Source organism: Rhopalosiphum padi, chromosome 3, assembly GCF_020882245.1.
Source record: "Rhopalosiphum padi isolate XX-2018 chromosome 3, ASM2088224v1, whole genome shotgun sequence".
NCBI lineage: Eukaryota > Metazoa > Arthropoda > Insecta > Hemiptera > Aphididae > Rhopalosiphum > Rhopalosiphum padi.
Genome location: NC_083599.1, coordinates 32,352,381 through 32,410,849, shown reverse-complemented (window position 1 = coordinate 32,410,849; position 58,469 = coordinate 32,352,381). Strand labels below are relative to the sequence as shown.

General features: G+C 32.2%; 4 protein-coding genes, 1 long non-coding RNA gene and 1 pseudogene across 5 annotated transcripts; 3 read left to right on the top strand and 3 right to left on the bottom strand.

Annotated features, from left to right (window-relative positions):
- The first annotated feature begins 7,040 nt into the window (after window positions 1-7,040).
- LOC132924982 (uncharacterized) lies at window positions 7,041-8,343 on the top strand (annotated as a pseudogene).
- Window positions 8,344-15,646: 7,303 nt separating this feature from the next.
- Window positions 15,647-19,059, bottom strand: LOC132927043 (uncharacterized). Its single transcript, XM_060991498.1, has 4 exons — window positions 18,707-19,059; window positions 17,961-18,100; window positions 17,199-17,434; window positions 15,647-15,986 (listed from the first exon to the last, which is right to left on the bottom strand). The coding sequence occupies exons 1-4, from the start codon at window positions 18,996-18,998 to the stop codon at window positions 15,773-15,775; spliced, it is 882 nt and encodes a 293-aa protein (XP_060847481.1). The 5' UTR covers window positions 18,999-19,059; the 3' UTR covers window positions 15,647-15,772.
- A 10,891-nt stretch (window positions 19,060-29,950) lies between these two features.
- LOC132924981 (uncharacterized) lies at window positions 29,951-32,149 on the top strand. Its single transcript, XM_060989417.1, is given in 5 exon segments — window positions 29,951-30,175; window positions 30,177-30,541; window positions 30,928-31,446; window positions 31,535-31,792; window positions 31,861-32,149. Coding segments are annotated over 5 exon segments (1,656 nt in total).
- A 10,307-nt stretch (window positions 32,150-42,456) lies between these two features.
- Window positions 42,457-44,544, top strand: LOC132926384 (uncharacterized). Its single transcript, XM_060990737.1, has 2 exons — window positions 42,457-43,102; window positions 43,171-44,544. Exons 1-2 carry the CDS (start codon window positions 42,800-42,802, stop codon window positions 44,275-44,277), a joined length of 1,410 nt encoding a protein of 469 aa, XP_060846720.1. The 5' UTR covers window positions 42,457-42,799; the 3' UTR covers window positions 44,278-44,544.
- A 1,070-nt stretch (window positions 44,545-45,614) lies between these two features.
- Window positions 45,615-46,271, bottom strand: LOC132924980 (uncharacterized). Its single transcript, XM_060989416.1, has one exon. The coding sequence runs from the start codon at window positions 46,269-46,271 to the stop codon at window positions 45,615-45,617; it is 657 nt and encodes a 218-aa protein (XP_060845399.1).
- A 7,152-nt stretch (window positions 46,272-53,423) lies between these two features.
- LOC132926574 (uncharacterized) lies at window positions 53,424-54,437 on the bottom strand. Its single transcript, XR_009661476.1, has 3 exons — window positions 54,263-54,437; window positions 54,066-54,196; window positions 53,424-53,594 (listed from the first exon to the last, which is right to left on the bottom strand). It is a non-coding gene; the product is annotated as an uncharacterized LOC132926574 (long non-coding RNA).
- Between the last annotated feature and the right edge of the window lie 4,032 nt (window positions 54,438-58,469).

Below are 58,469 nucleotides of genomic sequence, written 5' to 3'. Positions count from 1 at the left end.
GGCGATCTAATTGGGCAGGATAGCTTCACTTGCAAATCAACTACCACGCATCTAAAAATACAACCAGACACTCCTGATAACTACAGAACACTTATACACTTTCTAAAAAACGAAAAAGCAGAATACCATACCTTTCAACCTCAGTCAGATAAATCACTCAGAGCAGTTATAAAAAATATTCATCATACAACCGAACCCACTGAAATCACTTCTGCTCTAGAAGAGATCGGCTTTACCGTAAGGCAAGTGAATAATATAAAACACCAAAAAAGCTCTACCATTATTTTTCGTTGATCTTGCTCCCGAAACTATAAGTAAGGAAATATTTAATATTACTTCCCTACTAAATACAAAAATCAAAGTAGAAGAACGTCACAAGCGCCGCGAAATTCCCCAATGCCTAAACTGTCAGACCTACGGCCACACAAGGAGCTACTGTTCTAATTCTCCTCGCTGTGTTAAATGTGGTGGGACTCATCCTACCGCAAACTGCACCAAATCACCTGAATTGCCGGCAAAATGCGCGCTCTGCAACGGCGAACACCCTGCAAGCTACAAAGGTTGTATTGTATACAAAGAGCTTCAGCAGCGTCGCCGCCAACCTTACAACTCAAGAAATAACAATCAGCAGCAACAACCACCACCAACCAATCACCATTCGCAGTCCATCAACCAGCCAACACCACATCCATCGACACAAATTCCAAGAACTCAACGTCACTCATACGCAGAAGTGGCAGCTACTAATACAGGTAACACACCACCGCCAAACTTCCCCGACACCCAACAAACATCTAGCATTGATAACAATGTACTAACTAAATTTTTAGAAGACTTCAAATGCATAATAAACCCACTTATCTCTCTCCTCACAACAATCATGACCAATCTTTTAAATGTCAAACACAACATATAACTCATTTACCAACAACTCTCTCACGATCCTCTCATGGAACGCAAATGGCCTAAAAAATCACAAAGACGAATTCTTAATCACTCTACAAGAAAAAGAATTGATATTGCATTAATATCTGAAACGCACTTTACAAACAACTACTCACTCAACCTACCAGGTTTCCGCTCATATCAAACTAACCACTCAGATGGAACTGCACATGCAGGTGCTGCTATTTATGTTAGATCATCACTTGCATCGCACCAACTTACTAATTTTCAAACAGACTACATCCAGTCTTGCGCGGTATCCATATCAATTAATAGTATTCCCATCTCAATAGCAGCTATATAATGTCCTCCCAAACACGCCATACATTCAAATCAATTCGATCTTTATTTTCATACACTTGGTCATAACTTCATAGTTGGTGGCGATATAAATGCCAAACATATTCAATGGGGATGCCGCACCACAAATCCGAGAGGAAACTCACTCTTACAAAGTATCACTCACAATACCCTACGAGTCATCTCACCTCCCAACCCCACCTATTGGCCAACGTCTCCTAAAAAGAGACCGTATATTTTAGATATATTTATAACAAAAATCCCTAGCACGCTCCACTCTTCGATTATAAATCTCCATGCTCCATGCTCAGATCATTCCCCCATTCTACTCACAATAGACTGCCAGCCTTTGCCCAATCAATACAATACACCACCGTTACATTCTCAAATCAACTGGGAAAACTTTCAAGAATTAATCCTACAAAAAACTAGTCTAAAAGTCCGGCTGAAAACCACAGCTGACATTGATGACGCGGTAAATCTCTTAACATCCAATATACAAACCTCAGCATGGGAATCAGCTCTACCATCGAAACCACACACACCCACCGCAATTCTTCCTTTATATATACGTACCCTTATTGTACAAAAACGTCGCGCTCGCTGTTTATGGCAAAGAACTAAATACCCGGCTGATAAATGCCACTATAATGCACTCGCGCAAAATCTCAAACGCATCCTAGCAAATTATCGAAATGAATCTTACACTAACCACTTAAAATCACTTACGACAAAAGACGGTTCTCTCTGGAAGGCAACGAAACAACTTCTTCGCGTGCATAACCCCCCAGCTATCCTACGCGACGCCAGTGGCAATTGGGTACACTCTGACATGGACAAAGCTAATATATTTGCAAACCACCTCGCTGACACATTCCAACCACACAATACCATCCTTCTACCGGAAAAAATCAATGAAGTTGAGCGATTTCTTGACATACCGTTACAAATGTCCCTTCCTCCTAAACACTTCTCTCCAGCTGAGGTAAAATATACAATTTCGAAATTTCCCCGAAAAAAGTCTCCCGGATACGACCTAATAACAGCAGAAGTACTTAACCAGCTCCCCAAAAAAGTTATCATACTTTTGACCTACATATATAATTCGATGCTCAGACTATCCTACTTCCCATTACTATGGAAGTATTCCTCTGTTATACTTATCCTGAAACCAAAAAAACCTCCAGACTGTCCATCATCCTACAGACCAATAAGTTTGGTACCAATACTATCAAAAGTTTTTGAAAAAATGCTTCTAAAAAGACTTATTAAAATCGTTGAAGAAACAAAAGCTTTACCCGACTCACAATTTGGTTTTCGTAGCAAACATTCCACCATCCATCAAATTCACAGAATAGTAGACAAGATATCTTTCTCCTTAGAGGAAAAACAATACTGTACAGGTGCTTTTCTTGACGTTTCCCAAGCGTTTGACCGCGTCTGGCACGCAGGTCTACTGCTCAAATTGTAGCTCATTCTACCAGCTAGCTACTACCTGATTCTAAAATCCTACCTAGAAGATCGCTTCTTCTCGGTACGTTACGGATCATCCACCTCCCCACCGAAACCAATCAACGCAGGAGTCCCTCAAGGTGCAGTCACTGCTCCTCTTTTATTCAACATTTTCATATCTGACCAACCAACAATACCCACTTCCCTTGTTGGTGATTTTTCCGATGATAAGGCAATAATAACCAGCAATATCGACCCAATCACTGCCTCCCTCAACATCCAAGAACATCTCTCCCTCCTCGAACAATGGTATAAGGAATGGGGAGTTAAAATTAATGAATCTAAATCCATACATTCCACCTTCACTCTTAGGAAGAAAAAATGTCCACCTATCATCCTTAATGAACAAATTCTACCTGTCGCACCATGCATTCGCTACCTAGGCATCACCATCGATCAACGTCTCACCTGGGCACCACATATACGTAACAAACTCTTAACCCTAAACGATCGTTTTCGTCTTCTCCGTTCTCTTCTTACTTCTCATCATATAAAATTATCCACTAAATTATTGATATATAAACTCTACTTAAAACCAATTTGGACGTACGGAATCCAATTATGGGGCTCCGCAAAACCTACAAATGTCAACCGTATCCAGCGTTTCCAGTCCAAAGTCCTCCGCGCTTTAACCAAAGCACCCTTCTACGTATCAAATCATACATTACATAACGACCTAAACATCTCTCCTGTCAACGATGTAGCTAAGACCTTCTACAGACGTTTTAATTTCAACCTACAAAACCACAAAAATCCTTTAATCAAAGAACTTGCGTCTATAAATATACCCGGCAATCCACAAAAAAGGTTGAAAAGGCGGTGGTGTAGGGACCTATTAGTCTAGACCAATCTAACTCCTTTTGTTCTTCTTTCTATATCTACCTTTGCTATTTCCACTTATCCTTCCTTATAATATTCTCTAACATTGTTTAACACTTTTTTTTCTCATCTTGAACTGTAAAAGTGCCTTCACTGGAAGGTATCTTTAATCCGTCCTTCACGCCATAGTTATCTATTTCATCAATTTCACTTATTGTTCAAAATTTATGTAACAGATTGTGGAAATATAAATAAAGTAATAAAAAAAAAAAAAGCCCTAGTAATAGTGGTTTCATTGTATTGTTGAATAATTTTTTTTTTTTTATTTGTTGTTTTGAAAGTTATACGGTTTATTTATACTATTAATTTTTATATAAATTTCAGATTGTAATTAATAATTTATACAAAAAATTATAAATATGGGGATGAGGTATAAAAAAGCTTTGATTAAAATGATCGTGAAAAGATTCACAGGCATTCGTTGTAAGAGTTAATGTTGCAGAAGCTGATACCCATATATTCGGAGGAAAGTCAGCAAATAAAATATATGTGTTTAAAATATATTGTCTAAGTCGATCATCTTTAGGCATCATAGCCATTAATTCATAGTTAAAATAATCGCTAACATTTTCAGGCTCTAAAAATACCATTTCAAACACATATAATAACAGTACAGGATAGATACAAGTAAATTGTTAAATATATTTAAAAAAGGTACAATAGCAATAATAATATTAATACCGTTACGCACGAGTTGAACGAATCAACGCGATGTAATTGTATGACAACGTCAAAAATATTTACACGTAAAAAAAATTCAAAATGACCTTATAGGTACGAGCTGAGTATTTGATACATTAGAAAAAAAAAATTGAGTGGCACTCGGAGACTGTCGCGGTAAAGCTATTGTATATAAATGTTGTAGCTATGTATCATGTAATTATAACTATTTTTGAGCACGGCCACCGAAAACCGTCCGTCACTACGCTAGGCACGCAATATCTATAGATATAGTATCTATATCCGTGGTGTATAGATCTCTGTGTGAATCTATCACATGTATAGTCTGTACTTCGATAATACAAGCTTCGGAGCACGATTAAAGATATACTGGTTAGTGGTTACACAACTGATATATAAAATAATACGAATTTGTGGCTCCTTCCGTTATGTCACGATAAGGCTTCCAACTAATGTATGTAGAATTAATGCCTGGCGATTCTAGCGGAAATGTACGATAACTAACAGTTATCGTATATTCAATATTATCACGATTATAGGTATTATACAGAAATCATGTAAATTGTTTCGACTTTTTTCCACCAGGAGCGCTTAAACTTAATTCTACATGCATTTTCACGACTGCACGGGAAAGGCCATTTTTGTTCGATTAGTTGTGTAACCAGTATATCTTTAATCGTACTTCGGAGCCTACCTTTTACAGTTTTACCACTTGTACCAATAACTACTATTACGTCCTTATCTAATATGAAGCAAAATCCATATTGTGTTTATTGTTAATAAACAAACATACAATAATAAAGATATGATAATTGACATAAACGATAATTTATATCAAATATGCCGGTTACTGTTACACATAGACATAGTTTATTGCTCAAAACGCCCCAAGAAGGATGTAGTTAAAAGATTGGAGCCATATAAATAAATAAAAATGTATAAAATTTTTAGTTGCTTAATTTATTACAAACATTTCAAAAACCGTAAATAAAAGAAATATAGTATTTGTATTTTTTGAATTTTTTTGTGAGACAGCCCCCCCCCCCTTACAAAAATCATGACTACGCCACTGCGTGATCATTGTCCCTTCTGCCGCCATCGCCGTTGTTGCCGTCATCTTGTGGCTGGTTGGCCACGCAGTTGCACTTCTTGCAGTCACCTTTATGTTTCTTGTCGCTACCGTCGCCACCTTTTTCACTTTCACCTTCGACGGATTTTTCGCTTTGACACCCAGGGATCATGGTTTTGTCGTGGGTGTCCTGTCCAGGATCAATCACGGTTGGTGCAACTTCCACTGCTGCAGCATTTAATGTGGACGGCTGTGTCTGCTGCTGCGCAGTCGGGGACGGCGCCATCATCAGTGGCACGTGCAGGTGCATGCCAAGCGATTGGAAGAATCGCGACGGCTGCGCGAATTTTCTGCGTCTGGCGGTGAGCCTGGCGGAACCGAAAAGTCCGTCCACGATAGCGGGAACGCGTCTAAAGCGCTACATACCTCAACTGATGACCGATACGAATTCTTTACGCGCAGCTGCGGCGGCAACCACGTTGTCACCGCCGACGGGAACGAAGAAGGCGATAGCTCCAACGTTTGTTCGAGGATCTCGTTGATGGGGGCCAATACATCAAAATGGTTCTTGGGTGCCAGTGCGGGTGGCCTAGGCCAAATCTGACTGGTACTCAGTTTTCTACTTTGACGAACACCACTTGCAGTTCCGGGTCGAACCGAACGGTTTTCCGTTCACGATTGATGTCTGCACGATCATTATCCATCCTCTGAGTGAAATCAAAATACTAAAATCAATAACACGAGTATTTAATATGTATATAAAATAAACGATAAAAGTGAAAAAAAACTCGCTCTACCTTCCCTACACAATTGTAACGGTACGAGTAGTAACATGCACGTCCGGAGATAGCTGAACGACTAACATGTGTCGTAACCATCAGTACATAATTTACCGCTGCATCGTCTGCTGGGCAGAAATCTTTGCTATTGGTTATTAGAAATCGTCCCGATTATATCGGACAACAACAAAAATCGACTTCCGTTATCACGATTTGCGATAATGCATCCGGCCAGAAAATGTACCGTTTACCTACTCGTTTGGACCTTTAGGCCAATGGTTTACAAGCTATGCGAGAAATAGAGTTTAAGTATTCATCCTTGGCATTTATTTTTACTATGTGTTCATAATTTTTATATAAAATTTACAGACATACAATATACTTATTACTTATATATATTTTAGATTCTGAACGGAGTGATGAATGTATTGATTTTACAATGATGTGTGTTTTTTTTTTTATTTTTGTGTCTGTCATCACTTTTTGGAGTAGTGATAATGCTTCGATTTTTGACTTCAGCCCCTCTTTTAAAAGCAAATTTTTCTAGTTGCTCCTTTGGGGGGTCAAAAGTAAAAAATGTTCAATAGTTTTCAAAAGCGTCGGAAAAAACCCTGAAAAAATAACGGAAAACGGGAATTTTTACGCATAACCACTTATAGTGTCTATATAGTGTATAATATAAGATTTCAAGTCTTTTAAATTTGTAGTTTTAAATAAAAAAGATATTGGTGGAAACCCCATATCTGAACTTCTTTAAGTTAATATGGGTTATCATCATTTAAAAAAATTAGCAGAATCAGTGTTATGCATACCAATTGCCACTGCTACAGTTGAACATAGTTTGTAAATTATAGTGCAAAATTAATTTGAGTACAATGAGTTCTAGATCAGAACACTTGGTGCGCATGTGTCAGATGGGTAAATTTAAATATTATTATGTTCTGCTTTATAAAATACTGTTTTTATAATAAATTAATATTTCAGATCCATTAACATCATCTTCCATCCAATCTTCATTAAATAGTATTGTTAAAAGAAAATTATTCTGCATATCTAGTTCAGAAGTAGTATTGATTATAACGATTATTCATCTGATGAGTATGTACCGCCTCTTAATGACAAAAATGTATCTAGTTCTGAGTCTAATGATTCAATCATAATTGATAATATTGAAGCAAATTATAACACTTTAAAGTTTAAATGAACAAAGTATATCAAATGTAGAAAAAAATGATTTTGTGTCAGAAACTGATCAACTGCAACAAAATGAACAACGTTTACCAAATGCAGAAGAAAATGAATTTGTGCAACAAATTGGTCCTGTACAACAAAATAAAAGAGGACGTAAGAAAAATGAGGGTCTAAAAACTAGAAAACGATTATCAAATTCTAAAGCTTGGGTAAGAAATTAATGTTGAAAGAAAAAAAAAGAAAATTTTTCGAATATGTTAATACAAAAAATAAAATAATTAAAAAAAAGTCTTTATTATCGCCATATTCTTGTAGAATGAAATGTTTTGAAAAATTTTCCAGTGAAAACAGAGAAATCATTTAAAATAACTATTACAATTTACCGAGGGAAAGTCAACAACCGTTTATTGCATCGTCTGTCATTGAAATTGGTAAAAAAGTGCAAAGGATCAGAAAAACAAAGAAGTGGAGAGTAGAAGAAAATATATTAGATTATACGTTCTTTCAAAAGGAAGTGAAAGTATTAAAGTTTGTCAATTAATGTTCCTAAATACCTTATCAGTCACATTAAAACAAGTGAGGAATACCGTTGAAAAAAAAGATCAACTTATTCTGGTATGTACAAAGTTGACAATAGAGGTAAACATGTAAATCATACAAAAAACCAATGAAAATGATAAAGAAATTATTCGTAACCACATCAAAATATTCCTTTCTGTGGAAAGCCACTACTTAAGAGCCCACTCAGAAAAAACTTATTTAAACCCTAATTGATCTATATCTCAAATGTATAGATTATATGTCAGTTACTGTAAGGATTTAGATATAATTGCACTTAATGAAACTACATACAGAAAAATTTTTGTTGAAGAATTTAATATGTCATTCAAGAAACCATACAATAATGATACATGTCAGCAATGTGATAAATACGATATGATTATGAAATCAACTACAGATGAAGAAACACGAGAATTAGCTAAGTAGACAAAATTAAACATTTAGAAATGGCTGAAGAATCATACAAAGAAAAGAAAAAAGATAAATACCTAAGACTAACTCAAAAGTTGCAACTATTTCTTTCGACTTGCAAAAATGTCTTCCTACACCGATGTTGATATATGGTGTATCATTTTATAAGGGGCAACTATGGACACTCAACTTAACAATGTATGAAACCACTATTAATCAATCAAGACCTATTTGCTATTTGTGGGATGAGACGATTGCTGCAAGAGGAGGCCAGGAGATTGCATCATGTCTTTTCAAACACATTTTTGAGGAAGTGAAAGAAGATATTGAAATTATTAATTTTTTTTTTTATAGTGACTGTTTTCCGGGACAAAATCGCAATATTTATATGACTTTAATGATTGCAAGTTGTGAACATATGTCATGCCAAACAGAGACTATAATAGTTATATATATACAGTATATATATATATAGTTATGTATATTATATACATCCAACGAAAAAGGTATTAACTCGATTGTTTTCGTTTTTGAGTTACGACTGTATTCCGATAAAGAATCATTTTCTCTGTCGATTACGAAAATGATTGTATCTTTATCTATCCCAAAGAAATTATAAAATAATATTTTATAATCTCCCAATATGACAGTTTCCAAAGAATAAAGTCGTATCTCGAGTTACGACCTCTTTGAAAAAAATATTTTCCGCCGAAAAAGGTAGTATGTTTAGATAAGAATTTAAAAATAAACGCAAATAGTAAATACCACTGGGTATTAAAGCATAATAGATGGTAATACTATTATTATACTATTAATATTATTTGTCACATAATAAATATGATGATAAACACTGATTACAAAAATTTACTCATACTCCATAATAATTTATATATTGTTAATGTGTTAAAAATTAAAAATCACAACATCAAATTATAATAATATTCATTATAATAATGTACAATGATGGATCAGTCGTCAAAAGTAAGTACACCTACATTATTATCATAATTTATAGTAAGAGTATTGTAAACTTACCTAAGTCTGTTTTATATAAAAATATTTTTGTTAATGGACATATCAATGTCATATTTATTTATTGAAATAAATTTATATTTAAAAGTGACATTTCATGTTAAATTGTATTATTATTATTATTTTTGTTGTTTTACATTAGCTATCAGATCATCAACATATAATAACACTAACACTTCTTGTAATTTAATAATATTGTAGTTCTAGACTTCTGGAATCTGGAGTGAAATAATGTTTTAAATTTAGCTACTAAATATTATTATTAAATAAATAATTGAAAACTATGCTATCAAAATTAAAAATAATAATATTGTAATATTTTTTTAGGATGAACATTTAAATCTGAGTGATTCTGATTTATCTTCCACTTCTAGTATATAAGATACCTATGTGTATGGAAATATATGATGATGAATATTATAAATTTGTGGAAAAAGAGGTAAATATTTTGTATACATTTTTCAGTTATACTTAAATAAAAATATTTTCTTAACTTATTATAGGATTTTAAAGTACCACCTGAGATCCAAACTAATGCTATCTGTTCTCCCATAATACATTATGGTAAAAACAGTTCAACATTATTTGAAAATACAGAGGTAAATATTTTGGATTACTTTTTTAGTTTTAATTAAACAAAAATAATTTTCAAACTTGAATATACAGGACACTTTTCATTAGGTCTATAATCCTATAGGTCAATAATATTATATCAAAATATTGAGGAACCATTATTATCAGCGGAAACAGAGGTAAATAGTTATTGTATTATAAAACAACATATTCAAAAGCTTGATCAATATAAAATTGAAAATGTATGATCATTGTAAATTACATTTCTGTTTTATGTTATATTTATATATTATAATTTATAATATTTATTAATATTATTATTATTATATTATATAGTACTTAATACTTGTGCATAATAATAATTATTTACATTTCTGTTCTAAAATAAAATTATGGTGATGAATAATGTTATTGATTATTGTTATTGGTCTATTAAAAAATGTATAATATTATTATAAAATATTTATTTTACATTTTGTCAGGTGCAAACCCAGAGTGAAACAAAAAAAAGAAATATAACCCCAAAAGAGAAGTTAACAAGAAAACGGACAAGAAATGAAGGGGGATGGATAGAAGGGGCGTCGTTCATAACCGCACACTTACAAAAACAGGTCGTCGTTTAAAACCGCACACTTTTATATCTTAATCCCGCATATGTTCGCCAAATTAAACCGTTCAATACCGCACACCAGTTAATTATATTTAATCAAAATCACAAAATAATTAAAATAAAACTTTCGGGATTATACGCAGATTGCTATATCTACACGTTTAAGAAATAAAATAATATTATACGATTATGGTTTTTATTTTCCAAATATTAGTACCTAATAAGTTAAAAACATTTAGTGTGATCGCGACTCTATTCTACTTCACATACATTTATAGTAATTTAACATCAAAATCGCATAATGGATGACGTGATACAAGTGTACACAAATAATAAAGGTGCGCAATCAATAATTTACCAAAAGTATTAATATCGACTTTTTCGTACAAATAAAAATTCCGGGGACTTAGTTTGGCGTTGCAATAATAAGTTATGCAGTGTTATGGTGACGACAAATTCAAATGTAAATGTATTTATTAAACAGAATAAAAGTGAACATCACCATGAAACGAATGAAATTAACCCAGAATTAAAAGAAATTTGATGTGCCATTAAACGTAAATCGCAATTGGATTTAAACAAAAAAACCTTTAAAAATTATAAGGCAAGAATTATGTACGTCTTCGGTAAGTGCAGATAATATTGATGCTATGAGACAGTCTATGTATCGTGAAAGACGGAAACTTCTATCCCCTGTACCTGTGTCACTTTCAGATGCTCTTTATAAGGTAAAGGAATCAAAAATCACACCAAATAATGGTGAACAATTTGTGTTTGTGAATGAGTCAACTCAAATAATTATAGTGACATGTAAAACAAATCTCCAATTTTTGTGCAATGAAATTGAATTTATATTAGCAGACGGAACTTTTACTTATTGCCCAAAACATTTTTACCAACAATATACCATCCACGGTGTTTGTAAACGATATTACGTACCACTTGTTTTTTATTTTTTGCCATCAAAAACAAAAGATATTTATAAACAAATGTGGGAAACATTAAAAGATTTATGTTTAAATAATGCCAATAGTATATTCCAGCCTTCTCTCTTACTATTAGATTTTGAACTTGGTGCTCACATTGCTGCTAAAGAAGTATTTCCTTTAATTATTATTAAAGCCTGTCGTTTCCATCTTGGTCAAGCATGGTACAGAAAAATCAGTTCCATTCCAATATTAAAAAAAAAACTACGACGATAAAAATTCACAATCTGGACTATGGTTAAAATTGGTTTTTGGTTTGCCTTATTTACCATCACATATGATTTCTGAGGCGTTTATTGAGATAATGGCTACTTGTCCAGAAGAAAAACAATATTACGATTTTGCTGATTACATATTGGATAATTATATTGAGACCAATCATTTTTCACCAATATTGTGGGCAGAAGAGCCCAATAAAAGATTTATGTGATCAGTGTGAAAAGTATAAGCTATCAACAACCGAAGAAAAAGTTGCACAGCAAACAAGTTATGACCTGCATTTAATGAATAATAATATAGTTAGGACAATTAAAAATGAAGATAAGGAACGTGGAATACTTGATCCTAAATTGTGTGTATCATCTTTTGATTTGCAAAAGGTTTTAACTGCACCACAAGGAGAGTCAAGCAGCTTTTATTTCAAAAGGAAGTTTGCTACCTATAATCTAACCGTATACGACATAGGAAAAAAGTCAGGGTATTGTTTCATGTAGAATGAATCTGAGGCTAAAAGGAGTGCAAACGAAATTGCCACTTGATTGATAAAATTTATGACTTCATTAAAACAAAAATATGGTACAACAGAATTTATTTTTTACTCCGACAATTGCGGTGGGCAAAGTCGGAATAGATTCATGTTTAGTATGTGGGAGTATGCTTCATTCTCTTTAAAAGTAAAAACAACCCATAGATTTCTTGAGAGAGGACATACCGAGACCGAAGAAGATAGTATGCATGTCTGAATAGAGAAGTCAAAAAAGGGAAAAATGATTTATGCCCCTTTACAATGGGTGACGTTAATCAGGTGCGCTAAAGTTACAGGTAATCCATACGTGGTAACAGAAATTGCAAATGAAGAGTTTTTAAACTTTAAACAGTTTAAACCAATTGTTGAAGACAAATCTTACAACTGGAAAACTGCAGTTGATGGAAGCCTGATTAAATGGAATCAAAGAGTTAATGGTCATCTCTGAAAAACCATTCATCTTAAACATAAAATATAACCTTACATCAAGTAATTTTATTACAATGGATTTGAAAAAAAAAGCGAGTTGGCAGACATCAGACTCGAAGTATACCAACACAAGCTTACAGTGAAAAACTTCCTGTAGAAAAAGCCAAGCTCAAAGATTTGTTGTCATTGTGTGAAATGGGTCTTGTCCCATTAACTTGACACGGCCCTAGCGCCTGCGCTTCTTCTCAGCCGTACACACTGCCACTCTGGCCCAGATAGGAGAATATTGAGGTTAAGCTGAAAAGACCGCGGTGGCTCATTGTTACGAGATTGTCACCCCAGTCTCGTGGGTCACGGGATCAAATCCCGTACCGTGCGTAATTTTTTCAACTTAATTCTCAATATCTCTCTTATGACCGGCCACATCACATGTGGTCGCGTCAAACCTACCATGATTTTTATAAATCTCTTATCTCTAAGTAGTAATTTTATTGAATATTGATGAATAACTTTGTTTTAATGTTAAAAGTATTTATTTTAAAAAATGATAATAATAATATTATTTTATTGGGTATAAAACAGTTAATTGTATTTAAAACAATACAATAATTTAGTATACAGTATTTTAAATATATTTTTTTAATAAATAACAATTACTGTTTATAATGAGAGTTTTTCATTTTCCAAAAAAGGTGAAGATGAGAGCTTTTATTTTCCCACGAAAAAATTCGTAAGTTGAGATACGACTTAAAATTTCCTACGAAAAGTATCTTAAGTCTGAAAAAATTTAAAGTTTTCAAAAATATTTAAAAATAATAATGATTTTTTAGAAAAATTCAAAAATTCATTTATGGTCACATATAGGCTAGATGCATAGTGATTTTCAAAATTATAAAAAAAAAAAATAGAATTACAAATAAACTTTGACTTTTGTTTTGCTTCTCCTGAACAATTGACAGAATGGAGTTAAAACCTTTTTCGTTGATTGTATCGTATTAATCATACATTTTTGCAGCCAGGTCATACACAAATGGAGGCTGATTCCATTCATGCACTTAAAGAAAAATTAAAAAAAATCTTTAGCAAGCATTTAAGTTACAAGAGACTAAGTAAATCTCACCAGGATGATACACCGCACTCCACCTATTAAAGTACAAGAAATGGTACCATCAGAATTTTTTAATATTAAAAAACTTCTTAGTACCTTACATGTTCACCGCAAGTTAAATAATAAAAATGAAGCTGTATCTTGGAATAAAATTAAATGGATTCAATACAGAACTAGTTCACCTGGACTAATGTGTTACAAGTACTCATTTAGCCAAGGTGAATTCTTGGAGGTACATTTAGAAAGAAAAAGTACTCGAAAATTTGTTGAAACAAATATTGTCTTGAACCTATTTCAACTACACCACTACCACTACCAACAGAAAAAATTAAAGACCTGAAATCACTAATGCCATACATTCATCCTAACAGCAGGCAATACTATGAAAGCTTTATGAATAATTTGGTTGAGGATAATCCAGAAAGCTCAGATGAAGACTGATTGTTTTTTATTTCTAATTTTTTTATTCTGTTAATTACAATTATTTTTAAAACTATTATGTATTAGTAAGAATACTATACTTACCTATTGTTTTTATTTGCACAATTATAAAGATGTTTATTTTGAATTTTTTTATAGGTAAAACAAAAGACAACATTGAATTAATTTACCATTTTATCTTTAACTAAGGAACTTAAAGACTAAAAACTGTTATTGATTTTCTTTAAAGAATTTTATTGTTAAAACAATTATTTCTAATCTTTTATTTTTTTAATTACAATTATTATATTTTAAAATATTGTGATAAAGTATTGTGTTATGTTTTAATTTCTACTACTTATTTTTAATACAATGTTGTGTATAAAAGATATTTTTATTTATGCAGTTGTATATTATTATTATGGCCAATGTCAGATAATATTAAAATATTTTTTTTATAGTTGGGCCAATGTCAATTTGTATTCTTTATTTTAGTTACTTTATTGTTAGTTTATCAAAGTAATTATGGAAAAAAGAAAAAGAAATTGAACCATAACAATTATATTATATTAAAATTTAAGAGACATTTTTAAAAATGTCCAATTTTAATAATAGAGTTTCCCAACAATGGGCATTTTTGACATTGGCCCTTCTTGCACCAAGCCACAGAATTACTTTTTGGAAAAATAAAAATAGTAAAATGTTAGAGCTATATCAGTTTTAAAAAATATTTATAGCAGTACCAACCATACAGGTAATATAATATTATTTTGTATAAAGTTTAAACTGTATTAACTTTATAAATTTGTTTCTTGTTATAGGTGGCTGTAGAAAGATTGTTTTCGTCATTAAGTTTATTATGAATGATTTATGGTCAAATATAGACATTTAGTAAAATACTAAAAATAAAAATAAAAGTGAAATGTATTTATACATTATAAAAATATAAGTTATGAAAAGTAGGATATTATTTTCTTGTTGTTATAATCCATAAACAATTTTGATAAATTTAACTATGAAAGTACATATTTAACATTCAACCTAATGTTCAGATTATATAAAGGTTATTGTTTTATTATTGTATTTTAATAAAAGTAATAAGACTAAAAAGCTTTAAGTTACAAAATATTACAATTGTCTAATGTCTTGATGTAATTTTAAGTCTACCAGTTGTTATTGATTAGTAAATAATAGACTTAAGTTTTTTCTTGATATTTTAAATTTTTTGTATTTAGGAGAAAAATTTGTAGTTGTTAGTCAAGTATGAACCCAAATAAAAAGGTGTTGTATTAAAAATACTTAATTTTTTTTTTATAAAAATCTTGTATATGAGCGGTTACCAAAGTCCAAAAATAGTTTATACCATTGATTTGTTTTAATTTGTAAATTTTTAAATGGTATCCAAGTACACGATATTAAATTAATAATTGCATGTTTAATAGAAAAAAAATACAAAGGTTATTTGATAGATGTTACAAAAAAAAAAAATGTTACAATAGCATTTGGAACAAACAGTATTACTTGTTATATTTTCATAATCATTATTTACGTCCAAAACCTTGAATCCAACTATAACCTGTAATATCTGAGAATGAATTTGATGTTGCTGAACGCCTACGTCTGAACGGGAATTTCAAAAGCGCCTGCATGACCTCGATTGATAATGGTGGACGTTCGAATGCATTTTTGTCTTTGGTAACAGACGTGTTAGTACTATCAATGGACATAACTGAACCACGCTCACCATCTCCATCTCTGTCCAAGGAAACAAAAAAATATTAATTAAATAGTTAATTGAAATGACAACGCATTCAATAATAATTATTAAATTACTATTTAGTATTTACCTAATATTAATTATACCTATTAATACCTACTATTTAGTAAAGTTTTATAATATGTCATCATTCGTCAAATAATTGTCCATAACACCCCAACAAACTGCAATGCTCATTACTCTAACTTTTACTCAAAGCTCAATAGTTACGATTTAAAAAGTTAACTCTCTTAACTATGTTACATAACGAGTTACTTTTTTTTTTAAATAATTTCTCAATAGGTAACCTTACATTAAAATTTGTTTTATATTATTAGTTACAATCAGTTTATCACTTATACAGTCAGGTGAAAACCATTATTTTCCTAATACGAATCCCAGATTAAAAAAGGATTTTTTTTAAGTTTATAATAAAAATAGAATCGTAAATATTAATAAAATGAAATGTTATAATATATATTATAAATACTAAATAGTAGGCTTTCGAAGTATTGAATACACAACAACTTTTTTTTTGTTTTAGTAAAAAGTATTTACAATTAAAACTATATTTAGACTAAGAACTGAAAATAAGAGAGTACACTGGCAATTTTTCGTCAAACACCTTGAAGATGCGAGGTTTATAGTTTAAAGGCAATAGAATCGAGGCATCAATCCTAAGAGTTGCATATTTTTGAGTTGCAATGAAAAAAAATTGTGTCTCAGAATATCATAATATATAAACAATGTTCTCAAAATTCATTATCATCATAAAGAATTATTAATTTCTGTGTTATAGTACTTTTCATTAATTATTTTAAAAAAGTCCATAATTATGTCCTTAATTTTTGCATCGTATATATGTAAAAAAAAATGGACTACATAACCGACAGGACTTTTGAGTCCAGATTGTAGATAACCGACGGGATTTGAAAGTCCCAGGATTAAAAAAAGAATGAAGTACTAAAAATGAAAATATAACAACATTATGCTTACTAAAAAATTGAATTATGAAAAAAAAATGACTAATGTTTTCAAGCTTTGGTCAGGAAAGGGAAATAGAAGATACAAAAATGTTAAGCCTAATTTAATGATCAACTCATAACACGATTACTACACACGACACTGCTATATACGTACTAATCTATACTACAACATTACAAATTATAATTATAATAATAAGAAGTGAGGCGTTTCTTAACAAGACTTACCTCTTGTCGCTGACTTGAACTGCTTTCTCGTACTGCTTAGCTATCGGTTGTGATGTTATTGGCCCGTCAAGTTTAGTCTTGTTAAATATCAGCAACATGGACCCTTCATTAAACTCAGGACTATTTTTAGGGATCAAGGATGAGTGGGAAAGCATATATAACAAGCCATGACAAGAAGTGTTCCCGCTAATCGCCAACCTCATTGCAGAGGCATTCCCGTCAACTGTCTCGTACAACTGTGGTAAGGACGAGATAATCAAAACCAAAATGAATTAATATTATGTAAGCAAGCTCAGATTATAGTAAGCGAAGATTGTTTTTCGCATGGTTAGCCATACGAGCTCTCTCCAGAACCAGAAATCCCGTTAATCAATTCATTTTACTGCCGATGACGGATAATACAAAAAATATTGTGTATACAGAAATTTTGTAAATTTCATTTTTTTTGCTTAGGATACAGTACATTAATAAAAACATTTCCAAATAATTTTAGCGTATTTTAGATTTATTTGCAATTTACTCCTACCTGTGATTGCTCACATTCACGCTTGAGCGGAGCCGAGACGGGTATGCTAGTATGAATTATAAAATTCAAAATACTAAATTACTAACATATCATCATTTATTATTAGTGAATATATTATTTTTCTGATGAAAATATACCTCTTAATATTAATAAATAAAAAATAAATCAATTATAAGGAATTGAAAAACGGAATGATAGATCTGATTTAAAAACAAATTGAAACTAGATATACTTACTGCACATTTATAATCAAGTCTTCTTCCCTTGTGAAAAGCTTCATTGTACAGTTTAATGTACACAGGTAAGGGACCTATGTTGGTGTCGTCTGGCAGCAAGAGTGATTTTGTCAGGCAGTACATATTAAAATGTTCCAAACCTGAATAATAATAGATGACAAAAATATACAAGAGCTCAATGAATTCGGTATACTGATAAAATGTGAATGTATTAAAATATTAGATTATATTTATTCCTTATTCAATAAGGGATACAACTATCAAGCATTATGAGAGTTGATTTGTAGGCGACCAATGAAAATATAATACCTAAACTATTAAATGTCTTTTAAGTTTGGTAAAAAAATAGATATGGTATACAAACCAATTAAATTAACGGAGCATCTACTTTAATATCAGAATGTTCATTTTAATGTCCTTTTAATACTTTCTTATGCTTCACAAATCATAAAAAACTAATTCATAAAAAAATAAATATATTTATACCTATTTCAATTGTATTTATTATTTTATTTTTTATCAAATAAGTTTATAATAATATTTTTTTCTGTGTGATTATTATTTCCTATTTTTTGTAATAAGTAAAAAACTAATAAAAAGCAACGCATTCAAGTATTATAATAAATGTTTCAGCTGAAAGTAACATATATTAAAATATTTTGCAGATAATGTGATATATTGGGAAATTTAATACTGCTTGAGGCTAAAACCCGTACTTTTACCAAAATAGTAGTTTTTATATGTACCCTTGTCATGACAACGTTGCGCGTCATTTTGCACGTCGTTAATCCAAAAGTCGAATGATTGTTTCATTATGTCACTAGAATTGTAGTTGATGTAGGCACAACAACCACCAATTTGCAACGAAAGCGAAATCATCACGGTTACTTCATATACTGCGGATTCAAGCGGCGGACATCTAGATAGTGTTCCTGGAAGAACTGTAATACATAGTAAATAAAGGTAATTAGTTGGTTTAGTTTTTATAATGGATAAGTTATGCGTGTTACGATAAAAATCTAACTGGATAAATGGCATTCGGAAAAATCTTTGCTCAAACCAAATTACATTAAGTTATTGGGTTGTAAGTATAGGCATACTGCTCATCTGGTATAATTTTTTTTTGCCTTCAGTGCAATAACAGACTAACCCAAATTTTTTATTTTGAGTTAATTGTAACGATCAAAATTCAATGCCGTATATTTCTATTTTTATTATTATTTTATATGATGCGATTGTACTCTCCGTCCCGCGGGCCCCTCTGCCGTAGCCTGAAGACGACACCAACCTATAAAAACGTGCACACACACACTATCACTATTTCCCAGTACCCGTGGTCCGGAGTGACCGGCCGTCAATATGTTAATTAGTGCCACCAATTAAAATATTAGATGTAACATATCTTACCGGCCAAGTATTATTATATAACCATTAGGTAATGTCGACGACGTACTTTGTCCGGTGCATGATACGCCTAACGGTCTTTTATATGTCCCTTTTGTTTTTCTACTCCACATGTTGGAGTAGTCAAAAATCTATCACCGAGGGCGTCGTTTCGGGGACGACGCTCAGGACACTGGATATTTCTTGGTGATATTTTATATTATTATTTATTATGTACGAAATAAATACCTTGACCGGTATTAGTTATTGAGTTAGATATATAGATATATATTTACTATTGTGTTTAACGGCATTACGTTTATGAATATATATTTATTATTATTGGTATACGTGCCGGTAACCGATGATCGGACCCGTGCCCTATTATTATGTCGTATTACATCTTTGTGATTGTACTATTATTATTATTTATTATTATTGGTGTGACCTTTATTTGGGGCGAAGTTTTTATGCCGTATGGCTTTTCTTGGCCATAACTTAATTATTATTCTTTTTCAATTATACTAATAATAAATATCGCAAAAATAACCATACCCAAAACAGTGCATTCATTATTCTTCCTTATTTGTTCTATTTTTTTCATCAATATAATATTATAAAATCCTGCACGCTCCGGTTTAAAAATCTCGGCTGCGGGTTGGCGACCCTACCACGTCAATGTACGCTCCACAAACCGAACCTGGGAAATAGATTGTGCGAGACGTTACATAATGACATTAATGGCAACCTTAACTCATAAAATTCGATGCAAAAATGGTCTAAGCCACCTTTACTTAATATTCACTAGATGGCGACTCCTAACTCGTTAATGAATTTTAATATTATAAATAATTTTAAGTGCAAGAATGGACTATAGTGAGTTAGTCCATTTGTTACGTCTCATCGCAAATGCAAACACGAGTGATTTAAATAGAACATGTACGAGGGACGTCCAGAAAGTAAGGTTACAAGGGCTGTGTAAGACGAAGGGAATTTTGTTTTTCAGAGTTGTCACCGCTGTCACGTAGAAAATTTTCTAACGATCAAAACAAATCATCAAACGCCTCAGTCCGTTACGAAATGTCGTCACAGCAGTCAAACGTGTCAAACAGTTCATCCTCCAATCGCTACACCTCGATCGTGTTTTGGCTGCACGCGAATTCCTTGAACGGTATGAAAGCGAGGGTGAAACTTTTCTTGACTCAATTGTGACTGGTGACGAAACGTGGGTGTGTCACTATACTCCTGAGTCAAAAAGGCAATCTCTACAGTGGCGCCATTCACCATCAACCAAAAAATTCAAAGTCCAATTTTCAGAGAGAAAGATCATGGCATCTGTTTTTTGGGATCGGAAAGGAATTATTGGTCGATTTTATGCCTAAAGGAACCACCATAAATGCAGCTGCATACTGTGAGACACTCAAGAAGTTGAAAAAAAAATCAAGGACAAAAAAAGGAGAGGAATGCTGACTCGTGGTGTGTCACTTCTTCATGACAACGCTAGACCTCATACGCCCGTCTCACTCAGAACCCGCTTGTTTCATTTGGGTGGGATATTGTGACTCACCCACCCTACTCCTCGGACCTGGCACCATCGGATTATCATCTTTTCAATAAATTGAAGGAGTTTTTGGGTGGACAACGATCTTCAAATGACGAGGAGGTCCAGTCGAAAATTGGCTTCGGGAGGTGGAGCGTAAGGTATACGACAAAGGTATACAAAAACTGGTCCCTAGGCTTCAAAAATTTATTGACCTCGATGACGATTATGTAGAGAAATAATGACATGTTTTAACACTTATCTTGTAAATTTCATTTAAATATATTCATTTTTCAATTTTTAACACATGTTGTAACCTTACTTTCTGGACGTCCCTCGTAATATGCAAATATGAAGTATTGCATTTTTTAAGACTAATTCTAAAGAGAATATTATAATTTTTTGATAAATTAATATCCATGACTTAAATAATTGTTTGTCATTAATTAGCCTGTGGGTACATTGGCGACACTGCGCGAAGGTAACGCTTTGTCCACACACACACAGACACACATATACACTTATGTCGAATTTTACGTTTTTGTTAGTTAGTTTTCTTTTATATAAAATATTGTTATAAAGTTATTTCTACAATATATTAAATAAAAAGTTAAAAGTACGCAGGCGTTTTGTGATATTAACCTTTTCTACCCATATTAGTATGACCATCATTATTATTATTAATAATGTTTTGTTAATATTTTTTTTTATTGCTATATTTTTTAACAAAATTGTATAAAATTGAGTAATTAATAGGTAATTATTTACGTTTCAATAAGTAGTTCAGTAGCATGGATAATGAAAAGGAATTGGAAAGTAAGTACCATTATTACTGTTAATATGTTAACTATTAGGTTAGTACCTATACGTGATCAATTCATTTTTAGATTTATTCGACATTGATGATGATTTATCAGAATTTGTCGATTCGGGTTCAGAATACGATCCCTCTGAAAAAGCGACTTAGATTCTTCGTCTTCAGAGCAGGAACAAGGTAAGAGTATACAAATCAAACCAAAGGGAAATAACGGGTTAAAAATGAAAAAACATGGAAAAATAATATTAGAAAGGACGCTATTTAAAAGGTAAGCAATATATTAACAGTAAAGGTAAAGTTGTACATGAAAAACAACCGAAAATTGGACCTTACCGTTGTTCTAACGAGTGTCACATAAAAATAACGCAGGAACGACAAACACAAATAATTAATGATTTCTAATAATCTCGAAAGTTTAAACATGCAAACATCGTATTTATTTACTATTATTAAAGTATGCGATGAACAACGCTCGTATACTCAAAATCCTAACTCTAGAAGACAAAAATCTCGTGTATGTTTTGTTAGATTCTAGTGGAATTGAAGTTAAGGTTTATAAAATTTTTTTTCAAAATACACTTTTAGTTTCAGCTGAAAGGTTCGATAGGGTTCTTAAAAATAAAGGACAAAAAAGTACCCCTCCCAGTGACCGTAAAGGAAAGGGTCCATCGGCAAATAAAACGTCTCCGGAAAAAATTGCTGAGGTAAAAAATTTTATAGAGAAATTGTCTGCATATCAAAACCACTATGCCTTTCACAAATCAATTAATCGTAAATACATGTCACCTGATTTAAATATCATAAAATTATATTCACTCTAAACTGAACAAGCTACAAATCCTGTGCCAAACTTTGTTTTTAGAAAAATTTTTAATGAAGAATTTAATCTCTTTCCATCCACCTGTATCAGATTCTTGCAGAAAATGTAATGCATAGGCTATTAAAATTAAAGCTGCTAAATCTGAAGCCTTTACCAATAATTTGAAACAATAATTGGAATTACATCAAAGAAAGGCAATTAGTGCACGTACTGGACACAGCATTTAATTATGTATTCCGATTAGTGTGGTCAGTTTTAAAATATTTTTTAAGTATTCAAACAATGAAGTCACTCCTTTTAGTGAACTTAATTTAGAAAAACGAAATACCACACTGATCAGAAATTTAGATTTACTCTACCCAAATGGAAACTGTATAAATCCACTGAAAAAGAAAGATCTATTATGTTTACTTGATTTTGTTCCTCCGATTCATCATGAGTTTTATAATAGTCTTAAGACCAATATTCAAAACATTGATGTTAATGAACTTTAGTGATAACCTTTAGTGATGATGAATGATGAATGAAAAAAAAAATTTTTTATTACGTATTTATATTTTTTATTTTTTTTAAATTAAGTAGTTAATGTGTTAAGAAATTTTAAATTTTGTTTTTTTTTTTTATTTTATTCTTTCATAAAAGTGTTAATAATATTATTAGGTATATTAAGAAAAGTTATAGGTATCTTGTTTTATTAATCCATTGATGAAAAAAAAATTATAATTTTTTATACTAAAATGTTCGTTAAATTATAAAGTTTTGAAATTTTTTAAATATTTATGCTTTTTCTTTTATCATTAAATACTATACAATATACTTATGTTATGATTCATGTACAAGATAAAGTTTATGAACAAATGGACTAACCCACATTAAGTCAAGAGTGGGTGTGATTTTCAAAAAAATTAATGCAGCAACCATAAGTACTTCTTTGATCAAAACTAATATGCTAAAAATAAAAATAAATACATCTTTGGCAGTTGAAAAAAAAATATTCATAAAAATGTCATTTTTATTTTTGCATAGATCTCAATATCATTAATTTAAGGTTAGTCCATTATTGCACTGAAGGCCTCTTTACAATTATTGTAAAATGCAAAATTGTGTTTGTATGTAGTAGATTATTATCTATTTATTTTCATTTTAAGTCACGACTACGATTATCTCATTGAGTAAATAATATATGTAGATGTAATTTCCTATATTACCTATATGAAGTAGAACAAAAAACGAATTAAACGAAGTTACCAAAATCATATTCACGTATCGATCAGTAATCACTGTGGATCCCATTCAGGTACCTTATTAATAATTATATATTTAAAAAAAATAGTAAGTACTTAGTAAATTGATAAATTATTTGTGATCACTTATCAAAAACAAATAAACCGATGTCTTTTACTTATGTAATTAAATAAATAGTAAAATATACTTGCACATACAGTGTTAATATATTGTTTTCTTTTTTTTTTTAATTATTGAAATTAGAATGAAATTCCAAGTGCTACAATATCGAATAACTTAAATCATTATCTTATAGTTTATACTTTTTTCCGAGTAACTATTCAGAAAAGGCTATTTTACAAGTTTTTGTCTTAAACCCTTATTATATAGGTAATAGGTATCTCTAATTTGTGATTGTAATGTTCTTTAACTATACATATTTTTAATATTATTGAAATTTAAAATTGCAATTTAATTTTTCCTAAGTTCTTGGTACGAACGGAGAGTATCAAGAAAATAATAGCTCTAATGATTTAAATGAATTTTGTATGATTTAAAACAACAAATTTCAACTTCTAAGTTTTTAAATTAAAATCTTAGAACACATATCAAAGTAAGTATCTGTATTAATTGTAATTTATGTATTAATTGATTTATAATTTAATTGTATAGGCTACTAATTTCTTAAAATTTGTTCATGTATAAACTTTAATAAAAATAATTACTTACGTTTTCTAGCATAATTTTAAAACTATTTCAAAACATAAATTATTATATTTTTATTTGTTCCTACATTGTGTCTTATACTTACAAAAGCTTTAAGATCTATGTATCTTAAAACAATTTTGAAAATGTTATTTAACAATAATTAATGTTATATTTTAATGTAAATATTTTTTTTTTTTGTTAACCGATTTTAGTATATTATTATTTATTGACCAAAATATTATGTTTATCTCTTTTTCAAGTAAAGCATCCAAATTATATGACAGAATTCAACAATTGTGTAAAAAATATATCAATAGATTCTACATAAAAATGTAACTTTAATTAAGTGAGATTGGTAAAGTTTAACCAATTAAAAAAAAAATTATATCAAACCGAGTTTGATAAAACTAATTTAAACCTTATAATTGTTACTTGATTACTTTATTCATTCATTAAGCTTACAGTATTTATACTATAAATAATGCAAAGTTACATAAAAAATACAAAATGATAAATTAAATGGTCAGTGAATTAAATCAAATTAAATATGTATGTATTAAAGCAAATTATGAGCATATTTCACAGATATATTAATTTTAATATTTTGAACATTTTTATTCTATTAAATTTTTCTATTTTTATTATTATTAAGATTTATTAAACTGTATTAACTTCTTAATTTGAATTATCTAGATTTATAATTTTTATATTGTTTTAGATGATACATATAATTTACTATCCAATAGACAAACTCTCAAACGTAGAAAATATTTATTACTTGTATTTATATGATTATAGTTCTGTTTTTTCAATTTGTCATTTTATAAGTAGGTAAAAAAATATAGGGACACTCGACATCTACAACTTTAGTCAATCTCCCCCACAAAGAAATCCCAAGTATGTCATTATGTCATTGGACTAATGGCTTAAGAATGTTAAAATACTTCTGTCACAAATTAATTGATAGGTACATCGCCTTAATTATAAAATATTTTAAATAATAACAACTATCTATATAGAAATATAGAAATGTATCAACTTTTTAGTGATTAATAATTATAAATATAACTTGTAAATTAAAAGTAATTATTTTAAGATTTTGGTTTTATAGAGTAAACAGTATAGATATGATTTTGTTCTAAATTAAGCCATAGATCGAAACAAGGAAAATGAAGTATCTGTTAAAATCACTAATACTCTTGAAGGTATACCATGTAATGTTGAAACTTAAGTATCTTATAAACCTATCATCAATAGTTGCACACTATACAATGAATTTAATTGTTTCAGTTGATATCCAAGATATCAAGATATGGGATTAAAGATGTGCCTGTTTGATTCCAAAATTATTCATTAATCATATCTGTTGAAATGAAAATTTAAGTAAACTTAGGATTTAGGTATTTACCTACGTAAATAATACGACTGTGATTAATTTAACACTGTAATGTAATAATAATATAAATGTAACACATAATTGAACCTTATCAGAGACTGTACACACAGTATGACATTAGGCTAATGAAGGTCTCTGCGTATATCAAAAAACCATATTTATATACATCATTGACTTCATATACTCATAACTAGGGACCGGATTTATACGCAAATGCATATATGTATTGGAATAAGCTTTTTGAAATCTGATGAAAGTTGTCCCCGATTTAGATCACTCTTATTAAAATAACACTAATTTTATTTTGCATATTTTGCATATTTCAACGTTTTTACCTATTAAATACATATTGAATGCATATTTTTAGTTTTAAAGTGCACATTATTATTTATAACACATAAATTCGTTTTTCGTCATATTTTCACGTTCAAAGCCACATAATATCAATAAAATTGACACCAGTCGTTATTTCCAATTTCCAAAGATATAATATATGCCAGGGGCGTAATTAAGGGGGTGGATGAGGGGGATAGATCCCCCCCCAGAGCCTATATAATATGTATATTTATTTATTAATTTGTGGGATTATGTGTTTTATCGTGCTGACATCACAACAAAATATATTAAATAGAAATTCTATCCATTATATAAATCTATAAATAGGTAAGCACATGGAAAATACCGATAATAAGAAAAAACCACGATTAAAGATTTCTTACAAATATTATTTAATGTAGTTATTATTGTTGAGACTTGAGGTTGACGTTGACGTATAGTATAAAATATTATTCGTACAATTGTACACAGTACATGCAGTGCTCTACGGTTATTATTTTAATATTTTATCCGTGCTTTATTGTTTTATAATATTATTATTAAATTTAAAATTATTTATTTTTCAATAACAACTAAAATTTTTATAACATTATGGAAAAAAAAAGAAAAAATACAATTCTATCTTTTTTTCAAAAAAAACCAAAATCTGATGAAGACAAAAATATAGGTATTACTAAGGTAAGAATGATACAATTATTACAATTAGATTTATTAAATATTTAGGACATTAAAATATTATTAATTTTTTTTTTTATAAATTAAAGATTGAAAACTTAAATATACTTCATTGTTACAATAATGATATTGGTTCCTTTGTGAATAAAAATTTGTCTGATGCTGATAAACATCTGGTAAGCTTAGTTTTAATATAATATATTATATAAAATATAAATTGATATTATTATTTTATTTCACCTTGTAAGATAAAGTTTAATACTTAAATTTAAAATTTAATAGGTTTATTACATGTATTATACTATTATTACTATATTTTATTTTCAATATCATATTCCTTCTTACTACTAACATAAATAATTTACCTCTTAACTACTGGTTGGATATTAGTTTCAATAATATTATAAATTTAAAACAAAATCAATTATACCTATTTGTACTATGATATATTTATATATCTAATAATTATTTTAGGCGCTTACAAATTTGTGGATACCACCTTCCAATTATATATTATTGTGATTAATTATTATTAAAGTATCTAGTTTTATTTTATTTGAAAATTAAAATAATTATTGGTAATTTTTATTAATTTTAGGATCGATTAAATGGTTTAACCATGATGGCTGTTCATAAATCAATTTCACTAAATCCTGATGATGTGATTAACGAGTTGGCTAAAAAACCAAGAAAATTAGAAATTCTTTTGTAAACAGTACAAAAAAAGAGCTGTTAAATTATATTACAAATAAAATAAATTTAATATTTTAATAATTATTATTTAATTTAAAAGTAAAATTTAATTTTAATATATTCAATGTTAACATTTTGAAGAATTTATTATAATGTTGTATAGGTACAAATTATGTAGAATTTTAAAGCAACATTTATTAATACATTTTGACATTTTGTGTACCTATATATTAGTTGAAGGATTTTTAAAAAAACAAAAGGATTCTCAGATACCACTCACCACTGTACTTGAAAATCCCCCCCTAAGACAAATTCCTAATTACGCCACTGATATATGCAACATATATAATATATATATAGATAAATTCGTTGCTCATATAATAGAATTCAAGTGTTCCACGGTCAGTTTTCGATGTCAGTCTGTGTCTTGCGTTTTATGTTTAAAATTGTGCCCGTGTGCATCGAGTTTAAAATACATTAAAAGCTTTTTTATACTTTTTTAATGCCATTAATAAATTTTATTTAATTTAATTTAATAAATATTGTTACATAATTTTACATAATACATTTACATATTTTTACATAAATTTAAACAAAATTTAAGTGCATATTTAAGTATATGTTTAAAAATAAATACATATATTATAACATATTACAGCATTATTAAAAGCATATTTTGAGGATTTTTTGTGCATATAAATCCGGTCCCTACTCATAACCGTATAGTAATCAAAAGTTATGTCCTAACATGTAATAATATAACTAGAAGTCTAGAAAGTTTATAGTAAAATACAATATTGATACATGAACACTTGTGCTTACAATTATATACCACTAATATTAATTGTATACAACAATACCAAATTCTTAAGAACACAATGTTCTATTTACATCCAATATGTCCTTAGAATGTCATAATAGTGACTTTTAAAATGATTTAATTCTGTTCTTTTGTCAGCGCATATTAAATAGATTTTTAGAGCTGGTTTGCTAGCACATTCACATTTAAATTTTAATTTTAATGATCTGAACAATAAACAATGAATAAAGTTCTATAAATGCTATAGCTCTACAAGTCTTAAAATACATACATAATAAACCTATCAAATATTTATCTAGGTACTATTAATATTAAATTACTGTCCAAGTTTACCGAGTTTACTTTTCGATTACCACTTACCACTTACTTTAATTCCTCTTAAATGCATTTATATATATATATAATAATTTAACTTATTAATTAAGTTAAGTTAATGATATTTGTTGACTTCATTTTAAACTTAATTTATGTGCTTAATGTCTATTAACTTAATTTTAAAAAAAAACATGCCAAACCTTACAATTTGTAAAAATATTTTGATATATAATAACAGTAATAATATGAATAAATATAGTAGTTAAATTCTAACAAAATATGAAAGGAGAAATTTAATAAAATATGTACTTGCCTCCAAATATATTTGTCTGCAAGTCGGCTTTGGTACCAATACTAGTGATGATAGTTATTATCAGTACAACTATCGACATCATGGTGTTGCCTTTTTGTAAATTTGGGCCGAGAAAACGAAGTAAATGCAAGTCAAACAAATTATGAGAATGAAACTAATGTATCTGGATAAGTGAAAAAAAATGTGTTTGGATTTTGGAAGACTGAAGCGCTGCAACTGATGAACTGGAACAAGACAGCAAACAGAGTGCACACTGCACACTACGACTAACAACGCTCCACTCTCTATGAGTTCATTGTATGAGCCGCGCTCGGCGCTGGTATGCGTATATGCGTAGGTATGTGTTGGCAGTGCGGGGTAGTGGTGGTAGTCGTTCCCACCATTGAATAAAGATAATAGTCGTTCCCACCACCGGTTGTATAATATAGAATTTCAGAGGATAGGGACAACCGTCTACCGTCCAAACAAAAAGCAAGAAGTAAAAGCAGGGTTGCCACTTGCCAGACGTACGAGAATTCTCGTACTTGTACTATAATTTGGACCATTTGTACGAGGTACGAGGAAACATTATTCTCGTACACATAATATACGAGAATTCCATGAAAACCTAAATATAACTATTTTTTATTTAAAATGTTGAAAGAACTGCAATATAATGTTTATAAAATATATTCTATGTTGTTATTATTATTGATTAAGAGATTATTATGTTATTACCAAATACCAATTACCGAAGATATTAATATGAAATAATATTGTTTTTGTCAAGTTTTTGTTTTTGAGGTACATCGTACATGCACAAGAAAATACGGATAATCCAATTGTCTTTGTTAGTTTGTTATTGATTCATTCCTCGTGATTTAGTGGTTATAATTTATTATAAAGTACCTAGTTAGAACTTTATTGAGTAATTTCGAGTGCTACAATTCTATTATTTGAAATTTTCAAATATGTTAAACGACAGTGAGGAAGATATCCATTTAACACCACCTAAAAAAATCATAAAAAATCCAACGAAACACAGGGCGCAGAAGTTTCGTTCAAAATGGCTCAGAGTTGAAAATTTAAAAAAATGGTTGGTTCCTGTTGATAACGATACTTTCAAAGCCAAATGTAAGTTGTGTAATTTCACAATGGTCGCGGAGTTATCTAACATTAAAACACATGGCAATGGTAAAAAAACATAAAGAAATTGAAGCATGTAAAGAAATAAAACAAAAATCGATAAAAACTTTTACTACAAATAAAACTCCAACGAAATTAGATATTGACGTCAAAATGGCAGAAATAAAATTAACTGCATTTTTGACAGAACACAATATTGCCTTTCTTGCTACTGACCGCCTTACGGATGTTCTTAAAAGTTGTTTTAAAGATTCTGAAATAGCTAAAAATATATCACTTAAAAGAACAAAAACAACTTCAATTACGAAAAATTTAATTGGTTATTGTCAGAAAAAAGAACTTGTTTCGTACCTAAAAACTGTACAGTTCAGTATATTATCTGGTGAATCTACTGATATTGGTGCCGTCATTCTTGGGTAAAATTTACTTATAAGTTATATTACATATAAATATATATTCAGTGTTTTAAAGATTATATTAAAAAAGTATTTATATATTTGTACTTAAATATATTTGAATAAAAACATTTTATTTCTTAAATAATTACCATAATTTATTGTATCAGCAGAACATTTGGTAGGCAGATACTTAGTCAATTCAGTCTGATATTCAGTAATTTTTATCAACCATATACATATACTAAAAACTTAACACAGTTTATTGAAAAAGTATTAAGTATTTACAATTATTTTGTATTTTGATTATTTTCATAGGTTTTTCGATAGTAAATCGAGGAAGATAGAAAGTAAATTTTGGGACCTATATTACCGCTACTATATACCGCTGAAAAACTATTTAATAGTTTAATGGAATCATTAACTTTATATGGCATACCGAAATGTAGTGTTATTGGTTTTGGTAGCGATGGTTGTAATACCATGATGGATGAGAATAATTTAGTGGCTTCAAGAATGAAAAAAGAATTCCCAGGCATTTTCATAATGAAGTGTGTTTGCAATTCGGCTCACCTTTGTGCAAGTGAAGCCTGTAAACGGTTACAAAGATCATGTGAAGATTTGGCCAGAAATATTTTCAACTTTTTAAAAAGTTCTTCAAAACGCCAATGCGAGTTCTCTCAGTTTCAAACATTTTTAAATTTGGATCCCCATAAAATATTACATCCGTCGCAAACTCGATGGCTGTTTTTAACTGCAATAGTAGACAGAGTTATAGAACAATAGGATGCGCTGAGATTATACTTTTTAGATACTGTTTTAGTACAGCGGCTTCTGTCAACTGAACATATCCTTGCTGCTTTGAATGACCCTTTTATGAAGTTGTTTTATTATTTCTTGCAATGGGCTCTTCCTAAATTTACAAGGTTTTATTTTATTATATTATTTATTAGTATACCTACCTACTTGTTATCAATTGTTTACAGTTAAGTACACTTTATTTATATTTTTTAGTTTTAACCAATTCTTTCAGACAGATTCTGTTGTTATTACTGATTTGCATGAAAAGATTGTTTCACTCTACAAAGAGCTTCTATTATGTTTTTTGAAAAGAGACTATGTTATGAGAACTCCTCTAATAAATAAAAATACAATGAATGGGCAATATCAAATCACAGATAATGAACTGTATCTGGGAACTAAGGTATTAATGCATAAGGACAATCCGGATATTTTAAGTAATAATAACCAACGTAAAGACTTTTTTGAAAGGTACCTATAATCATTTGGTTTATTTTTAAGATAGGAAAAATATTTTAAACAACGTTTTTCTTTTTAAGGTGTCGTCAGTTCTTACAAACATCTTCTTTAAAAATGAAAAAAAGATATAATATGGCTGATCCTGTCTTAACAGAATTATTTAGTTTTAAACCAAAAAATGCTTTGTCATTAGAATTTAGAAACACTAAGCCTTCTCTTGTCAATCTGATTAAATTAGTTCCTTGTATCATTAATATTAATGAACCACGAATACAAGTCATTGATGACGAATGGCGTAGATTACCTATTTCAATAAGTTCGCTTCCAGATGATATTGAAAATATGATTGAACCAGATACATTTTGGTAAATAAAAATTGCAGTTTTTACCTAAGGTAACCCTATTATTGTAAAAGTGAGGATTTAGATAAACAACTGCGACATAGTCACGTAGTCTAGTCGCTGAAAATCATAAAAAAAAAAATAATATTTATTTTATACTGAATGATTCAACTTACCACTTTCAAAATGTACACAAATTATCGTGGACCATTTACATACCCCCTCCTACACATCTTACTGATTTTTATTATTGAGTTTATAAAAACCCTATAGTTGTATAATTATTAATGAATGTATCTAGTATAATACTGAATCAGTAAAATAAGTTTTTTAAATGATTCAAACACGGCACCTATTATAAATTATAATACTTTTACGCGCATTACAGCATTATATTTTAAATCAGTATAATGTAATTTTATGTAATATAATTCATGTATTACAACACTTAGTATAATATTAACAATACACATACATGTCCTAAATTTCTGCTGATAAAAAAAACCTCCTGTAGTACCTATATCATTATGTTAAAAGGCAAACAGCATCCAACTTCGTAGAAAACTGCTGTAGGCAGCGGGACGTCAATAGGTAGAAACACAAACAGGAAATCGTCGCCTAAGAACCATCATGGCCAATCTCAAAAATTCAAATAATGCGTTTTATATATCAATAGATTCGTATTTCCGAGAGGCATGTGATCAAGTGACTAGTTTTGATGTTTGTCCAATAGGTTCGCTGTGAAAATCCCAAATGTCATCATGGCCTATCTAAAATTGTTTGTTATTAGTGGTATCATGGCCAATCTCAAAATATCGCAACTGGCACTAATAATAGAATCCAGCCGTCAGCGGTCAACAACTCGAAGAAATTATTATTATTGTTATTATTATTATTGAAAATAAGATGAAATATCCCTCCAATACGTTATCAATTCTGTGTTAATTAAGTGTTTTAATGTTGCTTAGATTATAGTTATGATTTATTAAATTTTAAATATCAAGTTTAGTAAAATAGTAAATAATAAAGTTATTTATCAAAACATTTTTTGATTACTTTGCAAAAATGAGGAGGTCCCGAACTAATAAAATTCTAATTGCAGTTTCATCAGTAAGTATTAAGTTAACACAATATGTATATTTTAATTATAGGGGTTAGTTCCAAAACAGTTATTTGCTGAAATAAAAAAAACAGATAAACCTAATCCTAATAAAGTAAGCACTATTGGTATAAAATATTATTTTAGATTGGATATTATATTGATGTATCTATGAATGAATGGTTTATTTTATTATAATAAAATATTTAATTCAATTATTAGGAAAATGTAGAAAGTTGGCTACTATCCAATGATTTCAGATATTTTACTGAAATAGAAAATCCTTCAAAAGATAACACCATACAAAATGTAAGCTTCAATTAAACATTTGGTGTAAATTAGTGTTAATCTTAACATTTTTATTTTTTATTTTATGATAGAATAATTAAGTGTTGAAACAATAGTTATAGAAAAAACTGATCAGTCAATGCTAAAAGATGACACTATACAAAATGTAAGATTCAATTAAATATTGTATATTAACTAGTGTCTATACTTAAAAGCTTTTATTTTATTTTTTAAGAATGAATTTTAATAATTTTGTCTTTAATACTTAATATGTGTCTAGTTTTGAAGGATATTTAACCTTGTTTCTCTAAAATTAGCTTTTATAATATTGTTTTTAAAGATTTTGATATTTTGGATTTGGATGCTATGGAATTTGTTTTTGATAATGGATCTATTATTCAATCTGAACAAGAATACCTCTTCTACAGTATTAGTTATAAGTAAATCAACTCAAATCCCAGTACTGTTTCTCAAGTCAGCACTGGATTAGATTCACCAAATGAAGAATTTATCCCCTTGTCAAGTGATGGACTTGAGAACTATGGTACTGTCCGCAAAAAGAGACAACCAAAATATGTTCCTGGTCCAAAATCGTGGAATAAAAACGAGTGCAAACGTAGAAGACTGATGGGTGAAATCTATACAGGATATCGAAGAGTAAATAAGGAAAAAACCAGAATGGTACAAGATACTCCAAAACAAGAAAGGAAGTTGGGCCCAGCATGTAAAAGAAAATTTTGTTCTAAACAGAAAACCAAGAACTGTGACTAAATAAGTAAACAACAGAGAGCAGCTCTCTTTGATTGTTTTTGGAAAGAAATGACCTGGCCTGAAAAAAAAATGTTTGTTTGTGCAATGATTGAGGTGAAAGAAATGCAGCTGAAAACAACAAAAGGTAAACCATCACGCCGAGGAAATACTTATATATATAATTTAAAAGTTGGAGATAATCGTGTACCAGTCTGTAAAAGTATGTTTACAAATTCATTGGACTTGAAATGGTCAACAATCAAACGCTGAATAGCTAGTTACTCTTCCTTAGGAACTGTATCTGATGAAGAAGAAGCTCTACTTTTTCTGAAGAAACAAGCAGTAATCTTGAGGAACATACACCACTTGTTCAGAAGAATCAACAGCAACATGTCACTCTCCAAACTGAACTCTCTCCCATCAACTTTCGACAAGAAACTATGAAAGTGTTCTTAGATGAGATTCCAAAACTTCCATCTCATTATTGTCGCCAAAGTTCTTCAAAGATTTATGTACAATCAGATATTAAATTACATTCTCAATTATATCAGTTATACATCGAGTATTCAAATAATGCATCTGTACTGCCGCTCAGTAGGTTTTCATTTGATAGAATGTGTAGAGCTGAAAAAATTGCCATCTTTAGTCCCCGAAAAGACCAATGTGATCTCTGTGATCAATACAATGCTGGTAATTTATCTGATAACAGTTTTAATGCTCACAGAAAAAGAATGGACGAAGCCACAGCACAAAAGGAGGCAGACAAAAAATGCTATACTTTATGTTGTGACCTAATGGCAGTTAAATTGATACCTCAGATTCAAGCCAGCTCATTGTATTATAAAATGAAATTGGCAGTACATAATTTCACGGTATATAACTTGGTAACTCACGACGTAATTTGTTACTGGTTTGACGAATCTCAGACAGATCTAGTAGCATCATCGTTTCCATCATGTCTTATAGGTGCAGTAGAGGAACTGCTGTATAAATCTGGGCCAATACCTATCGTCAACATTTTTTTAGATGGCTGCACTTATCAAAATAGAAACTCAATTTTGTCCAATACCCTCTTGGATTTGATTATTAGAAAAAATGTTACAATTAATCAAAAATACTTGGAAAAAAGGTATACACAAATGGAGGCAGATAATGTCCACAGTGTCCTAGAAGGAGCAATGAGAAACGGGGATATTTATTTACCATCCCAATTGATTGACATAACAAAGAATGCCCGAAAAAATCCGTTTCCCTACAGAGTAAAATTTGTCAATTGGCAATTCTTCAGAGATTTTTTAAAGTCTAACCTCATGATTTATGATACCATCATCAGGGAAGAAAAATGGTGATCCAGTAGTTACTGACTTGAGATGGCTGCAGTACAATTCTTCTGGCCAAATAACGTATGCTCTAGATTTTTTTACTGAACTTCAATCTCTTCCTATTAGGCCCAAGACAAATATTAGAACAGGTACAATAATATCCCCACCTCTCAACAGTGGCCAAGTAAAAATACCTAAAGACAAGTGGAAAGATTTGCAAGATATAAAACTAGTCCTTCCAACTGTCACAATTACTATGACCTTCTTCCTCATACAAATATCTCCTACAGGCAAAGTAAGAAGGCAGAAAAAGAAAAAGCTAAAAAAGCTACAAAACTGGGATAGAAAGATTGAAAATAGAACTGTTGTTATGATACCTAGTTTTCATTTAAATATATTCAATTAAAAAGTTAAAAGTTTTAAAAATGTATGTTTAAGTATTAATATAAGAAATTTTATTTTAAGAAAATAAAATTGTAATACATTATGTCTTACAAAGAGAGTGAGAGACTTAAAGTTATTTTGTTATAAATTTTAAAATAAAAAAATAAAACCATAATAATATTATTTTATAATATTTTTTGTTTCAGGGAACTATTTTTTTTATCCTTATCATGGCCTATTTAAAGTATAAATATTACGATATCAAGGCCAATCTCACGAAATTTTAGTAAAAATACATTTTTGATAATAATAATTATTTAGAAAGATAAAGTACACGTTTTAGAGTTAATTAATATTAAGAGGTATACTAACAATCAAAATTCCTAACAACAAAACACGTTTTTCTTCATCCTAAAAAGTTGGGAAAGCTGAGATTGGCCATAATGGTTCTTAGGTGACGAAATGGTACTGGAATGCAGCACCTTAAACAGCAAGTGTTAAGAGGGATTTCTGATTTTTGGAAATGTTAATGATTTTAAATACGTATTAGAGCGTGACCCAGCCATTGTATAGGTATCGTACATCATCAATGCTTGGTCTCAACACACCTATCAGTTACCCCACGGTCATTCTGGTTTTTTTTTAATAATATATTATATTTATTGGCAATTGTTATTTTTAAATAAACAGTCTTGCCAAACATAATACAATGTACATTATTATTTATGGAAAGAATAAAAAAAAAAGACATTTGACACCGATTCATTATTTTGCCGTTCTCTATATCTCTAAAATGCGCGATAGTAAAACGAAACTTAAAAAGTCTAATACATTTATATAAGTAGTATACAAAATCTATATGTTCAAAATGAGTAATGACCATCTCATATGTGTCCGTTCAATTTACGTAAATAAACATATATTAAAAACTATATCAATGCAATGTGTCTAAACACAAATACTAAATTGATGGCATGCTTAAGTTATAGACAACAGCTAAGCATTTTTCAATTTCCCTAGCATATGAAATTGAGAATTACAATACAACATACAATCAGATCACTAAAATATAATCAACATGTCAACATAAACATTTGTTCCTATCCTCGAGTTGATGCTTAAAGTTCACTGGTAGCCAAAAAGGAAAAAATATAAAGAAATAAATATCTCTGTAAACTTATATATAAAAAAAAATTGTTTAACCTAACCTCGCAGAATTAGGTACCCATATTATATAATAGGTTCCCAAACCCCGACCAGTTTTTGATAAACTATATTTGTCTATAATCCTTTAAATATGTTTTTAATGTGTTTTATATATAATAATAATCATAGTGCATGTTAAGAAATCAATCTACAAAATATACCCTTGACAAAATTATTTGAACATCACTGGAAAAACCTGTTATTTATTCCTTCTAAAAATAATTTTTAATCATATATATACATAACTAAATTTAAGGTTAAACCTAAACGATTTAAATAACTACGATTCAACACGACACTGCGACACAGAGGGAAATGCCACACAAACACTTAATACTACAAGTACTCAGTTACCTAATATGGTTGATTTACACTATTTCGGAAAACATAGCAGTATAGGTACATTAGGTTAGCAATTCTGCTCATATCCTCTATTATTACACACTATAATGAAATTATAGAAATTATATAATTTTTTTAAAAATAAACATGTATTTTCAGAAAATAAAATTCTAAATTTGTATTTTTTCTAATAATATTATACATTTTTATTTACAATTCAATTTACAGAAATTACCTATTGCATAAATTATTCGAAAGTGTCTAGTTGTGTAGATTTGAATAGAACAAGTCTCAAATCTAAGTAACATTCATAAACATTTGAACATTTATTTTATTTATAATTGTGTGTATTTTCGTTTCGTCAAAATTATTATTACTAATATTATAAAAAGTATTGGTTTTTCTTTTTGTTATCTACCTAAATCTACCTATTAAAATGTTATTACCTATTTTGATATTAGATATTATACGACTCATTATCAGTCATGTCTCATGTGTCATTGCGTTCTTAGTAGTTCGACGTTTTCTATTCGTTGTCAATCTTATAAAGTTATAGTTTGAATTTTTTTTTAAATATAAATGAATAATCATGAAAAAGTTCAATCACTGTTAGTCTATGGAAAATGTAACAAAAATGCACGAGAAGCAACAAGAATGTACGCCCGGCAATATCCAGATAGGTACCATACTACCATCCCTATTTTACTTATGTTCAAAAGTTTGAAAAGTCGTTAATAAAAAACGGTTCATTCAATAGAACAAATGCTGTTCAACAACAACTTCGTGTAGATCCAAATATTAATGAGGATATTGAAATCCAAGTCTTAGCATACGTACATCTTAATCTACGTTCGTCTGTTAAACACATTTTACACGAAGTTGGTGTATCTAAAACTGTAATTCATAAAATTTAAAAAAAAAACAAACTACACCCTTACAAACCAGACCTTGTACAACATTTACGTATCCAGAAAAAAAATTAAATTTTATTTCCTGATTTATGGTGACGTCTGAAGTTAATCCGTTATTAATTAATCATATTTTATGGACTGACAAAAGTAAATTTACTAACAATGGTATATTAAATAAACAAAATAATCGTTATTGGTCGAATGAAAATCCGCATTGGGCTACTCCTACAAACTTCCAAATATGTTGGGAACAAACGTATGGGTTGGTTTGATTAGTGGGAATTTACTAGGGCCCCATTTCTACGACGGAACATTAACGGGAAGGAAATACTTAGATTTTTTTGCGTGACGATTTGCCATAACTTCTTGAAGATTTACCTTTAGCTATACGTAGAAACATTTATTATCAACAACATAAGGCACCTGCTCATAACGCACGAATTGTCTAAGAATTTTTAAGAGTAAAATTTGACAAAAAATTTATTGCAACACACAGACCAGTAGAGTGGGCCATCATTGCATGTGTTCCCCAACTGTACCAAGCACCTGGTGGCTAAGTACGGGGCCGTTTTTGTACCATAAGTTACTGTTTTCAACATGAACTCTTGAAGCTCATCGGTTGGTTTTGACCAATACACTATTTTTTGTAGCTAACAATCGTCATTGTGGACCAGTATCTGCCGATACATATTCTCTATATCTACTTTGAGAGCTACCTGATGTACTCGAAAACGCAACAACGTGGAATACAATGTAGGTTAGACAACTAGACTTTTCATAAGCAAGTCATTCAACGAATTTCCTGATGACCCTATGGCAGATACGTCAAACACCACTCGTAGCTTCGTGGTTGTAGTCTAGTGATGGGAATAAAATCCGGATTCTTCGAAAATCCGCCAAATTCGAATTTCGAATTGAAATCCGAAATTCGAATTATCTGATTTCAAATCTGAAATATGAATTTTAAATTCATGCTTTAGGTTTATCATTGTAAATTTCTGTATTCTAATCATAAATATTTCATTACACCACTTTTTGGTCGTTCTTTAAATTTTTAGGCAAGATGGTAGTGGTCTTAATAAGGTATCACAATAATTGGTAAACATTTCAAGTCTCACTTACTATTGTTTTTAGAGATACGACTAATAATAACTAAAATTTATTTTATGATCTGCGACATATATTTAATAATACACAAAAACGTGTGTATGAAATTCTTAAATGGGCTCGACAGTTGTATTATTACTAAAATACTTGATATCAATGCTTTGTTTATATTATATTCCTATACCAATAAATAATAGGTATATCTATAGAGATTATCGTACAAAAGAAAAACCCACTTATTGGTAAATAAAGCTTCTAGACATTTTAGCATACTTCTAAGTTTAAACTCAACTTTTGTGATAAGATAGTGAACAATATGTATTATAGCAACATATACGTGTAACGTGTTTACTGCACAGTGCACAATACCTACTTGCTAAGTACTAATTCCATTAGGCACAAACAACAACTATTTCTTGTTCTAAATTTTTTAATTATGGCTCCCAGTAAAATATGGCAGTATTTTAAACGTAATAAGTCCAATGATTCAGCAAACTGTTTACTTTGTGATTCTGTGTTGATTAACAATGGATCTACATCATCTTTATGGAAACATTTTAATGCGCGGCACAAAGATACAAACAGTACACCACAATTAGACGGCAAAAAGTAATTAAAATTATATTTTTATTAATTTTAAATTTTTAAATTTTTCATTACGTATAAGTACGATTTAACTATAATGATGGGAGTAATGGAATGAAAATGATTATTAAAATAATCGAATAAGTTTCACTATTGAAATTATAATTACAGATATATTTATTAAAATTAATTTTTAATCAAATACGGGGTGTCCCACGAAGATCTGACAAATGAAATGAAATAACTTTTGTTTTAATCAATATTTAAAAAAAATTCTTTTAAATACAATTCATAGACACTTGCGCTATATTTTTAGTTTACATTTTTTAGACCTGCATAATTTATCTTTTTGTGAGCTCCACAATCGTATGCATTATCTTCCTATAAATATATTCTATTAAATCCCAAGGCAACCATATGTGCTCGTTTATTAGTCGGGAAAGACAAAATCAACTTATTAGTTCTATGTCAGAATATATAAGGTAAACCATAAAATCAGATATACAGAGATCTCAAATGTTCAGTATTCCAATAGATTCGACATTTGATGCTGCTAGAAAAGAACAGGTATAATTTTTTGTAAGATGTTATCTGGGAACATTTTTAAACGTTTATTGGCTCTTAAAGAATCTCCTGTTACAACTGGAAAATCGTTGTTTGATCTTTTTGAATTAGTCGTAGATCATGAAGGCCTTGATTGGAAAAACGAACTTGTTGTTCAGTCATACGACGGTGCTAGCAATATGAATGGGGAATATAAGGGCCTACAAGCAAAAATTAAAGCACAAAATAATTCAGCTATCTTTGTGTGGTGTCATGCTCACCGATTAAATTTGGTAATGGTCAATGCAGTTTCATTCGGTTTAGATGTTATTGATTTATTTGGATATTTAGAATCCATTTACTGTTTTATTTGGTGTAGTTAGTAAGAAAAGAGTTGCCTCATTCAGAGAATTTCAAGATAAACATTATCCTAATTTGTAAAAGAAATCTATGAAACGTGTTTCAACTACAAGATGGGGATCTTATGATGCAGCACTTGAAATTGTTTTACAAAAATTTGATGCAATATTAAAGACTCTAGAAGAAACAAGAAGAAATGAAGGATCTGGTGATGTAAAAGTGGGTTCTTCTACTATTACAGGATTTATGAAATACTTTTTATCATATCGCTTTATGTTAACCGCATATACTTTAAAGAAATATTTAGTTTTAAATCCATTGTCAAAGATTATGCAATCGGTAGATATTAATTTGTTGACTGTAACCAACATAGTTGAAACTTCCAAACATGACTTAAATTCTCTTAGAGATGATGATAATACTTTTGATAATCTTTATGAAGAAGCACAAGCATTTATAGAAAAATCAGATACGAGTTTGAAGTTTTAAGAACGACAAGAATAAAAAAAAGTGCCTAGTAAATATGACGAATGATTTACCGATTAACGAATTCAAGATCCCATTCAGTTGTTTAAAATCAATACAGTACTCCCAGCTCTAGATCATGTAAATAATGAAATGAATAAATGTTTTGATCCAGATCATATTGGTATTTTAAAAGACATTTCTCTGTTTTCATTCAAGATAATTATCAAAAAAAACATCAAACACTACCAATCAACCCTGTCCAACATTACCAACATTGAGGCCACTGCAATAATAGTATCAACAGAAAGACGCGATATAAAAATAATCTCGGCAAATCCACCAAATAAAATAATCTTACAAGAAGACATATCTCTTCTATTTCAAGGCATGCCAACCATACTCTTAGGTGATCTTAACTCAAAACATCAAACCTGGGGCTGTCAGAAAACTAATCCAAATGGTAACAAGCTACAAAAATTCACATTTGAACAACGGATCATAATATCACCACCTGCCGAACCTATTTTCCATAGGTCTGGCAGACTACCCGATATACTTGATATTGCTCTTATATCGAATCTTCCAATTGACCTGCACCACGTAGTCCTGAACGAACTCGACTCCGACCATGTACCGGTTATCTCCACCTTAAATGAACAAATCAAATAAAACTAAAAAATAAGAAAAGCCCAGGTCACGATCTAATAACCAACAAAATCCTAAAAAACCTAACATCAAAAGCATTATCCTACTTAGCCTCTTCATTCAACTCAGCCATGTGCATTGCTACCTTCCCTTCTACATGGAAACATGCTATAATAGTCCCTATTCACAAACCAGGAAAGCCAGCCAATTTCCCCACTAGCTACAGACCAATCAGTCTACTACCAACACTATTCAAACTGTACGAAAGAATATTGTTGAATAGGATAAAACCCTACCTTCACGTTATCCCGAGGTGTACCGTCAATTTATCGTAAACAATTTACCGCGCGACAATTGACCGTAAACAATTGATCGCAAACCAATTGATTGCAATTGCAATTTACCGCACGATAATTGATCGCAAACTATATAGGTTATTTCAGAGTTATTTTAAGGCCAATATTATTTTTTCGTAACTTTATTCGATCGTTAACGATCAAGTCTTATCTAACATTATATTCGTACCCTATTTTATCAGTCCGTATTTTTCCTTAAGTCGTATAGAATATAGATCACCATGAAACACTATGAAAATATATCAGTACTGACACAATCGTCAATCGGTATATACTAATAACTTCGTCTAGCTGAAGTACTGTACATAGAATATGGCTTTAGAGTACGTATTAAGCGAAAAAAATAAGTATATGCTTATTTATCAAGGTTTTTTACACGTAAAAGAACGAGAACATGACAATAAAACATACTGGAAATGTTCTGAATACAAAAAAATTCATTGTAAAGGTCGTTTACACGTAGTAGACGACAAAATAACTAAATGTATTGAACATAACAATCACGTTCCAAATGCAGCAAAAATCGAAGCGAAAAAAGTTATTTCAACTTTAAAGAAAAATGCATCACAAACAACTCTCAGCACACATTCAGTTTTAGGAAATGCAGTTATGCAGGTAATTCATATTTTAGTTACATATAGAAATGGAAAAAATAATTAATTATTCAAATTAAACTAAATTAGGTGACAAGTGCAGTTTCCGCAGAAATGTCAAGTGTTAATACATTGAAAAGGACAATTCAACGTGTACGCCAAAAGGAGGAAGCTGCACCAGCTAATCCAAGTAATTTTGAATTTATTATACCAGATAAATATAAATATAACTCCAATGGTGAATTATTTTTAAAATTCGATAGCGGTCCTACTGAATCACGTATTTTAATATTTACAACTCAACAAAATTTAGATTTTATGAGTGAATGTAATAATTGGTTTTGTGACGGTACATTTTCAGTGGCACCTCCCATTTTTGCTCAGTTATATACTATACACGGGGTATGTTATTCCAACGTTATTCCTAGTGTTTATGTATTACTGCCAGATAAAAAAGAAAAAACTTACCGTCACATGTTTGAAATTTTAAAATCACTGAAGTCAAATTTAAATCCAAAAAGTATTATGATAGATTATGAAAGAGCAGCTTTAAATGCAATCGAAACGGAGTTTTGTAATACCGAGGTAAAAGGTTGTTTCTTTCATATGTCGCAATGCATTTGGCGTCATGTCCAAGAATTGGGCCTACAGACAACTTATCGAAATGATCCAGAGTTTTCATTACGAATTCGAATGCTACCAGCATTAGCTTTTATTCCAGAAGTAGATGTAATAAAATGTTATAATGCATTACTAGTTACAAATTATTACACAGATAATGAAGATCTACTGGCACCGCTGTTGGATTATTTCGAAAATACATGGGTAGGAAAATTAGACAGGAGAGGAAAAAGAAAGCCGCCAAAGTATGCAATCACATTATGGAACTGTTTTTCGAGAGTAATTCAAGATTTGGCTACCACAAATAATGCTATAGAAGGGTGGCACAATTGTTTCACATCACTTATAAATAGTATACATCCTTCAATTTGGCGATTTATAGATGCATTAAAAAAAGAAGAGAGCATTAACAGATTCAAAATCGAACAATATGTTGGGGGCAACGAGCCACCCAAAAAAAAAATTTACCGAGATAGAGCAGCTAAAATAAAAAAAATTTGTACCACTTATAACAATAATACAAATATTGAAGACTATCTTCGTGGCATTGCATACAATTTTCAATTGCAAATTTAATATTTAGTGTTTTTCATTATTATGTACCTACCTTGATGATTTATAATACTATATATATATACTGAACAATATTTTTTAAACATTTTTAATCTAAGACGAAAAATATATTTTTAACCATACATGTAACCAGAATTGTGCCAAATTTATTAAAATTAAATATATATTCAAAATATTTTTATATTACTGAAAATGTTATTTTTCGATCAATTGATGTACGGTAAATTGCAATTGCGATCAATTGGCTTGCGATCAATAATTTGCGGTAAATTGTCGTGCGGTAAATTGTTTACGATCAATTGACGTGTATCCTTATCCCGAAACATCAATTCGGATTTAAAACCAAACACTCCACATGCCACCAAATCCAGCGCATATCCGAAATAATTGTACATGGTTTCGAAAAAAAGCAATATACCACAGCAGCATTCTTAGACCTAATTCAAGCCTTTGATAAGGTCTGGCACAGTGGGCTTGAACAAAAATTAAAAATATTAAAATTCCCTGAATACCTACTCAAAACTATCAAATCCTTCATATCCAACAAATCTTTCAAAGTAAGAGTGGAAACAGACTTCTCACAACTACACCAAATCAAAGCTGGAGTCCCCCAAGGATCCGTTCTGGGACCAACCCTATTTAATATTTACTTCTACGACATCCCAATCCCTCTCAACTCTCAATTAGCAATGTTTGCGGACGACACGACAATTCTCACCCAAGACAGTTCCTTAGAGTTAGCAATTCAAAATCTACAATCCTCATTAAATGAAATAATCACCTGGTTCAAAAAATGGAAGTTGAATCTAAACCCAACTAAAATTGAGGTTAAAATATTCACCCTTAAAATATATATCAACCCCAAAAACATTTACATAAAGAACCATGTCATTCAATGGAATAACAAAGACAACGCAGTCAAATACCTAGGTGTCCACCTAGATGAAAAACTTACCTGGAACGGTCGCGGTGTGTCAGCCGGCTGTACGTGCCGTCTTGGGCTCCGGGACCTGTCGGTCGCCGCGGGTGTCGGACCCACGTTGGTCGCCTTGCGGAAGACCGACGTGCGGTCGTCCCACCCGCGGGTGTAGGCTGCCCACAGTACCGGGTCCCGGCGTAGCTCTGCCGTGGACATCTGGCGCACCCGTGCTGCCGTAGTCGCGTGGGCGGCTGCCTCCGCGTTAGCTACCTGCAGTAACTGCTGGCTGCGTTCCAGCAGTTCTGCGGCATGCTGTAGGGGGGTGGTGGCTGCAGATTGTGGCTTCATTGTGGTGCTGTTGTTGACTGTGTGCGGGTGATGAAAACAAAATAAAATAACCAATAATTAGCGTTACCTGTCGTTATCTGTTTGTGGTGGTGTTGGGGTGTGGGTGTGTTGTGGTTGGCGCGCGTTTAAGACATGACACGTGAATTTTGCGCGGTGGTTGTTGGTCCGTGAGGAACACGCTTTTTCCTACGCGTTTGTGCAGTCTTACCGGTCCCCACCATTTTGGTGCGAAACCGGCATGAAATTTGTGGTGCGCTTTTGACAGGTGAAGCGCTTTGTAGTAAATGGTGTCACCTGTTTTGTATGTGGATTGCGTCTGGCCACCTGTTACCGGTGGTATGTCCAGTACGTCTTTCTCACGCTTTTCCCTCTCCATATTTATGTGTTCGATCGGGTCGGCAGTTGTCCTACTCAGTGCCCAATCACCCGGTCGTTTACCCTTTCTGCCGAGGACGAGTACCGAGGGGGGGTATCCTGTCTGGACGTTGCGTCTATTCCTGATCGAAAATAATATGGGGGGTATTTTGGTGTCCCATGTGTTATGGTTACCGTTGGTGAGAAAAGCGCGTAGACCTTTTTTTATTTCCTGGTTGCGCCGTTCGACGGGGTTGGCCCTCGGGTGATATACCGGAGTTGTCCAGCCCTCGGCTCCCCACCACCGCTCGATCGCGTTGCGCATATCGTTTGCTACGAACTGTCGCTTAGGCACACACGGGGGTATCCGTAACATGAAAAGAATTCTCTTTCGAGCGTTTCGGTTATTGTTTTTGTAGTGGCTGTCCCTAGGGGGTATGCCTCGGTCCACCTACTAAACATATCCGTGGCAACCAGTAAATATTGTTTTCCCCTACTCGTGCGCGGGTAGGGGCCCATGAGGTCTATGCTGATTACCTCCCAGGGGTGGCGGGGTGTTCTGGCGGTCATTGGGTCATCTGCGAGCGCGTTTAGTGGTTTGATGCACGCGCATATGTGACACGACTTGACGTACAGTCGGATGTCGTTCTTTTGATCTTTCCAGTAAAAGCGTTATTTTATCGCCCTGTAAGTTTCTTTCCAGCTCGGGTGGTTTGCTAGGACGTGATCGTGGTATGTCCAAATCACGTTCTGGATTTTTTGACGTGGTATAATGGCGGGTGTGTGGTCGCGCAAATTTATTCGAAGGAGGCTGTCGGTAAAAAAATATTTGTTCTTTTTTTCCGCGGCTTGCCTGGTATCGCGCGCCGGCGTGTCCGGTGTCCCGTTGTCCACTATGTCACGCGTGTCGGGGTCATTGGCCTGCCACGTCACGAGCGTAGCGTGCGTTATGGTGGGCTCGCTGGTGGTGTTGCCCGGGTCCGTAGTGGCGAACAGGTTGTCGGCCGGCGTGCTAGTAGTGGTGGTGATTTGGGTGGTGGGTACTCCTACTAGCCGTTCCTCGAGGTGATCCTCGTCTACGGGGGGTCCTGGGGCTGGGTTGCGGGACAGCATGTCCGGCGCTTCGTTCTGTACGCCGGGAACGTGCGTGGTTTTGAAGTCCAGGTTGGCCAGCTGTAGTGCCCACCTGGTCAACTTGGAGTTGGTGTTTTTGGCTCGGTGGAGCCATGTGAAGGCGGAGTTGTCTGTGAATAGGTCAAAGTGGCGGGCTTCTAAATATGGTCTAAACTTGTCAGTCGCCCAGATTATCGCGAGGCACTCGCGTTCGACCGCGGCGTACCTAGTCTGCGTGTCACTAAACTTTTTGTTCGCGTAGGCGATTATCCGTCTTTCCTCAGGTCTGTCACCCCGTGGGAAGAGAAAGGCACCTGCTCCTATTTCGCTAGCATCGGTTTGTAGGCAGAAGGCAGAACGGTTTTCCGTAATCTGGTGTCGACAGTTTTGGCAAATCATACAGTGCGTGTTTTATTTTAATAAATGCCGCCTGTTCCGTTTCGGTCCACGACCACTTAGTCCCTTGTTTGAGCCTATCCGTTAGGGGTGCTATGGTGTCCGCGTAGTTGTCAACAAACTGGCTGTACCAGTTGCAGACGCCCAGGAATTTCCGTAGGTCCCTTATTTTGGTGGGTGTGGGGAAGTTCATGATGCATTTTAGTTTCTCCGGTTGTTTATCTATGCCGTCGGAGGTGACTAGGTGTCCGAGAAATGAGATTTCGGTTGATCCGAAACTGCATTTTTCGGTGTTGCATGTCAGCCCGTGTCTATGTAGACGTTCCAAAATTTTGTCTAGGTGGCACTGGTGTTCGTCCGTGGTGTTCGAAAACACCACTATGTCGTCAAGGTAGACGCGTACGAAGTCGTCCAGATACCCCCTCAAAACTTCGTTCATTAGTCGTACAAAGGTCATGGGGCTGTTTTTGAGGCCAAAGGGTAGTACTCGAAACTGATATAGACCCCGACTTGTCCGGAATGCCGTGTATTTTCGAGCATTTTGGTTAAGTGGTACTTGCCAGTATCCAGACTTAAGGTCCAAAATGCTGAAAATTTTGGCACCTCGCATTTGACGAATCAAAGTATTGAGGTCCGGCATCGGGTAAGCGTCGGACTCAGTGACATCATTGAGCCGTCTATAGTCGATGCACAGTCGGGGAGAGCCGTCTTTCTTTTTAGCCAAGACGACGGGTGCGGCCCACGGAGAGGTGCTTTGTTCTACGAGTCCCTGTTGTTCCATATCCCGTATCATGTTGTCTATTGTGGCCTGTTTTGTGTGTGGATAGGGGTATGGTTTGAGCGCTATTGGTGTTTGGTTTTTAAGGAGAATGTCGTGATTGTCGATTAATCTGGTGCGACCTACTCTACCGCTGAAAACGTCCAGATAGTTGCGAATTACGTCGGTGATTTTCGCGCGTGGGTCACCGTGTATTAACAGATTTATCGGTGTCTGGTGTAGGGCGGTGGGTGGTGGTCCGGCCCTTCCAGCACGCCGTTGTTCTCCTATGTGAACCTAAATGTATAGTGCTCGTGGTGTAGTCCCAGGTGACTTCGTTGGTTACAAGGAAGTCGTGTCCTAGGAGCATGTCGCAGTATAAATTTTCCAGAATGGCTGCGGTGAAAGTGACCGTAAGGTCTCCTATTCTGGCTTCGAATGTGGCGGTACCACTTGTTACCGTGGTGTGTCCGTCCGCCATTCGTACGTGGGTGGGTTGTCCGTGTTGTGGTGTGCCATGTGTGTGTGCAATGTTCGGGCTTACATATGATTTTTGTGCTTGTGAGTCGAGTAGTGCTGTTACGAAGCCTGACCTAAATTCGAGCTCGACCGCTGGGGTCGGAATTTTGTCGGGGCATGTTCGTTTAACATTATTCGACATCGGGTGTGTGTAGTAACGGGATAACTGGTTCTTAACCGCGATTTCGGAGTCCTTGGTGGCGGTTTGCACCGCCATTACCATGACATCCGTTTCGGTTACCTCTGTGCTACATTTACATTCCGATGGTGCACGTGTAAATTTCGTAGTGGGGGTCGTGGTGTGTGGTGATGATGACCTACTACTTGGAGAAATTCCAGGTGTGTGGACGGGTGATATATGTGAAAACGCCGAGCGTGTCGATGCGCGTTCGATGGTGATATCCCCGTCGATAATGCCGAAGGCTGGTGTTGATGGCGTGTGTGCGTGTGTGTGTGTGTGTATTAGAGGCGGCGGTGCGGACAACTGTCCGCCGACTCACCTGGCGTTTCCCGAAGCCGGCGCGTTCGCGGGGCAGTCACTGTTCCAGTGCGGCCCTCCACAGTACCGGCACGGGTCGCGCGGTAGCGGCCTTCCGGCTGTACCGTCCCGTGTTCGCGGTGTGTGTGGTGGGCGCGGTGCGCGTGACTGTCCGCCTTTGTCGCGTTCCGGTTTCGTTAACGATTGTGTGGGCGGGTGATCTGGTGTGTCCATAATCGCTGCGATTTGGCGGAGGTCCGCAAATGTGTTGGGGCATTGCAGTCGTATATGCGTACGGTATTCACTGTGCGTTAATCCGACTATTCTATGTACTAGCTGTGGTTCAGCTAGCACCGGAACTTGCCCGTTGTTGATGCGGCGCGCGAGTTGGTTTTTTGTTGTAAAAAACTCCGTAAGCGACTGTGTTGGTGATTGCCGGATGGACACTATCTCCGTCTGCAGCCGGGACTGAATGTCCATGTTGTTGAACTTTTGTAAAAAGTCCGCACGGAACTCGTCCCAGGTGTAGTCCAGTATCCTGACGGTGTTCCACCAGGTACTGGCTGCACCCTTTAGCTGAGGTTCGATAATGTTTATCCAGCCCGTCCTATCTATATGCGTTTTATACAAAGTCGATTCGGCCTTATGTATAAACCGTACCGGGTCCTCAGGTGTCGTTCCGTGGAACTCCGGCAGCGAGTATCTCACTCATACGGTATCAGTGATGATTGTGTCATATAGGTTTGTGGGTGGGCGGTGGTGTGGGGTGTATTCAACGCGTTATCGAAGTGCACGTTGCGGTCTGCGCGGTGGTTGCCCACGGCCGGTGATTCGCGTGCCGCGGGACCCCTCGCTCCGTAATCCGTGTTGTTCGTTGCGTGTATGTGTGTGTGGTGGTGTGCGTTATCGGTCAGCGGCGACTCCGGTATATTCCGGTGTTGCCCCGATGACGTTGCGCGTTGAGGGCGGGTCGGTGCGGGAACCTCCGGTTGTGGTTCCGGTGTCGGGCGCGACATACCCATCTCTAGGCGACGCATTGTCTCCGCTATCCGGCGTTGGTCTTCGCCGAAACGGGCCATGCAGTCTTCGAGCATGGTTAGTCGTGCCTCCAAGCTGTGCCTGTGCGGCGCGCTTTCCGCCGACTGCCGCACCTCTTTTATTATACCGTGGGCTGTCTGTATAAGGTCCGTGGCATTTTGTGTAGTGTATGAGGGTAGTGTGGGTGTGTTGCGTGATATATCCAACGGCTCTTGGGTGGGTATACGGTCGCCCGTGCTCGGCTCGGGTTGCCCGGCGTCGTATGCCTGGCTTACGTCCGAGTCGAGTTCGGTTAGCCCAGTGGTGTCCATGGGCTGAAACCGGACGGAATTTGCCTGTATACCCATATCCGCGAAGTGTTGTGCTAATCGGATTTCGAGTGCGTCTTTCGCGCCTCCTTCCGTTAGCCCGCGTTGGCTACATTCGTACCGTAGCTCCGCAGCGGTCAACTCATTCATATATTTTTCTGCCATGACGTCCGGTAGGTTTGTCCGGTGTTATGTTCAAGGAAAAATTAATAAATGTCGTGTTGACCGCGTATCGGTAAGTCTATTTACGTACGTATGTAGGTCAACGGGTCGTTGACCGTTGGTGTTGTGTGTGCGGGGTGATCACAATAACCGGTTTCCGAGTTGTGTGGTCGCGGCTGCGCGTGTGTGCGTATTCCTGTCGACTATTTTGGTTCGGGACGGCGGCGGCGCTGGTCTCATCGGCGGCGGCGGTCCGGTTTTGTGGTGACGTTGAGCGGGTGGTGGTGCTGGCGGTGGTGTGTGTACCTTATCGCGCTCTAGCGGTCCTACCAATCCTATTCCTCGTGTGTTTGCTGCGTCGCGCGCGGTGACGTCGGTGCGTCCGTAAGTCAACTGGCACGGCTATCGTTACGTTCTTTGTGATTATGTTACGTAACACCGGTTTTTCCGTTATAGCTTGCAAACTACGTTTTTGTCGTATGGTTTTGGGGAACGTTTTGCAAGTCACAAAATGGGAGGTTGGTGGTGGTAGTTAGTGGTAAGGTAATAATATATTTCACTTACTGGTGATTCCAGTTCGGGGAGCCAATTTGACGCGTACCTGCGGTTGTCACGATGTGATGGTGAGGTAGCGTCGGATTGTTGTTGAACGGCACACTTGGGGGAAGAAAGGATGTTGATCGGGGAGCACGGGAGAAAAATAACAACACAAGTTTTTTGGGGTATGAAAGGGTGGTTTTATTCACCTCGTAGGAGGTGTGAGAAAAACACAAAAAAAAACACAAAGGTGAGTTAAACAAAAAAATAATAGATGATGCAGTGGGTAAGTGGGCACGGTACGGCGAAAGGCGTTGTGTCGCGTACGGTGCGGTGGATATGACTAATTAGTCTAGGGCCGGTTCGCGGACGCGTCGGGTCTGACGTTCCGACGCGGATCGTCGCGCGTCGTCAACTTGTGGTCGAGAGAGGGTCCACGGCGAGGCTATCCGCGCAAATGCCGTTTGAATTCAAACGGTCTTTGCGCGGGGCCGCGTCATACTCCCCCCACCCCCATAAGGGAGAAGTTTCGTCTTACTAACGGTGCTATGATTACAGGGCATACGCGCTGTTTTATGAACTTTAGTTCATGAAGAAGTAAAGATTTACCTCTTGGATAGGACTAATGTCTTTATGACGTTAATCCTGAATACCTCAGTTCTCTGAGACACTGTAGTGAATAACCTAGAGTAATAAGAGTCGGGAAGATTCCTCCTCTCATTCCTGTTAGCTATCCACTCGGGTGGAGTAGGGATTGCTACTGTAGGTGTTATGATACACCACGCTCCTGTAGCTGCTTCTGGACCATCCTCTTTGATTAGTTGAGAGTCAAAGAAAGTGGCTGATCCATATACAGATAAGCTCTCTTGCATGAAAGAGGTGACAACTTGTTCACCTCTGAGACACAGAGTGTCTGGAGCAGGCAGAGGATGACTAATAAATTATAATATTATATTGTAATATAATGAAGATAAGATTTTGTTTTTGCCATTACCTTTTTGTCCTATTCGATTAATAAATCAAATAATAATTATAAAAGTGAAATTAAACTACAGATTAACTTGCAGTCTGTATCGTTAAGTGGTTTACGTTATATAGTTTTAAATATTAAAAACAATATGTCGATAATAAATTTTATTGAAATATACGATAATTTTGAAAAATAAAACGTCTGGTCCAGTGTCTCTTAATGTACTTAAGAAACTACAACAGTGGAATTTAATAGCACCTGACAACCAACTTACATGTGACCGTGGGCATAATTTAAAATTATGCGAAGATGTGAGATGTGTTGACGGATTTGCTTGGCACTGTTGAATTACAAGCATCCGAGAAAAAAAACTAAAATGAGACTTTACGCGGTCTATAAGAAAAGATACATTTTTCAACAATTCACATTAATCACAATACCAAATAGTCTCTTATTCTTATTTATGGCTTGAAAATGTATCCTTATCCTATATTAAAAAACAAATAAAACTATCACAATAATCCGCTATTGACTACATAACAATTTAATATTCGTCAAAATGATCATATAAAATCATGTTTTAAAGTGTTTATGAAGTATCTGCTTAAATGAAATGTATGCAAGTTACTAACGATAAATTAGAATCATTTTCTCAATAAAGTGGTCCAGGTTTCAAGAGATTAACTTGAGAAATGAGTGTATTATAAGCAGTTAAAAACATAAATATTTAATATTCGTCAAAATTATCATATAAAATCATTTTTTGTAGTGTTTATGAAGTATCTGCTTAAATGATATGTATGCAAGTTAATAATGATAAATTAGACTCATTTTTTTAATATAGTGATCCAGGTTTCAAGGCTATAACTTGAGTAATGTGTGTATTATGGGCAGTTAAAAATAGGAATTTGTAATATTCGTCAAAATGATCATATAAAATCATGTTTTGTAGTGTTTATGAAGTATCTGCTTAAATGAAATGTATGCAAGTTAATAATAATAAATAAGAATCATTTTCTTAATCTTACTGACAAAGTTTCATCCAACTAACATAATATTTGAGTGTTTTATTAATAGTGAAAAATTTGAAACTGTAAATATTGTCAAAATTGTCATATAAAGGTGGTAAAATTAAAAAGAATTCTATAAATAATAGCTATGGTAAATTTTAAGAATGAGATTTACAAGCATAAGGTATTATCCAATCTTTTATTCAGATATTTATCAAATTTTAATTATTTCACAACTATTCATTTACTATTAATTACGTTCAATAACTATTACATGAACGTTGCAAAAATCCATTATTATTATCAGTATCTTGAAGTTCATTTTCAACATAGGATGTCGATATTTTCCCTAAGTGATATGAATGTGAATTCATGTCTCAACATTCCTTGTGTAATCTGCCGTGCTGCCATCTAAAAAAATGTAGTCAGTCTAATAAACATGATAATATAGGATTGGAGTATAACTCGAAAATTAAGTGTTTTATAAGCAGTTAAAAATATGAATTTGTAATATTCATCAAAATTATCATATAAAATCATGTCTTATAGTGTTTATGAAGTCTCAGGGTTAGTAAAAAAAACATTTGAAAATAAATAGTGGTAAAGAAGAATCATTTGCTTAATCTAATGGTCACAGTTTCATGACACTAGATTGAGATATCAGTTTATTAAGCAATTAAAAATATGAATTTGTAATTTTCATGATAATTAATATATAAACATGGTAAATATAAAAATATTCTTATAGTTATGGCAAATTTCGAGAATAAAAATAACAACCTAAATCTGTTTACCAATATTTTATTCAGATTTTTAACAAATTTCAATTATTGCACTATTATCATTTTACTATCAACGGCATTAAATAACCATTACCCGTACATTGCATAAATTCATTATTGTAATCAGTATATTGTAGTTCAGTTTCAACATAGTATGATGATATTTTCCCCATGTGGTATTAATGTGAAGTCATGTCTCAGCATTCCTTGTGTAATCTGCCGTGCTGCCATCTAAAAAAATGTAATGTCAGTTAAATATGTATAATTGTTGCAAGATAAACTTTCACTACTACACACAATGAGGAGAACGAAAACAATTATATGACAACTAGCAAGTGGACAACACTGAATATATCAGAATTGAAAACAATCAAACAAAAACTAACTGACAAAGTTCATTTATTTGACAAAATATTTGAAAACAATTTACAATTGAAACTTACAGACAAATACGAATGTAAAACTGCAAGAAGATATGAAATATAAAATTATAACAGATGATAAGAAATAATAATTATGATAACCCATAAATGATAGTACAAAAATAGTAAATACCCGAAAGTTTTGTTGAATTAGAATGTAAAATAAATTCAACTAAAGAATGCACTTTTACCATAACATATAATTGATGCTTTTTAATAAGAAAAAAATTTATGTATTTGTAATTTTGGTCAAAATTACCATATAATTACATGTTTATAATTGTTTTTAAAATATCACGGTAAATAAAACATTTTGAAAGTTAATAATAATAAAATATAATTATTTTCTGATTTTAATGGACTTGGTTTCAATGCTATAACATGAGGAATGAGTGTATTATGGGCAGTTAAAAATAGGAATTTGTAATATTCGTCAAAATGATCATATAAAATCATGTTTTGTAGTGTTTATGAAGTATATGCTTAAATATATTGTATGCAAGTTAATAATGATAAATAAGCCTCATTTTCTTAATATAGTGATCCATTTTTCAGGGCTATAACTTGAGAAATGTGTGTATTATGGGCAGTTAAAAACATAAATATTTAATATTCGTAAAAATGATCATATAAAATCATGTTTTGTAGTGTTTATGAAGTATATGCTTAAATATATTGTATGCAAGTTAATAATGATAAATAAGCCTCATTTTCTTAATATAGTGATCCATTTTTCAAGGCTATAACATGAGAAATGAGTGTATTATGGGCAGTTAAAAATAGGAATTTGTAATATTCGTCAAAATGATCATATAAAATCATGTTTTGTAGTGTTTATGAAGTATCTGCTTAAATAAAATGTATGCAAGTTAAAAATATTAAATTAGAATCATTTTCTTAATATAGTAGTCCAGAATTCAAGAGATTAACTTGAGAAATGTGTGTATTATGGGCAGTAAATGGAAATAGTCAAACAAAAACTAACACACAAACTTCATTCTTATTAGAACATTTGTGAAAGCAGTTTGCAGTTGAAACTTGAATACTAATACGAATGTAAAACTGCAAATAGATATGAAATATAAATATAAAACAGATGATAAGATATAATAATTTTGATAAGACAAAAAAGATCGTACATATCTACTAGAATGTTTTGTTGGATTTGAATGTAAAATAAGTGTTTATAAAGAATACACTTGTACAATAACTTAAAATTGCTGTTTTTTTAATAGACTATGACATAACCATACCTCAAAAATAATACTGATTTGAACATAAAAATATCGAATCATTATTGAATAAAAGTACCGTTAAGCATCTATTAAAACTAGACGATTTAAATTACAATACTTTGGATTATGGTTTAATGAAAACCTAATTATGAAAAAAATGCAGAAATAATAAAAAGATTTTTAAAACTGAGGCATATTTTAAGAATGAAAATTAAAAGCTCATTTTGTTTACCAATACTATATTTATATTTTTAACAAAGTTCAATTGTTACACTACTATTAATTTACTATCAATTACATTTTATATTCATTACAAGTACATTGCATAAAATCATTATTATTATCAGAATCTTCAAGTCCATGTTCAATGTAAGATGTTGAAACTTTCCCAAATTCCGAAAATGTTAATAAATGTCTCGGCATGCCTTGAGTGATCTACTATTATACTGCCATCTAAAAAAAAATAGTCATATAAATATGTATAATGATTGGAGAAATTATAATAATGATGATTGATGAGCAATAAAAGATATTAAAAATCTACCAGCAATGTGTTGAATTTTAATGAAAAAAAAATGTATAAAAAAAATATACTTGTACAATAACTTAAACTTGCTGATTTTTAATATGAAAAAAATATAAATTTGTAATATTTGTATTAATTATTATGTAAAACCTTGCTTCATACTGATTATGAAGTATCAGCTTCAATGAAATATATGAATGTTAATAATGGTAAATAAGAATCATTTTCAAAATCTAGTAATCAAGGTTTTAAGACACCAAAATGAGAATTGAGTGTTTTAGAAGCAGTTAAAAATATGAATTTATAATAATTGTATAAATTATTATGTAAAAGCATGCTTCATAGTGTTTATGCAGTGTCATCTTAAATGAAATATATGAATGTTAATAATGGTAAATAAGAATCATTTTCAAAATCTAGTAATCAAGGTTTTAAGACACCAAAATGATAATTGAGTGTTTTATAAGCAGTTAAAAATATGAATTTATAATAATTGTATAAATTATTATGTAAAACCATGTTTTATAGTGTTTATGATGTATCAGCTTCAATGCAATATATGAATGATAATGATAGTAAAAAAGAATCATTTTTACAATCTAGTAGTAAAGGTTTTAAGAAACTAACATGAGAATTGAGTGTTTTATAAGCAGCTAAAAAAATGAATTTGTTAAATTTGTATAAATTATTATGTAAAAGCATGCTTCATAGTGTTTATGCAGTGTCATCTTAAATGAAATATATGAATGTTAATAATGGTAAATAAGAATCATTTTTACAATCTAGTAGTAAAGGTTTTAAGACACTAACATGAGAATTGAGTGTTTTATGAGCAGCTAAAAATATGAATTTATAATAGTTGTATCAATTATTATGTAAAACCTTGCTTCATACTGATTATGAAGTATCAGCTTCAATGAAATATATGAATGTTAATAATGGTAAATAAGAATCATTTTCAAAATCTAGTAATCAAGGTTTTAAGACACCAAAATGAGAATTGAGTGTTTTAGAAGCAGTTAAAAATATGAATTTATAATAATTGTATAAATTATTATGTAAAAGCATGCTTCATAGTGTTTATGCAGTGTCATCTTAAATGAAATATATGAATGTTAATAATGGTAAATAAGAATCATTTTTACAATCTAGTAGTAAAGGTTTTAAGACACTAACATGAGAATTGAGTGTTTTATGAGCAGCTAAAAATATGAATTTATAATAGTTGTATCAATTATTATGTAAAACCATGTTTTATAGTGTTTATGATGTATCAGCTTCAATGAAATATATGAATGATAATGATAGTAAATAAGAATCATTTTTACAATCTAGTAGTAAAGGTTTTAAGAAACTAACATGAGAATTGAGTGTTTTATAAGCAGTTAAAAATATGAATTTATAATAATTGTATAAATAATAATGAAAGAGCTTCATAGTGATAATGCAGTGTCAGTTTCAATGAAATATATGAATGTCAATAATGGTAAATAAGTATCATTTTTACAATCTAGTAGTAAAGGTTTTAAGAAACTAACATGAGAATTGAGTGTTTTATAAGCAGCTAAAAATATGAATTTATAATAGTTGTATCAATTATTATGTAAAACCATGTTTTATAGTGATTATGATGTATCAGCTTCAATACAATATATGAATGTTAATGATAGTAAATAAGAATCATTTTCACAATCTAGTAGTTAAGGTTTTAAGACACCAAAATGAGAATTGAGTGTTTTATAAGCAGTTAAAAATATGAATTTATAATAGTTGTATAAATTATTATGTAAAACCATGTTTTATAGTGTTTATGATGTATCAGCTTCAATACAATATATGAATGATAATGATAGTAAATAAGAATCATTTTTACAATCTAGTAGTAAAGGTTTAAAGACACCAAAATGAGAATTGAGTGTTTTATAAGCAGTTAAAAATATGAATTTATAATAGTTATATAAATTATTATGTAAAACCATGTTTTATAGTGTTTATGATGTATCAGCTTCAATGAAATATATGAATGTTAATGATGGTAAATATGAATTATTTGCTTAATATATTGATCAGGGTTTTTTGACAATAATTTTATGTTATACTACTATTAATTGACAATGAATTACATTCTATATATTCATTTCACATACATTGCATAAAACCATTATTATTATCAGAATCTTCTAGTCCATTGTTCAATGTAGGATGTTGATACTTTCCCAAGTTGTAGGAATGTGAATTTCCGTCTCAGCATGCATCAAGTGATCTGCCGTACTACCATCTGAAAAAATGTAGTCGGTTAAATATGTATAATAGTTGTAGGA

Coding starts and splice junctions, on each gene's coding strand:
- LOC132927043 (XM_060991498.1), bottom strand. CDS start 18,998: ATGCCATTTATCCAGTTAGATTTTTATCGTAACACGCATAACTTATCC. Junction 18,101..18,706: donor GCAACGTTGTCATGACAAGG/GTACATATAAAA, acceptor ATTATTATTCAG/GTTTGGAACATTTTAATATG. Junction 17,435..17,960: donor GACTTGATTATAAATGTGCA/GTAAGTATATCT, acceptor TCCTTACCACAG/TTGTACGAGACAGTTGACGG.
- LOC132926384 (XM_060990737.1), top strand. CDS start 42,800: ATGGCTTTAGAGTACGTATTAAGCGAAAAAAATAAGTATATGCTTATT. Junction 43,103..43,170: donor TAGGAAATGCAGTTATGCAG/GTAATTCATATT, acceptor AAACTAAATTAG/GTGACAAGTGCAGTTTCCGC.
- LOC132924980 (XM_060989416.1), bottom strand. CDS start 46,271: ATGTTACGGATACCCCCGTGTGTGCCTAAGCGACAGTTCGTAGCAAAC.